Source organism: Callospermophilus lateralis, chromosome 2 (genome assembly GCF_048772815.1).
Source record: "Callospermophilus lateralis isolate mCalLat2 chromosome 2, mCalLat2.hap1, whole genome shotgun sequence".
NCBI classification, from domain to species: domain Eukaryota; kingdom Metazoa; phylum Chordata; class Mammalia; order Rodentia; family Sciuridae; genus Callospermophilus; species Callospermophilus lateralis.
In genome coordinates this window covers 211,288,510-211,356,596 of record NC_135306.1, presented here as the reverse complement: position 1 = coordinate 211,356,596, position 68,087 = coordinate 211,288,510, and the positions used below count along the sequence as shown (strand labels likewise).

Below are 68,087 nucleotides of genomic sequence, written 5' to 3'. Positions count from 1 at the left end.
GAGTTTTGAGTTCACTCCTGTGGAACTGGAGAGCCTGGAGAGGGAGTCCTGGTGGTGAAGTGAAGAGGCCATTGCCGGGCGGTTTAGGCACCGGGCTGGAGTCCAGGTGTTGGTGGCTGGTTAGGCTGTCTCCTCCGAAAGGTTTGTATTTCACTGCCTGTGGATGTAAGAACTAAACGCAGAAGCCAACAAATCCCTGTTTGAAGCTGGATCTCAGAACCCTCTTCCCTCAGTTGACAGTGAAGCAAGAGGAAAAATCCGAACCCTGTGGGAGTGTGGATCTCCCCGTGATCAGCTGCTCGCAGGAACCCCGTCAGAACGCCCCTCTCCAGGAGTCAAGCAGGTCATGCACAAAAACACACGGTGCTGAGGTTCAAGGAGAATGTCCACGTGGTGGAAGGACTCTTGCTGTGCCATGAGTGCTCTGGATGGAGGCGAGAGCCCAGGCCAGGGGAGGTTACCAGGAGACACAACAGCCAGGCCCTCTGTCCAGGGCGGCTCATGCTCCAGCCCTTCTGCACAGCTCTGGAGCTGTACCAGCTCCTTCCCCTCCTGCCTGAGGACTCTGGATTCTCCATGCCCCGGGCTGCCCTCCTGTGCTCTGCTGCCATCTGTACAGAGCTTCTTGCTCCTGTCAGAAGCTGCCCACCATGAAGCCGCCCTGTCTGCAGCCTCCCTTGTTGCTGGGCTCTCCTCCCGGCCTGTGTGCCTCAGCCCTGGGCTCCCCTCAGGCAGCAATATGCTCCTGGGCTCCGTGTGACCCTCAGCCTGTGCCCTCGGGAACCCATACTCATCTCCCAGGGCTGTTTTGAAGAGTGAGAAGATACAGGAAAAGCTGTTTGAGAAAACCCAGAGCTCTGCTCACTCATTGCTATTAGACCCACAATGGCTGGTCCCTGTGTCATGGGTGACAGATCCCTGTGCCGTGGGGTTCATTCTCAAGTTAGGGAAGCAGCAGGGACCCCTCAAATGCAATTTGACAGATGACGTAAGTGCAAAATAAGACACAAGAGTGTGTGCAGAAGAGTTTAGAAACAATGAAGAGTGTTGAGGAAGGGTGGTTCACCCAGGAAGGCACCTTCTGGCACCAGGGAGCCCAGGGCTTCAGCTCAGTCCAGGAGCCCTCTCCAGCTTGACCCAGCCCTACTCTCCTGATGCTGCTCCCAGGAGTACTTCCGGCCCCTGCATCCTGAGGAGTAGGAAGGGTGGACAGAGGGGCTCATCCAGGTTTGGGTTCCTCTTGATTACCCTGAATGCACAGGGCATCCTGCCTGAGAGACACCAGGGCTCAGCGACATTGGGTTCCTCTCCAAGGAGCTGAGGCAGCAGGAGCCCATGCACCCCGGCCCTGAGACCAGGCCCTCCTGACATGGGGCAGGACAGTTAATGTTGCCCAGCAAGACTTGTCGGAGAAGAGGCCAGTGCTTCCCCAGTGCCAGCCCAGTGCCAGCCCAGTGCCGCCCACCTGTTGAGAGCTGTGTGAGCCAGGCCTTGAGGCTGCTCTCTCCTGGGCAGGGCCTTTGGGGACAGCCTGGAGAAAGGCCCCATCCAAGCCCATTCTGCACTCTATGCATGCCCTCAGTGGAACCTGACCCTGTGGTTGAGCAGGGCAGGAGAGGGCAGCAGTTTCTAAGGCTGGGATTTCGTTCTCTGAGCTGACCAGCCCACCTGACCTGTCCTGTTTCTAATCTGCACAGATGCGCTTGAGAGTTCAGGTCCCTTAATCCAGAGTCTCTACTTCCTCAGGTGACATCCTGCTTTTTCCATGAATTGGCCCCCAGGCTTCTGATCAGGAGGGTTCCCCAGGGCCCCCAAGTACTGGTGCCAGGCCCGGGGCTGCTGCTGCCATTCCTTCCCGTTTGCAAGTCAGAAGCCCCGGCCTGTGGTGGGGTGAGGTGGGGGCACTGCTGCAGCAACCACAGCCTTAGGCAAGGTGCTGCCTTCTCCAGGAAGGGGGCGCTTCTCTGAGTTGAGTCCCAGCTGTGGGCTTGCTGAGAGTTCAGCCCTGGAGTGGAGCAGCTCCTTCTGCAGACAGGGTGGGCAGCAGGGCGGCTTCTGCAGTGCCCCTGGGGTCCCCGAGCTGGCCGGTGACACACTCCAGACCCTCTTCAGAACTGAAGGGAAGACACCTGGTCCCTGCCCCCTTCAGGATGCAGGCTCTTTGAGACAGGACAGGACAGGACTAGATGGGACAGGACAGTCCTTCACAGCCCTCTGCTCCCCTGGCACCTGGCCTGAGCCCCAGGGCATGGCCAGACCCTGAGGTGAGAGGGGAGAAGACTCCTGAGACAAGGCCTTGCCCCTGTCCAGAGCTCCATGTGTGACTGTCAGCTGCCTGGAGACCACTTCCCTGGGCAGACCCTGGCATGAGAGCAGAGGGGGCTGGCATGTCCTGTTGGGGGACCTCAGAGTACATTCTGGGAGAACAGGCCTCCCTCCACAGCACAGGGCTCCTGCCACCTCTACCTGCCCAGCCTCCCTGGCAGCCCTCTGTGTGGGTGACTGGCCTTGTGCACCTGCTTCCAGGTAGGGTTGCCAGGCCGGGTGGAAGAATCCCCTTACACTGGGTTTCAGATGAGACATGACCAGTTCTCGGGTCACATACCCTGAACACCGCGGGGCTACACTAACAGGTCTCCCTTGTTTACCTGAAATTCAGGTTCAACAGGTCTTCTCACCACATCTGCTCACAATGCAGGTGTGTAGAGGGAACGATCGCTCTTGTGGGCACAAAACCCAGGCCGAATTCTTTGGGGGGGGTATCCTTTGTGGGGAGCCCCCTTGGTGCAAAATCCAGGGGGGCTGTGGGGACTCATGACCCAGAGGCCGGTTCCACTTCCTTCCTGAGGCTCAGCCCAGGCCCCCTCAGGCTCTGGGGGAGGGGCTGCCCTCACGGGAGCAGCAGGGGGCCAGCGCCTATCCTGGACTGGGCGGCTCAAAGGCATCCTGGGAGGGCCCAGCCCAGTGCTCGGTGGGCAGTGTTCCTGTCTCTGAGGAGGGTGTTGAGGAGCAGGGGTGCACCACCTCAGTGCCCCACCTGATCTCTCCAGGGCTTCAGATGTCACACACCCCCATCTAGTGGAGCCCAGGCTTGTTTCTGCCACACCACACGCCTGTCCAGGACAGGTGTCCAGCATGGGCACACTTTAATGGAGGCCTGACCCCAGTGCATGCCTGTGTCCTCCCCTGGGCCCCACGGAGAGGAACAGCATCTCTTCCAAAAGAAGCTAGAAGTAGCAACCCAACAAAGCAGAAGCGGACAGAGGGACTCTCTGGGCACTGGCAGGGAAGGAGCTCTGGGGTTGTGTGAATGGGGCTGTTGCCCGCTCCCTGGGGGTTTGTGGGTGTGGGAGAGAGCCGGCTGCAGGGTCCCCAGGCTCAGGTTCCAGAGGGGCCAGAAGTGGCTACTCCCTGATGGCTGCTGACAGCCGCTGGCCTCCCCTCCCTGTTCCTTCTTAGCCACAAAAGCCCTGTGAGCAGGAGTCCTCGCGGCCACAGGAAAGCCTGGCCTGCTCAGCCAGGTCCTGGGTCAGTGGTGGCCGACTCTCCATGCCTCTTGGTTTGGGTGACCTTATCAACCTCAAAGTGAGCCAAACTGTGATGGAAGTCACCTGAGTCTGCAGTGGGTGCTGTGACACCGGGCCGTGTCCCCGCAAAGCACATGCTCTCCTTGCAGAGCACCTTCAGGGACACCTCCTGGAGCAGCCAGGCAGTGAGCGCCCACAGCTGGGGTGCCATAGCTGCGGCCCAGTCCCCATCCCACCTCCCCAGCCTGCGTGTCCCCCAAAGCCCCCACTGGAGGCCCTGTATTGCCATGCCCTCCGCCTGGATGTCCCAGCCCTTAGACCTGAGGTCCCGAATCCCATGCCTCATCCCCATGTGGGGCCCCTCCTGCTGCCCAGGAGCTAGACTCTGATTTTAGGGGAGATTGCTTTTTTAAGACCACGGCTTAAAAAAAAAAAAAAAAAGGTTGCTTTTGCTGTCGTAGGCTGTACAGCCCACCCCTCTGCTCTGCCAGCGTCCAGAGGAGAGCAGGTGCAGCACTGTCCCCAGGCACCCGTGGCCCCAGCCCCATCACAGTGTCCATTGGCCAGAGGCCCATCTGCTGGAGTCTCTGCAAGTAGGGGGGAGAGTGGGAGGCGTGGAGACCCATGGACAGGGAGAGTCTCTGCGTCAGCCACACCGTGGGGAAGGAGGGCAGCAGGCGGCCCCCAGCCTCCCGCATGGGTCCCTGTCGCTGGCCTTCCCCAGCAACTCCCAGCAATTCCAGGGCTCCCTGCGTGCACAGCCGCGTGTGGGGTACCGCCGTTCCACCAGGTGACCACCTGCAGCGCTGCCTGGGCTCCAAGCTGGGCACCCACGAGTAGGAAAACACAGTTTCTTTGTGTCTGCAGCATTCTAAAGAAAACAAAATGCTCTGCTTTTCGTTCTGCTCTGTCTTGGGAAGGTCACACTCGTCTTCCTCCTTCCAGGCACTGGAGCTGGAAACCCTCCGGGAGGGCAAACAGGCAGAAAGGCTGAACCTGCCCGGGGTGTGTCCAGATGGTGGTTGAGCTCCGCTGTCCCCTAGAGCCAGGATGAGGACACCTGGTTCCCTTCACCCTCTCACGGGATGGGATGAAGGTGGAAAGGGGCAGGAGCCTCTGTGGTCACGCTCCGGAGGCTGGCGATGTGCACCAGGAGCGTGTGTGCAGGCTGATAGTGTTGCACTAGGCTCTGAGGACAGCTGCGTCCCACCTGAAGAGGTCACCAAGACCTGTTCCCACAGCAATGGCACACAAAGACCTTTTAGGAACAGGCTTGAACCAGCCCGCGGCCACTTTGCACACGGCCAGGAAGGTCCTGCTCCAGGGGGGGCACCTCTGCGAGGGACAGTGTGCTGGTTCTGTGATGGGGCTATGGGGACGGTCTGGGGACAGCACCCACCCCCACAGCCCTAGGCCAGGGCCTGGGCCCTGCAAACTGTGCAGGAGGCTTCATGAACCTCTGTGTGTTCACGTGGGCCAGGTGGAGGCCCCGGGTGGAGGCTGGGGAGGGGCCTTGTAGCCCTCACAGAGCACCACAGCCAGAGGCTTCAATCACAGTCACTGTCCCTCTCCCGAGGAAGGCAGGCTCAGGGCACACTGCTTGGGCTGGCTCCCCCCACAGCCTCTCTCCTCCCTGTGTCCTATTCTCCTCTTCTTACGGGGCCCCCAGCCGTGCGGATGAGGGCCACCCTAATGGCCTCATTTTAGCTTAACCACCTTAGGGATTTTACAAGGGCTTATAGCTGCACCAGCCACAGAAGGCTTTGCCTTTAGGAGCCACAAAAGGAGCCTAACCCTGACCCATGCCCACAACTTGGTCTTTACAAGGCCAGTTGCTTTCTGAGGAAAAAAGGGCTGCTGAGGAGCTGGCTGTGGGCTACAGCTGTGGCCCCAGATACCCCTCCTGGGTGTGGGGCACAGGGCAGGAGGATGGACTACATGGTTTCTTCACAGAAGGGCGCAGATCAAGGATCCCGGTGCTGGGGTGGTGGGACAGGACTAAAGTCTCTCCAGGCAGCTGGGTGAATGGGAGATGGACAGCAGGATGCAGTTCCAGGAACCATGACAACCGCCGACAGCCCCTCACCCTCACGCATCTCTGGGGAAACATGTCCGGTCAAGACCAAGCGAGGGTTGTGGTATGGAAGGGTCCTGAGAAACCAAGACGGAAACCCTTATTAAGTCCAAGTTTCCTGGGAAATGCTAACTTTGGAGGAACTGAACTCCATCAGTCATTTAGGTACAGAGAATTGACACGCAGGGTTACCCTGTGATGAAGCAGGTGGCTTTCAAGAAATGTAGACTCAATCCATTGAGCCGTTTAACTTTAATTATTAACATTCAACATAATTATGAGAGGCTTTTCCTCCCTCGCATCCGAGGAAAGATCTGCTCTGTGCGTGGGGGCGGGAAGAGTGCTTGATGTACTTCTCCTAATTCTGAAAAGCAAACAGTGATGACAATAAAAACCAAATTGAAGTCATAAATAAACGTTCTCATTACAGACAGGAGCAGACGGCCGGGAACCAGGGCAGAGGCTCCTCTCCCTGCGTGGCTGGGACCTCGCCACAGCCTCACAGCCCGTTCATTAAACAGTAAATACAAAGACAGGCTAAAAATTCACGGGATATTAAGCCACAACTCACCGGAGTAGGACACCATTCCTTCCTGATATTCCTGCCATCAATCACTGGAAGACCACACGGGTGTTCTGCCCCATCGCCTTGGACGCTTCCTTTCTGTGCCGACTCTTCCTGGCTTGCTGCAGAAAGAGTGGCGGGAAGGCAAAGTCCTGCGCCCCCCAATGGCGGTGCCCGCATCAGCAGCACTTGCTTCCCTCCTTCCCCAAGTCAGCCCTGTCCCCAGCCTGTCCTCCCTCTGGTTAACCCCAGCGTGCACAAATTGAATCGGCAGGGGGCACAGGGAGAGTGGAGTAGCTCTCCCCTGCTCTAGGGGCCCCTCAGAAACAGCACACTTATTCTTTGCCCCGGCCCCAGCACTGTGCGCCGGCCTTGGGGCACCCTGGCTGTTGGGCGCTGGGCTCCCTGCACATCCTAGGTCCCACCAGGCAGAGGGGGCATGGAGACAAAGCCCTGGTTTTAAGGGTGTGATCCTTATTTTTTTCTCCAGCCTGTTTTTAAACATTTTTAAATTGTGGTAAGATATACATAAAACACCACTTTTAGCACGTTCAAATGCTAAGGGAATAAGAAGAGGGATGGCAGAGCAAGCCAGAGCTCGCGCCTTCCCAACTGTGCCCACAGCGGCCTCCAGCCGGAGCCTGCACGGCAGACCATGCCCCCAGCCCCTCTCACCAAGCCTCCAAGGAATTCCTTAAGGGATCTCACCTTAGAAGTACCGGAAAGTCATCTGTGTCCGGGGCTGCCGTCTCTGCCCAGGGACTGTGACCCTGGCCTTGGAGTGACCAGGCCGTCTCTCCCAGGACGGCCCTCACTGACCAGAGCAGAGCTGCTGCCGGCCCAGACCCAAGGCCCTTCTTGCTCCTGGTTCCTTCCCAGCTCTTCCCCACACGCCTGGCGCTCCAGGGGCCCCTTTCTGGGCAGGCAAGAAGCTGGGGGGTGGGAGGAGCAGAGGAATCGACCCTGGCACTGAGACCAAGGGCGTGGGACAGCCTGACCTCAGGTGGAGGGGTCGAGAACCGCTGCAGCCCCCCTGAGCAGCCTGGAGCGCCCAGACCCACCTGCAGGGTGGGTGTGTCCTGGCCCCTGCTCCAAGTTCCGCTTATCATGACTCCCCCAAGCCCGAGCTCAGGTGGGGAGGCTGGCCCTCAGGGAAGTGGTAACAGGCCCCTGGGGAGAGAGTGCAGCCCCCCGGGTGGGCAGGGCTTGGGCGCCTGCAAGGTTTCATTTTCACAACGACAGGTAGAGAGGTTCCCTTGGGCATGGCCATGGCTGTGTGGGTGGCGAGTGACACACCCAGGAAGCCAATGGCAAAGGGAGATGATCTCCAGAACACAGGACGGTCAGGCCCAAAGAGCCCTCCGGTGCAGGGGCGCATTCCCAGCCTTTCCCACTCTGCCCTCTCGTCTCCACACCCCCAGTCTCAGCATCGCCCATGGGTTCCTCTAGACTTCCAGCCTCCAAATTGGCGAGCTGAATAAAACTCTTCCCTTTGTAAGTACCCAGGCATTTTGTTATAGCAACAGAAAGCAACCAATACGATAGTGTGGTTTCAGAGGGCCACGTCCATGGAAGCCACCAAGACAACGCTGCAAAGGAGCATTCGATGACCAGGGAAGATATGCACGTCACGCACATTTGCTGAGCAAGTGCTGGCGTCCTGTGAGGGGAATAAACGGTGGGAAACAAGGCCAGAGAGACGGCAGGAGGGCCCAGCTTGGCCTCCGTCCTGACAGAAATGGGCCCCACGGAGGTGTCTGCAGAGGAGGGATGGGACCTGAGTCCCTCCCCAGAGGACCCTTGGAGCTGTGCTCACCTCAGAAGAGGCCAGAGATAAAGCCATACTGCAAAGCCCTCTAACTGGGAATGGGAGTGGCTTTGCCACCAGGGACAAGCCCTGGAAAGACACAGACCACCAAACCTGGCTCAAAAAGAAGCAGAGAGACTCTAGAGGTCTGTGGTGGGGCTCCGTGGTAGAGCACCTGCCTGGCTGATCCCCAGTACCACACACACAAAGTTAAATAGATCATAGCAAGTCAGGAGGTTGGATTGGTAATTATGAAACTTTCCACCAGGGCACACACGGGCCCGGTGGATTCGCATTCGCTGTTGACTTCCAACAGACACTTAAATAGGAATATCAATCCTTTACAAACTCTTCCAAGAAACAAAAGGGGAAGGGCACTTCCCAACTCATTCCATGAGGCCAGACCACCCTGATACCAAAACCAGAACGGGATATCAGAGATGAGAAACTAAAGATCAGTATCCCTTACGAAGGTGGGTGCAAAGGTTCAGCAATGCATTAACAAACAGAATCTGGCAACATACCAGAAAGCTTACACCCCACAGCCAAGTAGGATTACCCAGGAATGCAAGGTGAGTTTAAATCTGAAAACCAATTAATGCAATCCCCCATGTCTAAAGATAAAGTAGCAAAAGGCACACAATCATCTCAGTCAACACGGAATGACTTCTCACAAAATCCAAGACCTTTCTGGGGCAGGAGTTGTGGCTCAGTGGTAGAGCTCTTGCCTAGCATCTGTGAGGCACTGGGTTCCATTCTCAGCACCACATATATATAAATAAATAAATAAAATGTCTGTCAACAACTAAAAATATATTTTAAAAAATCCAATACCTTTTCATGATAAAAAAAAATTCAGCAAGCAGGAATCAAGGTGAAATTCTTCTCACTGATAAGGGGCACCTATGGAAAACCCACGGGGTGTCTATCCTCCACCCACCAAAGGACAGTTGGATTGTTTCTAAGTGTGGGCTGTTACAAATAAAACCTCAATTTCCTGTGCACGGCGGTTCCCACTTTTCTTGGGATTGCTGGGTCATGGTGGAAGTACACATTCACTTGATGACAAGGTAGTCAACTGGCTCCGAGTGGCTGCGCCTTTCATGCTGCTGTCCACCACGTGCAGGAGTCCAGGGCAGGCCACACCCTCTCCAACACAGCCTGTGCCTCCCTTGTGAGCTCTAGACATTTGCTGGTGTGAGTGCTGCCTTGCACATTTCCCTTCCTGCTTCAGACAATTAATCAAGCTGTGCATTTTTGTATGCTTATTTGCCATTTGTATTTGAAGGGTTTTATCCATTTTTTTTGGTCCAGTCATCTTATTTTTGAGTTGTAAGAGCTCTTTATATATTGTGGATACAGGTCTCCTATCAGAGATATGTTTTGCAAATATTTTCTTTCAATCTGTGGTTTTTATTTTCTTCACAGTGTCTTTGAAGCATAATTTTTTAAAAATTTTGCTAAAGTCCAATTTATTATTTTTGTTTTATTTTACAGTTTGTGCTTTTTAAAAATTTTATCCAAGCAATAAAAAGGACACAAAAATTCTCACCTGTTTTCTTCTAGAAGCTTTATAGTTATGGCTCTTATATATAGGCTGACCTCTACTTGGTACTTTTACAAACTTGCTAATTTAGTTAAAATAATATTTGTATATTGCAAGGTAAGTTTGGAAGTTCTTTTCTTTCATGTGGATGTCTATTTGTTCCAGTAACTTTCGTTAAATGAATATCCTTTCTCCATGGGATTATCTATGCACTTTTGTTGAAAACCAATTGCCATAAGGGTAAGACTTTATTTTTGGATTCTCATCTCATTCTTTAGTCTATCTACAGATGTCTTTAGGTCATCCATACTGTCTTGATTGCTTTAGCATTATAACAGGACTCAACTCTGATAGTGTGAGCCTTCTAGCTCTGCTCTTCTTTAAGATGGTGTGGGCTTTTTTAGGTCCTCTGAATTTCTTTATAAATTAGAATCAACCTGTCAGCTTATAAAACAAAAAAGACATAAACCAAACTTAGCTGTGGTTTACATGAGAGATCTACAGATTATTTTGGAGACAACTGTTTAACGATATTGTCTTGTAATCCATGAACATGGTATAACTCTCTCTTCATTAGGTCTTGTTATGTCTCAGTGGTATTTTGTAGTTTTCTGAGTCTCATGTATCTTAAATCTGCCCCTAAGTATTCAATGTTGTAAAAATTCTATTTGTAAATGGCACTGTTTTAAAATTTCAAGTGCTAACTGTCCATTATTAGTACAAAGGAATAGAATTGATTGGGGGGCTTTTTATTCTGTGGCTTTGGTAAAATCATTTAATTAGTTTTAACAGCACTTTGTAGCTTAACATTTCCTACAGACAATAATGAAACATGCAATTAGAGATCACTTAACATTTCCCTTCCAATGGCTGGGACCTTTTCCTTGCCAAATACGCTGGCTGTGTCCTCTGTCCGTGTTCAAATGGAGCAGTGGAGTGCATGTTCTCCCCGTCTTTCTGATGGCGGGGAGAGCCCCTCTCACCATTGTGAGGTTCATTCTTTGTCAGCTTCTATCCCAAGTTCACTGAGACTTTTTCTTTTTCCTTTTTTTTTTTTTCTCTTTTTGTACCAGGGGTTGAACCCAGGGGCATTTAACCACTGAGCCAAATACCCAGCCCTTTGTTTTTAGATTTTCTATTTTGAGACAGGGTCTCACTAAACTGCGTTGGGCCTCTCTAAATTGCTGAGGCTGGCTTTGAACTTGTGATCCTCCTGACTCAGCTTCCTGAACCACCAGGTATACAGGTGTGTGCCACTATGTCCAACTGTCACTGATAGCTCCCCCCACCCCAACAAATGATCCTGTGTCTTTTTCTGTTCTAGTTTGCTAACAGGTGAATCATATCCATTGATTTTGAAAGAGTAACTGACTTGCCTGAGCCTTCCTGGAAAGAGCTCCCCAGGGTCACGTGCACTTTTTTCACATCATGCTGGAATCGTGTGCTGATGTGTTGTTAAGGATTTGGGTGTGCAGGCTCATAGAGGTAGTGGACTTCAGGGTTCTCCTCTTGTCCTGCCTTGTGTGGTTTTGGCACAAAGGTTTCGTGTCATTGGGAAGTCTCTGTCTACACTGTGTTCGGACCCACCAATGAGTCTCTCATCAGGACCTTCCTCAAGGGACATAGCAATTTTGAACACCAGTCTATGTCTTCTTGCTCAGTAGCACTGGACCCCTCCTGGTTCCTGTCCCCACAATGTGATTGAGAAAGCCACCAAGAACCGTGGCATCCACAGTCACAAGTGCCTCTTAGTTGCTCTCCCCCAAGTATGTCCTTCCCAGGCATCTCTGGACCAGACCCAATGGGCCAGGCTGACGGAGCCTGTGCGTGAGGGGTTATACTTTTGAAACCAGAGTCTGAGATAAAATTGGATTCTATGTTTCTGCTGGTGGGTGGGGTCTGTGTAAGCTACAGGATTCTGCAGGCGAGGAAGCCCCTTTATTTTTAGCAGCTGATCACAGCAAGGGATGCCTATTGGTGTCCGCTCTGAGGGTTGTAGCTGACCTAGCTGAATTCTTCCCTAATAGTCGGAGTGGCGTGTTACAGCTCTCAGTGCTGCCCCTCTAAATGGTGCCCCTCCCAGTGTTGCAATAGACCCCAGAAGCACACACCAACTTTTTGGGTTGTTGAATCACAAATCTGTAGAATGCAATTCGTGGGGAAACGGAAGGCAGGAGTGAAAGGGTGGGATTTATTCAGGAGTGCAGAACAGAAGCAGGATTCTTGCAGGTGCATGAGGGGACTCCCACAGGGGTTGCCCCGTGAATGGGCTAGCCTAGGGGTCAACACTATTGGTCCAAATTCATGCTAATGAGGGTTTGGAAAAGTCCAGATTCTATTGGTCAGTCCTTGAGTAAGAACTCCATTCAAGTAGGCCCTACTTCTGTTTTCTTACCGTTGGTCCAGAAGTGGGAGATTGAAGCCCTGCGGTTGTGGATGCTTGGGGGTTCAGAGCTGCAGTACTCTGCAACGTAGGCATCCACGTTGACCTGGGCCAGGCTGCTGTGCTGCCATAGGTAGGCACACCTGACTTGCCTTGGTCTGGCTTGCCTCAGGTCCGCACTGGCACGGAGGGGTCCCCACAGCTGCATGTCACCTGTGCTCCAGCCTCCCCCGAGGCTGCCGCTCCACAGCTCCAGGCAAGGACATAGTGTCTGTCGTGAAGGGGTTAATTTGCAACAGATACAACAGGACAGGTTCAGTTGGGAGCTGACTCCACACAGCCCTGGACCTGGGCAATGCTGTCAGTGGTGACTTGTGGTCAGGCATTACACCAAGGCTGAAGGCTTAAGGCAGACACAGAGGGACAGGAAGAGCCCCAGCTGAGCCCTGGAGACTAGGGTGCAGGCTGCACAAGCAAAGAAAAAACTGAGGAGTGGCCAAGTGGGGAGAAAGGAGCCAGGGAGCTGGGGTGGAGCAGGGATGGGGAGGAAATGGGGTCTGGAAGGAAAGAATTCTGGTGAGCAGATGAGAATGTCCAACAGGCCAAATACTGCTGAGAGCACAAGAAAATGAGTCTGTAGGCTGAGGAAGCCAAGTGACTTCGACAGCACCAGTTGGCAGGGGGAAGCTACTGACCTCCTGGCAGGCCACCACCAAGACCACTGCCCGGTTTTTGGATCACCTACATTCTCTCCTGGTCTCCTGCACTCCCGCAACTTCCACCTGATGCCCTGTCTACCTCCAGCCATACCTCACTGCTGGACAATTTCTTTAGTCCAAAGTCCCATGCACTCTTTAGATTCACCTAAAACTCACCACTGCCCTCACTGGAAGGGCCCATTGCTCATCCTGAGAACCTGACATTTGACACCTGATGACGCTTAATCTACAACCTCCAAAGACATGCAAGATATGGACAGGACAGGCCTGTGCAGGGGATAGTTGTTCAGGGTTGCCTCTCTTTCTGGGCTGGAAATGTAACAGCCCAGAGTATTCTACTATCCACTGGTCTCTCTAAGGAGCACTGGGAAGGACTGAGCCTTTCAAGGTCCACTATTGTAAACCCCAGGGGTGGGCAGGAGCACGTGGGCAGCTGGCCATCAGCAGAGAGGGCATGCAGTAGGAAGATCTGCCGGTAAAATGTCAGGACTCAGGAATGTGCTGTAGATGGCACCATGGTGGTCAGTGCAGTTCCCCTGGAGGTCCACAGGTCCAGGGACCCCTAACCTGCCCTCAGTTCTCTCCTACCACTTTCTGCTGTACTTCAGGAAACCCAAGTGCTTTTCTGCAGGAAGAGAATCCCTTCAGGTCTGGCTGCCTCTTTGGATCAGCCTGCTGTCCACAAGCCTTCCCCACCTTGTCTGGAACTTAGATGCTGGTGGACTCCAGCCTACAGCTCAACCTGAAGAGAGAAAGCTTCAGAGCAAAAGTCTGGGACTTCAGGTGCAGCCTGCTGCTGTGTGACACCGGGTGAGCTCATTGGCCTGGCGGTCCTGATCACCACTGCATACACAGGCACTGCCTCTGGAGGAGCAAGGTCAGGGCTGGGCATCGCAGTGTACAGCAGTCTTGACGTGAATGCAACACCCCACTCCTCACACAACCCGGGACTCAGTGCGGTGCCTCTGCACCCCAACCTGCATGCAGCACTTCCGCTGCGTACAGTAACCCCACCAGAGCTCAGAACCTGGCCTATGTGCAGCACCCCAACCTACAAGCAGCGTCCCTGCAGCAAGACCACCGAGGGCAGAACCCTGCACCCAACCTACATGCAACATCCCTGCCGGCTTGCAGCGACTCTGTTCTGCGTGCAGCACCCTGGCGAACTCCTTCGGAAACCCGAGCCAAAGCAGCCACCTGCTCCCACTCCCCACGGGCCCGCTGCCAGCACGATCCGGGGCTGTGCCTTAAGGGCCGTCTGTGCACAGCCAGAGTATGAGGCCGGGCGGCGGGTTGGAGGTGCCCTGGCCTGGCCTGGCTCCACCTGGTCCCCGACCCAACCCCGCCTGGTCCTCAGCTTCACTGTTCCAGCCTCCCTCGGCCCAGGCGAAGGCGGGCGAGCAATTGGTGCAGGCGCTGATTGGGCAGTGACTCTGATTGGCTGCTGCGGGCACCATTAGGCGTGGTCACTACATCCCGCAGCACTCGATCAGACTCGGCTCTGCTCGGCTCGACTCGGCTGCTCGGCTCGGCTCGGCAGAGAGGCTGAGTTCGGCGGCGTGGCTCGGCTGGGCTCGGCTGCTCGGCTGGGCTCGGCTCGGCTGCGCGGCTCAGCTCGGCTCGGCTCGGCAGCGCGGCCGCGGACGGGCGTGCGCTGGGGGCGCGGGGCGCGGGGCGCGGGCCTCGGCGGCGGCGGCGGCGGAAGCCTGGTTCCCCCCGCCCGCCCTGTCCTCTCGACGAGGCGGAGGCATCACCCCGGCCGGGCCTCAGACGGGCGCGGCGCGAGCGGCGCGGGGGGCGGCGGGGCGCGGCGGGGGCGCAGAGCAGTGCGGCCCTCCCGGGGGCGCCGCCGGCCGGGTCAGCGCGGACGGCACTCGGCGGACGCGGACGCACGGCTGGCCAGCCCCTCCCTGCCCGCGCCCGGGCGCCCACTCGCCGGCGCGGGGCCCGGGAGCGATGACATCGACGGGGAAGGACGGCGGCGGGGCGCAGCACGCGCAGTATGTGGGGCCCTACCGGCTGGAGAAGACGCTGGGCAAGGGGCAGACAGGTGCGTGCGCGCCGGCGCTGGGGGCGCGGGCCGGGCGGGCCGGGGGTGCCGGGCGCGGCGCGAGAGGGCGCGGGCGATCTAGGGGCGCGAGTGGCCCGGGACGCGGTCAGGCGGGCTGGCGGGCGGGCGCACCTCCGGGGAGGCCGTGCGGACCCGCCGGGCGGGGCCGGGGAAAGCTGACTAGTCGTGATGCTGCAGGCCCGGCCCGAGCCGGCGGCCGCGAACAATGGGCGACTCATGCGCCCCCGTCAGCCCTGCGCCTGGGTCCCTCCGCGGAGCCCGGCAGGCCGCGCGGCTGCGGTCGGCCGGGCGCGGCCCAAGGACACGCGGCACGGCCCGGGGCGCACCGCGGTGGGGCGCAAAACACGGCCTGGCAGCGCCCGGCGGCCCCGCTGCAGGTGCGCGGGCCGGGCCGCATTGTGCACCCGAGCGCTGGGGCCCATTGTGCCGCGAGAGGAGGGGGCCGAGCGGGAGCCCATCTGCCGTCTGCCGCGCCGCGCTAATAGGCGTGCTGCTGGAGCAGCTGCGCCCCGGCCGCGCGACCCCTGGCCGCTGGAGCCCCACTGGCCAGTCCCGGACCTCCGTTCGCGGAGCGGGTGGGAGAGAGCAAGGACCCGTCAGAGAGCTGGACAGCGCCTTCCTCTTCTCCCAACCTCGGGCCTCCGTGTATGCGACACTGTGCTCCCCAGGGGAAGAAGAGGGTGACTGTTCCTGGGCCTGGATCAGTATCCAGGTCTGGCCCCTGGAGCAGACCCAGAGTCTACAGAGGAGGGGACTTTCTGGCTGGTCTTGGTTGTCTTTCCTGTGACAGGTTAGGTCCCCGCAAGGGCCAACCCTGGGCTAGCAGTGTGCACAGCTCCCCTTGCATTTGGCTAACTTTCCAGGCCTGGTTGGGCTTGGCCAGCCCCCTCATCTGGTCAGCCAGGCGCGTTCACACAGTCCTCTTTGTGGGAGGCTGGGACTCAGCCATTTTCTTTCTTCTCCCAGGACCAGCCCGTCTCTGGTGGCCCAAAGGTTTAACTGGCACTGACCACTGCTTTCCTTTTTGGAAAGCTCCCCAGAGCCCAGGGGTGGAGGCTAGCAGGAGGTCGCCCACAAGAGTGGGGGCCCAGGAGTCCCTCTGCAAGCACCCCAGGGCCACAGGACGCAGAGCTAGGCAGTTGTGTCTGGGAAGAAAGTGGGCCAGCCTGGGCTCTGGGGAGGGCGGCAGCTGCGATGTAGCAGAGGCAGGAAGGGTCTGGGCTGCTAAGATCTGCCTCCTCTCCCTGAGTCCCAGGGCCCGGCCCAGGGCTTGTGCCTGGGCTTGAGGAGGAAGCCCAGACAGCTGTGGTTCAGCTGAGTCCAGGAGAGGCACCTTTCCAGGGAAGGACAACTAGTTTGTGACATCCTTGGCGAAGGAAGGGCCCAGGGCAGCCTAGCGCAGGAGGCAGGGAAATGGTCTAATTATCATACCAATAAAATGTCATCACGAGACACCCTCTGTACGCACCTGATGACAGCGTGGGTTATGTGCAGAGCCGCCAGCCCCTGGGGGCAGGGGCTAGTCTCTCTGCTCCCCTTGGGTTATACTGCTCTACAGTTAAGTATGGGAGGTTCTTCCCACTAGCAGCCATGGCTGTGAAAGGTGTGTGCCTGTGTCAGCGAGGTGTGTGCAGAATTGAGAAGGCAGCCTAAGTAGCCTCTCTGCCCTGCATCCAGGAAGCAACCTGGTCCAGAGTTCTGGTGGCCACAGTGTAAATGTGTAGCCAGGAAGTCCACCCCAGCATTTGTCTTCTGTGAAGGGTCATCTTCGTGGATGTGGGCCCTGTGTGTGTGTGTGTGTGTGTGTGTGTGTGTGTGCTGGGCAGAGTTGCAGTGTTGCAGACCTGCCCTTTACTCCAGAGGGGGACAGGCTTCCTGCAGGGAGACCTCAGGGGAGAGTGTGGGCTCTGCCTCTGTCTACCACCGCCTGTGGACCTTGTGGTCCTGAGGACTTGTGCTGGGACCTGAGGCAGTTGTTGCTGGGCTGGCAGGGGGAATCCACCAGCGAGGGCTCTGCTGGGCTTTTCCATTATCCAAGAAACTCTTGTTCAGTCACTTCTGGGGCTTGGCCCCTGCAGGGACACCAGAACACAGTCCCTGCCATTATGGTACCCGCAGAATCTTGACCGGCAGGAGTGGGAGACCCTGCGAGCCTAGGCAGCACCTGCCTAGGTCCTGGAGGGAGCATTGCATGGCCCTCATCCTGCAGGCTCAGTGGTAAACAGCAGGCACCCTCCTGCCCAAACCACAGCTCGGCTTTGGTAGCCCAGGAGGACTGGGAGGACCCCGAGGGAGGAGGAGGGGACTGTGCGCCCTGGCTGTTTTAGGAGCCCCGTTGTGCCTAGAATCCCTTCATCCAGAAGCAGGGGAGGGGAGGAGGCAGTGACAGGGCTCTCAGGGAAGGGTCAGCCATGCCAAGGACTGGGAATGGACATGAAGGCTACCCACCAAGTCCCTGCCGTCCAACTCACCTGCCTCCGGCTTTCCCAGCTTCGGTCACAGCTGGTGGGTGAGGGGACCTGGGACCTCTCTTCCCAAGTGGAACTCTCTGGCAGTTGGTGACCTGGAGAGGGGTCCAGGGTGGTAAAGCCAGTTAGATTAGGGCAGGTGATAGACAGAGGGGGGCGAGGGTGAGACTGGTGTGAGGGGAACGTGGCAGAACTGAGGGTGTGCCTGGTGCCCCCTGGAGAGGAGGAAGCAGCAGAGCTGGGGAAGACACAAAGGGGAAGGAGGTGGGTGCTGGGACCATGTTGGTTTGGGGAAGGGGAGCAAAGGCAGGGAGGGACCCACCTGAGGTGCTCTGTGGTGCTGAGGCCCAAGGATGGGACCTGGTGACCTCTGTGGTGGTATAGGTGACAGAACTCCATTTTGGGGACACAAGTTGTGTCTGGTGGTCACCATGCCACCAGGTGGGCCTTCTGCGAGTCTCACAGGTGATCGTGCGGTCCCCTCCCCCACATCAGACCCTGCTGTCTGACCAGCTAGGCCCACAGGGGACTGGGCCTCAGAACCCAGTCCGCAGCAAGGCCAGTGTTCCTGGAGGGAGGAAAGCCTGGGAGAGGGCTGCCCACACAGGACAGGTCACAGCTGTCCCACCTGGCTTCTCTCCTGCTCGGGTCTCCGCCCAGACGGCCCAGGTGCCACCCCAGCCCTCCTCCAGCAGTGCAGACCCTGCCTCAGAGCCCATTCCAGGTTGGGAGCTGGTCTGTGAGGACTGCCCCAAGGGGACAGCTTGGCCCAGAGGGTCCGACCCACCGAGGCACCTGTATGGTCTGCTGCACTGTCACTGGCACGGTGGGACCACTTGTGCTGGAAAGGCATGCTGGGCAGGAGCCCTGGCCCGGGTGCCCACACTGAGGTGTGTCCTGAAGTGCTGGCTGTGAGTAGGCTCTGCCTGACCCCGTGTGGACACTGGTGTGGCAGGCCCCTGTGGGGCTGCTGTTCCAGGGTGGGCTGTGGCTGGTCTCTGCCCTGATATTGCCCAGGTGGGGCTGGTCTAGACTGTCGAGCACATGGCCGACACAGCTGCCTGGCTGGCCCTCCCTGCGATGTGAAGCTCAGCCGCCCTTCACCAGCCCCCTGGGGAGTCTGTTTCTGACAGATCCTCACCTAGGCTCAGGGGAGCCCGGCTGGGACCACTGAGGTGCCACTGCGACAGAGCTGCCAGCAGGCTCCTGCATCCTGCCCCTTCCCTGCCTGCCCGGAGTGCTCACAGGGTGGCCACGTGTTGTGCTGGTTGTCACTGGTGTGTGGACTCCTGATCTACCCATGTGGCCGGCTCCTCTCCCCAAGCAGCCACCTCAAGGCCAGCAAGGACTATACTTCAGGGCACTAGGGCTGCCTGCTGCTTGTCCTGCAGCTGGCCCTGGCCTGCTCCTGAGTGTGGGCCCCAGTGGGGTGGGCCCTGTGCCCTACTGTCTGTCCCGGTTTCTCTCCTAGTGTTAGTGGAGTGCCCTGAGTGCAGGGGTGGGCAGGCAGCAACAGTGTCCTCTGCTGGCCAGGGGCCCTGCCCTGGCTCGGCTCCTTCTCTTCGCAGCAGACGGGCGACACTGAGTGCAGCCCCAGTGGTTGGGAAGTCTGTGGCTAGTGCTCCACAGGAGCAGTTGAGACCCGGTGACTCTCCTTGGACGGTGCCTGGGGACAGTGAGGCGGCCTCTGGAGGCTGCACCTCTGTGTGCAGACCCCTGGGGTCGCTGCAGCTTGGTGGGGTGGTTCTGTCTCACTGGCCTGGCGTCTGTGCATGGTCCTCCTGGGCTCTGGCCACCAGGCAGCAGAGGGGCTTTGAGCCTCAGGACCCCTATCTGTGGAATGGGTTTCCAGGCTCCAAGGCTGGATGGTGTCTGGGCAAGGCACAGCTGTCGGGTGGTAGTGGGCAGCAGGGGCATCTGTCAGGGGCTGCTGGCTGTCTCTCATGTTGTCCTGTACTCTGCAGGGAGTTGAGGGTGCCAGAACATCCTGAAGCCTGCAGGTGGTGGGGTCAGGGGTAGGCCTCTGTGTGCTTGGCTCTAGGCCCAGGTTCCAGCCCAAGGTGGCCAAGCTGCCCGCAAGCCTCCCCAAGGCCTCACCCCAGGAAAGCCGGCTGGTTAGGCTGACCTGGGCTCTGGACAGGATGGAGGCTGGGCTGGGGCTGAGGCTCCAGGGACAAAGCAGAGATTGTGCCAGGCTGGCCGCCTCTCAGAGCCCAGCCTGCTCCGTCCAGGCCTTGTTCCACCACTTCTGAGGGGCCAGTGTTCCGGAGCCCAGCAGCTGGGAGTCAAGCCCCGCCTGTGGGACAGTGTCCCCCGTCCAGCCTTTAAAGAGAAACCTCTTCTTTCTGTGGCCTCTGGTGTCCTGGCCGGAGGTTGGATCTAGAATTCCTCCCTGAACCGGGGTGGTGACGGCACCTCCCTGGCAGAGCATGAAGGTCTCGTAGGTCGATGTGTGTAGAGTCTGGTGGCACTTGTCCTCAGGCTAAGATCAGGTCCTACCTGCACCAGGGGTCCTGGTCCTTTCCATGGGTGGCCACAGCATCCTTGTGGGCCTGGCCAGGGTTGAGCCGACAGTTCTGGGCTGGTTGGGATGGGGGACAGGGCCAGGCTGGGAGTCCTGGGATCCTCTGCAGGGCTCCTGGGGGCAGGAGTTCCTGGCCTGCATCAGGATGGAGGGCCTCGGGGAATCCACCTTATTGCTGCCCACTCTGAGCTGAGGCTGGGCACAAGGGTCCTGAAGGGCAGGGTTGGTCTTCCTGGCCCTCAGGCAGAGACGGTAGGGCAGCCTGGACAGCTGCTGCGTGGCCAGTGATGTAGGCGGGGGCAGCGGCACGTCCGTAAGGCTCAGAGCTGTGGGCGGTTTGCAGGGAAAGCCTGCATGGTCAGGAATGTGGCCTCGGAGGGATGGCATGGCTGGGAAGCCAGGGGGACCCAGGCTGCTGGGCAGCGTCTTGCCTGGGTGAACAAGCCAGGGCCGCGGCTGGGGTGGCCTTGCCTGGTGGACTCCCCGTGTCCAGGGAGAAGGACTTCTGGATCACACCACATGACTGTGGGTAACTGAGGCCAGCTTTAGGGACCTGTGGCCAGAGCAGGGCTAATTTGCTGGGGTTGCTACCATGTGGCTACGCTGGCCGGAGGCTCACCTGGGCCCTGCCTACTGTTTCCTGAGCAGGAGACCTTCCTGCCCTGGGTCTGAGAGTTTTCTCACATTGGCCAGAGGTGTCAAGGTATCCCATCTGCCCCAGGAAAGGTGCTGGCCAGAGGTGGCCCCAGCAGGGCCTTGGCACTGCTGCTGGCTGGTGGCACTAGGGGTGAGAGGCAGCCTGGGTTCTTAACCCACTTGGTCTCAGAGACCTGATTCAGCAGCAGGAGCAGCTCCCTCCTCAGATAGCCCTGCCCTCCTCCTCATCTTCAAATGCCCCTCCTGCTGGCCACACAGCAGGGCCTGCAGCTCCACAGGGCCTGGCCAAGCCTGGAGGTCTTTGGTGGGCAGGGAGTACATGGGAGCAAGCATGGCCCTGAGGCCTGGGACTTACCTGGGGGCCCAGGAGTCCCTGGCCATTGAGAGCAGCAGGCGTCCGTGGGCCCTGCGGTTTCCTGAGGCCTTGAGCCCGTGGCTGGGCTTAGAGTCCGCTAGTCCCCGCTGTGGAATGCTCCTCCTCGGGGCTTGCAGGGGGCTTCAGGGGGCTGCTGGCACAACACTGCAGTCCTCCCGTGGCACAAGGGCCCCTCCAGCCAGCCTGGAGCTGGGCAGCCCCGTCCCATCCTGTCTGGGCCCTGAGGTCTAGTCATGGGCAGAGCCGGAGGGAAGGGCCACCTCCAGGTGCTTGGGTGGGAGCCCAGCCTGCAGGTGGGGATCGCTTGTCTTCACGCCTTGGCTTCCCCCCTGTGAGTTGGCCTGGGGGAGACAGAGAAATGATACCTGAGGACGTCCTTGCACGGGCTGAGTGGGGGCCTGGCCTGGTGCTGTGGCCAGTGGCTCCCTTGGGATTGGAGGCATGCAGCTCGAGGGGCCTGGGATGCAGCAGGAGAGATGAGGACAGATGGTCATTGTGCCTGTTCACCCCCTCGGCTGATGGGATTTTCATCTGTGGGGCAGCGAGCAGGGAGGGATGATGAGGATTGTGGCAAAGCCAGCCGGCCAGCTGTGCCCAGCCGAGGAGATGCGTGGCCAGCACAGTCCCTCAGGGCTCTGGCCGGCAGCTGCTGTCCCCCTGCCTCACAGGCCCTGGGCTGGTGAAGGGATTTGTTCTGTCCCTGTCCCTTGGCCACGTGTGGCCATGGTGACCCCTGGAGTGGCCTCACCCACCCTAGCCCCTGCCTCGTGCCTGCATCAGAGCAGCAGGTCCACTGTGGCCCTTCAGCTCCCACCTTCCCACTTGGGGCTACTGACCCTCAGCTCTGTGGTTCCTGGGACTTCTGTGGGGTTGGGGCTTTTGTGGGAACTGTGTTCCAGCCCTGGGCTCACCCCGGTCATGACATTTCCTGACATGGATGTGGAGAGGCTCCCTGGAAGCCAGAAGGCTCCGGCCTTGGCTGCAGGACGTAGGGCCAGTTTTGCTTCACACCCCAGGCCCATTATCTGAAGCGCGTCCCAGGCAGGGTTTACTAAGTGTTCTGGTGTCTGGCTTGAGAAGGCAGGCTCTTAGGTGGCCGTGTCTTTGTCACCCTGGAAACTAATGCTGATTTCTAAATACTAGCAGAAGTCCCGTCTGGTGCAGCAGTTTAACTTTGAAGGACTGTCCCCTGAAGCCTGGATCTCCTCTGCTGGCCATTCAGCATCTGCTATCCAGGGGACAGCAGGGGTCTGAGCTCTCCCCCAGGCCATGGCCAGTGCCCACTGGGCCCTGGGTGGGGACCGTTCTCAGGGGTCCTTTGCCCTGTGTCACCAAGGCTGGGCTATGGGTGGGCCTGATGGTCTGCATTCCTGACAAGCCCAGGTTGATGCTGATACTGGTCAGGGCCTCACCTGCAGGGTCAGGGGAGCTTGTGGCCTGTCTGCCTCCTCTTACTCAACCCCTGACCCCCAGCTGGGGCACCACCTTGAGTCTGTCACCATTGTTCGTGATGGCCCAGCACCAGGCCAGGGTGGGGGCAGCAAGTGTGGGCTTGAGTCTGCCTGGGGACAGTGGCTCCCACGTTCCAGAATGTTCGCTGCAGGCCAAGCATGTGGGTGCCATCTCAGCAGGAGTGGATGTCACACAGGAGGAACAGGGCCCATTTTAGTTCTGCTGCTGGGAGCGGGAATTGCCACCCCAGAAAGCCCAGGTGCCACCCCAGGCCTCCAGTCCCTCCTTCTGGGGAGGGGACAGGTGAGGATGCAGGAGTGTCTGCACAGGCTGGACTGCAGGCAGGTCTGAGGGAGTCTTCCTCCCAGACTCCTCATGGTGCTGGACCTCTCAGCGTCAGCTCCCCAGGCCTGACTGGCTGGACGCTGGGTTCGGCCACAGCCCCTTGTTCCCTCAGGCTCCTGGCTCCAGGGCAGCCTCAGCCTCTGGGATAGGGGCTTTGGCTCAGTCCACCTTCAAAGCCTCTGAGGGTCACTGTGGGGGACACTGCAGCATGTCCAGCAGATGCACAGTGACAGGGTGGACATGGAGCTGAGTGACTGCAAGATACCTGTCCCAGCTGCTGTCTCTGGAGCTGCTTTGCCAACGCGCCTGACCTGTGGCCTCCATGTACTCACACATGTGATACCCACCTGTGCACACCTGCTGCCTGGGCACCTGGGTTCCGGTCTGAGGTCGGGGCTGTGCCAGGAAATGGGTTGTGCTCTCACCTGTCAGTCAGGGCTCATGCTTGGTGCAGGTGTGCATTTTACGGTCTGCTGACCAGGTCTGAGGCAGCCTGGCAGAATAGGCCACTGTTCAAGAATAGGCCCCTGGGGTGACGGGCAGCTCAGGTGGCCCTCCACCCATCCCCATCCACTCTCTTTGGTTTCCAGGCCCAACTTGCTGCTTGTCGGGAGCTGTCCAGCAGGACTGTGCTGAAATCCACAGCGCCTGCTGTGTGAGGGGGCTGCTGGCAGCTGTTGGTCCCCAGAGCCCAGCTACAGCTGGAGGGAGCTCAGGGGCTCTGCTGCCTGCTGGGTCCAGGTCTGACCCCGGCTGTGGGCCTCAGGTTCTCTGCAGCCGAGGCCCTGGTGTGCGCTGGGCCTCCTGTGGCCATCAGGTGTGTCCATTCTCTTCTGCAGGCTGGTCTGTCACTGGTGGAGAATGGCCCCCACCTGTGGTTGATTCTGACATCGGCTGCGTGTCTCGTGGGCTGCTGCAGCAGACCCCTCTGGTGACTCTGACAGGGACGATGGCCTGGGGTGGGGGCGCCCGGGGTGGGGGAGTGACACAGTCTGTCCCCTGGTGCACCCTTCTGGGTGCCCTTTTTCTGTGCTCTTTGTGGCCTGTGAGTGGATGACATGCGGGAGTGTGGGATGGCCCCGGGGCAGGCAGGGGCTTGTAGCGGAGAGGCCACTGCAGGCTGGGCCCTAGGCGGCCTCAGCCGAGTCAGTGCTGTCTGTGTCCCACCTGCTGGGAGGCGAGAGGCGAGAGGTGCCAGGTGCCCCCTCGGCCACAGGCCAACCCAGGCACCCCTCAAGGCTGTGCCCCAAGCCCTCTGGGCTGGGACACTTGGGATTGGCCTGGGCTCAGGGAGCCCCTCCTGCCCTCCTGGGCTGGCTTGGGGAGAGAACCTGGGCTGAAGGCAGGTGGGGCTGAGAAGGACGAGAGGCCCTGGGGGCCTGGCTCCCAGAGGAGGATCAGCGCCGAGCCAGCTGCCAGGGTGTCTCGGATTGGAGGTTTGTGAGCTCTAAACCAAATCCCGGGGATTCACACCTAATCACAGCAGTACAGACAGAAGCTCCCCTGGCAAGTGCCACCAGGTGACAAGTATATCTGTGGATGGACACAGCCGTGAGTCCCGGACTGATGGGGCCACCGCTTCCCAGAGAGCGGGGGTAGGCAGGGGACTGCCCACAGCTCCCTCTATGCTGGTCTCCTGCTGGTGGATGCTGGCCCTGGGCCTTCTCCTGTGGGACACTGGCCCTGAGCCCAGTGGGCACCGCTGGACTCCAGGCCTGTCTGTGCTGCCCGGGCTGAATGTGGCTGCCTGTCTGCTACAGGAGCCCCTGTGAATCTCACAAGTGGCGCTGCTTCTGAGGGACATTCTCTGGTCTTTGAGAGAGTCCTTCTGGGGAGGCAGGCCTCTTCCAGAGTGACCAGTGGCCACAGGCATGCTCCCCTATCACTGTTCCAGATGATTCTTGCTGGGCCTCAGGGACTTACCACTGGATGCCTGTCTTCTTGGGCCTGGATGCTGAGCCTTTTCCACCCTGGGGTGGCTGGTGACCCCAGAACAGATTTGACATGAAGCTCTAGGTGGTCTCCTCTCCCCATATGGAGCCCAGGCCCAGGGGATCCGGCATCAGCTGAGCTGGACCTGGGCACTGAGGCCCTGCATGTCTGGGCATGATCACGGGTACCACAGTGGCAGGGCGGTGTCCGGCTCTTTCTGATGAGTGTGGCCTTGGGCAAGGTGGCCCTCCTGGTGGTTCATGGCTTCATAAACTGAGCCCGTGCCCATCCGGCCAGGCTGAGCATGACGGGAGAGTTTCTAGGTGTCTCATCTACCTGGGGTGGCCTGCAGGCCGGGCTGAGCACGGCTGTGTGGTGGGTGGCTGGTGGCTGGGCCAGGAGGTGGGTTCTGCTGGGTTCCTGCTCCTGACCTGGTTTAGATGCTCACCTGTGAGGTCCTCAAGCACCTTGCGCTGGGTGTGTCTGGGCTTCTTTAGAGAGGGTCCTATCCTGGTGTGAGTATTCTAGTGCCATGCCCAGTGGCATGGGGGCAGTGACAGATGCCTGGCTCCCTTCCTGGGGCATGTGGTGGGCCCCTCTGCACGCCTCTCCAGGCTAGGCCCATGGAGTACAAGCAGGATTCATGGGTTCTGGAGGGGGCATCTGGAGCCAGTACCCCTCGCAGTCCCACAGAGACACCCCGCGGCTCTGCCCTGGCCACCCTGGAGCCGCCTGTGTTGTGCCCTTCTGCAGCTGGCCTCAACCCCCAGCCTCCAGCACCCGGAGGCCTCCGAGGGATGGGACCCAGGGTGCCAGGGCTGACTTCTCCCATGGGCCTTGCTTCTCATGTTGCCGCTGTCCTCTGCCCCCATTCCCAATGCCTCCCTTTCCTGACCCTTGTTCCCTGTTATGTCCCCTCCCCAGGAACACCCCTCCCAGGGTTGTGGACTTTGTAGGAGTTGGCGTGCCAGGATCGAGTGCCAGCCTGACTGCCGGCCGGGTGCAGACCTGGGTGCTGATTGCACAGTGTGGGGTCCTCTGACCTCATGTCCTAGCCCCTGGAGGAGAGTGCAGTGAGGAATGCAGGGAGCCTGGAATGACAGAGGCCACCAGCCCCAGCACCAGCCCCGAGAGGGATGGGGTAAGGCAGACACCCTGCCCAGGTTCTGGTGCAGCCCCTGGCGCTGTGGCACTTGGGGACAGATGTTGTTATTTGGGAGCACCAGGGCGTGGGCCAGCAGGCTCTGCCTCTCTCCTCTCCCTGTCCTTCCTGCCTGCTGCCCACTAAGCAGATTCTATTATTACCCCACACTGGAGATTACCGCGCAGGCTGCTCCTTAGGGACAGCAGGCACTCACGCCGCGGGGGCTGGGCCAGTGCTTCCGTCCCTGTCGCAGTGGGTGACTGCAGGGCCCTGCGTGATTCCCTCCCTGGTGTTGCAGGTGGGGTGTGTGTGTGTCTGGTTGTCTGGGTGGCAGGTCCGTCTGGGGGTAGCGTCTGGGCCCCGGGAGGTTGCCCCTGCTGCAGAGGGCGTGGGAGTGGTTGGACCTGGGGCAATGACCAGTCGCCGCCTCCTCCCTCTCTCTGGCCCGCCGCAGTCCTCCCCACCAGGGCAGGACTTGGAGCTCCTGCACTGCCCCACAGCACACAGAACCCTCACGTCTGGGTTAGACCCCAGAGGTGTCCCTGGAAAGTGTGGCCCGGCCTCCCTGTAGCCCCTGCCTGTGCCATGCCCACCTTTCAGCTTGCTGGGCTTCATGAGGTCCCTACCCCTGCACCCCAGGCTCTGAGCTCCTGCACCTCCTCTCTGGAGCTCCCTGAGTCCTCCTGCAGGGCCTGGCATGGAGGGGCATCAGTAAGCTCTGGCTACGTGACCTGGCAGATGACTTAGGTGGGGCAGGGCAGCTCTGTTTAGTAGAAATCTAGTGTGACTCCCTGGCACCAGGGGTGTTGGGGTGGGGGTTCCCACTCATCTCCAGGAGGGTGCATCCCTACAAAAAGGTCATTCCAGTGTGGGCTGGGCCCAGGCTCCAGCAGGGAGGGCCGGGAGCACCCTGCCGGCCCAGTGGCAGGTCTGGGGCTCAGCACTGAGCTGTGGGAGCTGGGCCCTCTTGGCCCTCTGGGCCCCACCCCTCATGCCTGCCTCAGCGGTGGGGACCGGAGGTGTCCCTGGACCGAGGAAGTACTCTCACTGACCACTCAGTGGTCCTGGGGTCCTGCTGGGCGCACACACCAGTGGAGGACATCATTGAGGGGAACTGGGCCCTCAGTATGGGAGGGAGGGCAGGTGAGAGGGAGCAGGTGGGCCAGGGGCAGCTCTGGTTCTGGCAAGAAGACCCTTTGCCAGCTGTGCTTCTGGGAGGGTGGGCCCACCGCTGGGCTGTCACAGGGCCTGGAGGGAGGACAGCAGGACCCCAGCCAGCAGCTTGTAAAGAGGCTTGAGGCCAGAGATGGAGGAGGCCGGAGTCTGCAGCCTGGGGCTGGGGCTCTAGGGTGTGTGCTTGTGTCTGTGTCATGAGCATGTATGTGGGTTGGTGTGGGGGTGCACAAGTCTGTGCGAGCACAGGTCACGTGTGTGTGTGCAGGTCTGGGTGCCTGTGTCTGCCTGTGTGTGGGATGACAGGCGGAGGCTCCCTGGGGCTTCCCAAGGAAGGCCTCCCCAACCTCGTCACCATGGCAACCCCATCACCCATCCCTGGGGCCCCTGAGGGGTGGGGCCTGCGGAGCAGGGCAGGAGGGAGCAGCCTCAAGCCCTGGGGCTCTGCTGAGCTGCCCTGCTGCCTCTCCTCCCCTGCCCCCAGCCATCCCAGACAGGCCTGCTGAATGCCCCAGCCCCCAGCCCCCTGCACTCTGTCCAGCACAGCTTTCTTGCCATTCCAAGGGGCTGGACAGCACTGTGCAGGGATCGCCGGTGGCTGGGTCTCCTCTGGTCATGTCACTGTGGGCCCCCCCTCCAGAGTGCACTGGGGCCTCCAGATGTCTGACCCCCAGCCAGAGGCCCCGCCTTTCCTCCCTCCCACACTCTGCTCATCTCCCCTGGCCCACGCTGACCACCCTGCATGTGCCTTCACAGAAAGTGCCAGCATCCTCCCAAAGACTTCTCTTTCTGGGGTCCCGGGCTGCCACTCTGCAGGTGGGCCGGCCCGTGACCCTGTCAGTAGCTCTCCAGACCCTGTAGGGAGGGGAGGGAGGGCCTCCCCCTAGGACAGCAGCCCCGACAGCAGCCCCATGGCATTTCTGAGCAGCGGGGGTTCAGCAAGTGATCCCACTGGGCTGATTTTACAATACTGAGTTGCAGAAACCAGTTAATCAAAATCTAACGTGGCACTCTGGGGGCTGGAGTAGGGGTCCCACCCGCCTCCAGGAGGGTTGTCTCTACAAGAATGCAATTCCAGTGTGTGTTGGGCTCGGGCAGGGGCTCCCTCCCCGGCCAGGGGCACAGAACAGGGACGTGGTAGAGGGGCTGTTTGCCTCTCAGTTCCCCACGCAACCTTAAATTGAGGGCTTCACAGCTCTTGTGGCCCCAGGAAGGGGGCCAGGGAAGGCCCTCAGGGCCTGGCTGCCTGGGGGGCCATGGGAGGGGGTTGCCCTGTGCTGAGCAGCGCCTGCCTCGGAGGAGGCCCCATAGCTCTCAGACAGGGTCTAATAGAACACCCACCCTTGCTGCAGTACTTCTGAGGCCCGGGCCGTGTGGAAGTGGACACCTGTGGTCGGTGGACACCTACAGGGACTCTGGCTGGGGAGGGTCGGCTTCTGTCGCATCATACCGAGGTTGGTCCAGCTGCCTCTGTGGTTGCCATGGCAACCTGTGCTGGCAGGGGCTGAGTGACTGCCTAGGAGGGAAGGGGACCCCATCCTACTGGCTGACAGCTCCTCCACATCCTAGCAGCAGGTGTGAAGCCCCCCATCCTTATGTGCTGGTGGTGGATCTGGGGGAGGCTGAGGACCCTGGCTGGTCACTCCAGAGTCCAGCTCTTGGAACCCCATGTCTCCTCTGCCTCCAGACCCTCTGCTCCCCGAAGGACCTAGGCTGCATCCTTCTTGCTCTCTTGCCAACCTGGGGGACCCAGGATGACCGGCTCATGGCCTGGGCAGCACGGGGCAGCCTTCTGCAACCAGGTAGCCCGGCCAGCCTGGAGCACACGCACCTGCCTCCATTTCCTGGCCCAGACACCAGACAGCAGAAGTGGCAGGAGCTCAAGGGACACTCCGTCCCGAGCCCTCCCTGAAACTTGCGTGTGTCTGGAGTGGAGGGTGCTGGCCACTGTGTGGACTGCCCCCATGCCACCCTGACAGGCACTCCAGGGCTGTCTACGTGGGCCAGGCTGCAGCGAGTGGCCAGTGCATGGCACTTCCTGCTACCAGGCACTGTCGCTCCGCAGCTCAGGATCATTTCCAAGTCCTTCTTGGGGCTGTTAGGGTTCCAGGTCCTGAGTGTGGGGGTGTGCACAAGCCTTTCTGGGCTGAGCCCTGCCATGGGCGCTGCCTCACTCCACAGCCCAGGTCCCTTGTGACGAAAGGGGCAAGTCCCACAGTGGCTGCCCCTGCCCTGCGGAGGAGCAGCTGCTGGCCCTGTTTCCTCCCTCCCAGGACCGTGCCCTGAGCTTGTGGGGGCTCCTGGTGCCTGGGACAGGTCTCCCTGGTGTTGGTTGGTTTCTTGGGCAGGACCATGACGCCCTTTATTGCAGGTGCTTAGTCACCTGCATCTTACTGGGAATCGCCTGTCACCCCCAGCTCATTTGGAAACAGCTGGCGTGTTGTGGGGTTCTAATTGGCTGGTCAGAGCCCTCTTTCCCAGTCCACTCAGAGCTGCCATTCTGTTTGGGGGTGTCTGGAGCCCACAGCCACCATCTGTCTTGGGGTCCGTGTGGCGTCCCAGGGGCTAGAGTGTGCACCACGTGTCTCCTGCCCCGAAGCTGGAGAAGGCAGTGCGGGCCTGAGGGAGGGGCTGTGCAGGACACAGGACAAGGGGGCCGCAGTGCGTTGGCCTCCTGTGGGGGTGGCCTTTCACAGGAGCGTGCTTAGGCGGAGACCAGAGGAGCACTTGAAGTTCATGCAGCTCCTGTGCGTCAGCTCTGCCCCAGAGGACCGCAAGACAGCCGCGGAGCGGGGCGCTGGGCCATCGTGACCACACAGCAGTTCGCAGCACAAAAGAGCCCTGAGCAGGCGCCTCTAGCGGGGGCACGGGGGGGGGCAGCGTTTGCTTGAAGCCGGGGGCTCTGAGCTGACTGGCTGACTGAGCTGGGGTGCTGCTGGCTCCTGGCAGTCCTTGGGGCTCTGCCTCTTTCTGGTCTTGGGCCTGGAGTTGATGTGGGGTGGGTGAAGGAGCCATGCGCCCCCTCCGAGGGGGCTGGACACGCACTTGGGCAGCACCCACAGATCCCAGCCAGGACATCCCTCCCCACCTGCTCCAGCTGGGCCGTGGGCCTCCTCAGGTGCCCCGCCTTTGGCCTAGAGGTGGGGCACCTTGCAGTGGGCCTGGCACCAGCCTGGGTGTTGTGGGTTGGTGGGCAGCAGAAGCCAGGTGTTCACAGGCCTCAGAGTCCAGGGCTGGGGCTGGGCTGGGCTGGAGTGGGGTGGGGTGGGGGGTCTGAGCTGGGGCCCAGCTGAGGGGAATGGAAGGAAGGGGTGGGGGCAGGGATCTGTGGAGGCTGCCTGCCGGTTCTGCTCCGGTCACCATGGCAACAGATGGAGGTTTGTCAGGAAGAGGAGGGGGAGGCTTTGTGGGAGTCTGCTGGGGTTTAGAGACCAGTGGGATCTTTCAGAGATGGGGCTCTCTGACCTTCAGTGGAGAGGCTTCTCCCAGGGCCACAGAACTGCCTCCCAGGACGGGAGGGTGGGCTGTAGGTGAAGGCCTGAGCCTCCTTCCTGGGGTCTTCCAGCCTGGCTCCTGGGCTGGAGTCGCAGATTGGAAGGGGCTCTGTCCCCAGCTGGACAGCCCAAGGGTCAGGGCCCCAGCAGGCTGGGAGCTGGGCAGTGGGCATGGCCCGCCTCCTAACCCTGGAGTTGGGGAGAAGGTGTGTCTGGGACTCCAGCCTCACCCCATATGACTGCCGACCCGGGATACCTCCTTGGGGTGGGGGACCACCTTCTCTGATGGTGGAGTCCCAGCCGACAGTGGCCCCTTTCCCTGCTCTAAGGAGAGCTCCCAGGCCTGACCCAGCAGGTGGGCAGGGCTGCATACAGGAGCCCACCTGGACACACTCCCAGGCTGGGTCCAGCCCTGCAGGACACTCACTGCCTGCTGTGACCTTGCGTGAGTCAGCAGTGTTCTGTGGAGAGTGGGGATGAGCCCTGCAGGCAGGCCCAAGCCATCGCCCCGGGGCTGTGGGAACGCAACCTGCACAGGTGCTCCACTGAGGCCAGCTGCTCAGGCCCCTGACCACCCTGGGAGGGCAGGCACCTGCATGAGGCCTGATGAGGCACTGCCTCCCCAGGGGCGAGGCCTGCTGGCACCGGCCTGGCCACAGTGCCGAGGGACAGACTTGACAACTGTCCTGACACTGGGAGACCCCTTCCCCAAGGAGCACAGCTTGCAGTATTCCAGTCCTACTTCCTGGGTCCTTGTAGGGACAGTGGGATGGGGGCTCTGGGGTGGGGCCCTGCCGTGAGGCAGTGGGCCCCCTTAGAAAGTACTGGGGGGTCAGGAGGTGGGAGGGGCCATATCTGGGAGAATAGTGAGGACGGTGCTGGGAACCAGGGACAGCAGCCGCCAGCCCAGATGCAATCCTGCCCACCTGCCCAGGGTGGCCTTGGCACTCAGACACAGGGCCCCTTTGCCCCAGCTGGCCGGGGCTTTGGGGCCCAGGGTGCAGTGTGACTCTGGATCCCCATAGTTGGGGTGGCTAGGGGCCCCCTTTGGATGCCAGTTCCTGGCAGGGCAGGGGGGCAGCAGTCCCTCCATGGTGCCCATCACGCCCCCTTCCCTGTCTGTCCTTCCCTGGAGGCCTGGGAGTGGGATGGTCATGGCCCAGGCAGGCCTTTCTGGGAGGGTAGAGAGCAGGGGCTGGGCTGGGGCTCTGCATCTCATGGGGCTCCTGGGCTCAAGCCCAAGCCAGCATCTCTGGGTGGAGCAGGCTGCCTATACTGGCCCCAGCTGCCCCTTGGGTACCCCTGTGGGCCCTGTGGTCCATCTTGGATAGTGTCCCCCACCATCAGCCTGTTAACCTCCCAGATGGCCCCTTCCGGCAGTGTGTGCCAACCCAGCACCCACCTGGTCAGCCCAGGGCCCCCGTTCCGTCACCTGCCTTCTGGAGCCACCAAGAGGGGCCTAGAACTGGGGGCTTCCCCATCCTGGGGCTGTAGGGGACCCTAGGGGGACATTGACCCCTCTTGGTAGGCCAGGGGCTCCTGAGGGCAAGAGCAGCAGAGGCCTTGTGTCTGAGTCGCTCCGTCCAGCAGTGAGGGCCTCTGGCCACAGGGTTTGCAGGGAAGTGTCACCCTGTCCTCAGGCCTGGCCTTCCCGTGGGAACCAGCTGTGTTAGGAGGGGTAGGACTTCTTGCCTCTGTGAGAGGTGGGCCAGGTGCCTGGCCCTCTCCCCTGCCCCTGCCCACCAACAGGGGGCAGGGCTGGGCAGTTGTAGCTGGAGTGGCTCTCAGCTTGGCCCCTGCAGCTGCCCTTGCGGGGGAGACCCCCACCCATTCCCACCTCCCTCTGTGTTTCCCAGGAGGCTCCCAGGTGTGGGTGGGTGTGGCCTTCCCAGGCAGAGACCCCCACCCATTCCCACCTCCCTCTGTGTTTCCCAGGAGGCTCCCAGGTGTGGGTGAGTGTGGCCTTCCCAGGTGGAGACCCCCACCCATTCCCACCTCCCTCTGTGTTTCCCAGGAGGCTCCCAGGTGTGGGTGGGTGTGGCCTTCCCAGGCAGAGACCCCACCCATTCCCACCTCCCTCTGTGTTTCCCAGGAGGCTCCCAGGTGTGGGTGAGTGTGGCCTTCCCAGGTGGAGACCCCCACCCATTCCCACCTCCCTCTGTGTTTCCCAGGAGGCTCCCAGGTGTGGGTGGGTGTGGCCTTCCCAGGCAGAGACCCCCACCCATTCCCACCTCCCTCTGTGTTTCCCAGGAGGCTCCCAGGTGTGGGTGGGTGTGGCCTTCCCAGGCAGAGACCCCCACCCATTCCCACCTCCCTCTGTGTTTCCCAGGAGGCTCCCAGGTGTGGGTGAGTGTGGCCTTCCCAGGCGGAGACCCCCGCCCATTCCCACCTCCCTCTGTGTTTCCCAGGAGGCTCCCAGGTGTGGGTGAGTGTGGCCTTCCCAGGCAGAGACCCCCGCCCATTCCCACCTCCCTCTGTGTTTCCCAGGAGGCTCCCAGGTGTGGGTGAGTGTGGCCTTCCCAGGGCTGACAGGTGGCCAGGGGCCAGCTGGTCTTCTCCCTGTCTCTGCCGGCCAGCTGGTGGATCGGGGCGCTGGCTGCAGGTGGTGGGAGTCCTGCCAGCCCCACGCCCCTGTGGCAGCTGCTCATGGACTTCCACCTGCTCTCAGGGCCGAGGGCCAGGGGTGTGAGGCTGACCTCAGGCCCCACTTAGGACCACAGCCTGGGGTTGGCTGGGCTGGGTGGGCTACCCCTCTGTCCCCTCCCTGCAGGCTGCCCATAGGGGGTCCTGGGTCAGCTGGGTCCCGGGTGGGAGGAGCTTCTGTTGGAAATGCCTGGCATCCATGACCACTTGGAGTCGTCCGTTAGAGGATAAGGGGTGCCCTCACCCTGGGGAGAAGCACGGTGGGTCCCTTGGCTGATTTGATAAAGTGCTCCCACTTCAAACTGTCCCCAGAAGGTAGGAAGGTGGGCAGCCGCAGTCCTAGGCCAGGGGTCCTTGGGGTCCCTGAGACCCTTCCTGGGGATTGACTGGATACTGTTTGTTTGACACCATGGGAGACGCCTTCTCCGAGCGGCGTGAGGACGGGAGGGCTGTTCTTCTCCCTGACCCCCACGGGGGCGGACAGGGCAGTTAATAAAGTTGTTGGTTTGCGCTTACGTCCTTGTGTGTGGAACAGCTTCATTGTAAGTTAACAAGTATTTGTGAAATTTGTTTTAATCTCTTACACAATAAACATCAGCTGACCTAACCACACAAATAGAACTCTACTAGTGTCCTCAGTGATCTTTTAAAGCTTTATTGCTTTTTTAAAAAAATGTTATTGTATTTTTTAACCTTTATTTTCTTTTCTTATTTCTGTGTGGTGCTGAGGATGGAACCCAGTGCCTCACATGTGCTAGGCGAGCGCTCTGCCCGGAGCGCCAGCCCAGCCCCTATCCTCAGTGATTTCTAAGTCACTGGAAAGACTAAGTATCCTGGGTGAGGGCTTGGCCCTGCAGGCTGAGCCGGGGGCTGGGGTGACGTACCCCATGGGCTCTGTGCCACTGCCACAGGATCAGCCGTTTGGAGCAAGACCCTCCCATCTCCCTGCGGGACCTCTGGACCTGCCTGCGGTGCCCTTCCGGGAGTGGACTTGAGTTTGCGTGAGCGGTCCCCTCTTGGGCGTGCCTCCTCCCTCCTTGGGTATGGCTGGCACCTGGTGCTCCCCTGGTGTGAGTCGGCCCCTACGTGCTCCTGCCTCTCGGTGGGCTGTGGGGACGCCTGGCTGGCTCTCAGCATGTAGGCAGGCAGGCCATGGTCCCTGTCTTCTTTCTGGAGAGGAGGCAGGTGCGCCCCTCCCCGGTGCCCTGAGCATCTCTCTGTCTGCCTGTGCTTCTGTCTGAGCGATCCCAGGTGGGCCTTGCTGGGCGCTCTGTCTGCTGCGGCTCAGAGTTCCATGGATCTGTGGGCAGGCGTTTAGTTTGTCTCCTCTTGAAACGTGCCCTTGGCCCTCGTGCCGCTGTTTCTGGGACTGAAGCGCAAGGGTGGGCCTGTGGGGTGTCCGGCAGCCTCCGATGTGCTGCCTTCGCTCCATGCTCTGTCCCCCTGTGGACAGCTCCCATTGCCCTGCTGTGAGCCCATCTGAAGGCCCTTCTCCATCTTCCCTCCCCAGCTTCCCCGGGCAGCTGTGTCTTGCTCTGCTGTGCCCCCGAGACCGGCCACATGGCCCCTTCCTGCTGAGAACGGGCGGGCAGGACTGCCCCGTCAGGCTGGTCACTGGATCTTCACAGGACTTTGGCTGGGCCAGGCCTCTAGGGGGGGAGCCCAGGAGGGACTCATCTCCCAGGAGTGGACATGGGCTTGAGTGTCACCAGGAGAACTCTGGGTTTGCTGAGCCGCTGAGTGCGCTGCCCAGAGCGTCCCCCCCCCCCCCCTGGTGTCGCGCCCTGGGGCTCCTCCCTTGTCGCGAGCTGGGCTCTCAGGTTGGCCATCTGTCCTGGCGTCTCTGTCCTGCTCCCGTCACGGGCATTTCGTCTTCTCATCTTTATTCCATGGTTTCTCTCCCAGAACTCTCCATTGTTCTCTGGTCCCCAGGCCCTTTCTGGCTTTCTCCTGCTCTGTGTGGAGGCCTCACCTTAGCAACTCCTTCAAGTCTTGTGGGGGTGTGGGGAGCAGCATGGGACCCCTGGGCTGCCCAAGGCCTGCTCCAGTGCTCTCTCCCTGGACTTCCCCTCCCAGGCACAGCTCCTCCCGTGCTGGTCATGGGCCCTTCCCGGGGAAGGGGCCCCGTGTGGTTCTGATAAGGAGCAAGGTGTCTCACCCGAGTCTGCGGTGTGTGACCTCCGCCTGGAGCTGTCTGTCATGTGCTGATGAGCAAGGAGCGGGTCAGGGTGTTGCAGTGAGGCTGGGTTGCCCGGGGCACCCCTGCCCCCGCTTGGCTGGACCTTGTCCTGGGTGGTCTCTGTCCAGGCCTGGAGGGAGGTGCAACCCTGAGGATGTCCTGTTCAAACCTCGGTGATTGCTCCCTCTGTTTCAGCAGCCCGACTCTGGGGCCCCCCCGACCCCCTTCCCTGACCCCCTTCCCTGGCCCAGACACGCACAGCCTCCCCGGTCCCTGGAGACAGCCCAGCCCCTGTGCAAACTTTTCAGAGGGCTCTGAATGCGTACGGTCTTTCCATCTCTGCTGGCTGCCTCTTCTAATCAGAGGTGGGGTCCGTAGGGGCAGCCCTGAGAGCCAGCCTGCCCAGGATCCAGCCTGCGTTTCTGGCACTGCCCTGGCAACCAGGGTCCCCCTCTGTGCCCAGATCTGCTGCTCCTCTTCCCTCCCTGGGTCAGCAGGCCTCTGGGGAGCAGTCCCTCCCTGCCTGACTCCTGCCTCAGAAGCACCCCCGGGCTCCACTAGCCCAGGGCCATTCCTCCTGGGGAAGCCCAGCCTGGAGGACTGGGCACCCAGCATCCTATGGGGAGCGGGGTGTCTGTGTGCACAGGGGTGGGGGGCCTCAGCCCGGGCCCATCAGTGGCTCTATCCTCTCTCTTATTTGAGTGCAGAGAGAAGAGGGGACAAGAACAGCTCTGAGCCCCTGTGGGCTGCCTTCGGGTGGAGGAGGGCCCCTGGCTTGGCTGGTCCCACCTGGGACCCCCTGGCTGGGCTCTCTTCTTGGGAGCCATCCCAGGCCCCTCCTGGAGGAGGAGGAGTAAGAGTGGGGTGACTAGGACTTCAGAAGTGGGGTTCTTGTCCAATACACCACAGCAGGGGTAGAGTGTTAGGAGAGCCCTGTGGCTGGGGGGCATCCAAGGGCCCACTCCCGGAGGTGGGGGGACCAGGCTCCGGCTCCCCATCCTCCCTGGGCTGCAGAGGGGTCTGCTCTGCCTGGGAGGGGGCTTGAGGTGGGTACTGAGTAGTGGGGTCGTGGCGGAGTCCTCCCTCCCCTGGGACGGGCCTCCCTCCAGGCACAAGCTGTGGGTTGGGTCTGCAAGGTGGGGCAGCCAACTCCCAGTGTTTGGGTGCTGGGCTGGGGCACAGCAGAGACAGCCCAGCGGCTGCCGGCAAGTGAAATATTCCAGGGCTTAATTAATTTAATTTGAGAGGTTCCTTTTCGGAGCGTGAACAGTCGTCTCCCCAGAGACGCCAGCCCTCCCTGGCACACTGGTGGGCGGCCGCGGTCTGTGTGGTGCCGCCTCCTGCTCCTGCAGGGTTAGGTTGGGCTCCCCTGGCGTGCGCAGCCTAAGGAATCTCTATCTCTTCCTGCGCCCTGCGCACCTGGTGGGTGGTTCCCTGTGTGCAGGTCAGTGTGGAGCCGCTGTCCTCCTGTGTGTCCTGCACACCCCTTCCACAGCCTTGCTGGGCCTGTTCAGCAGTCTGGTGACTGTAGGCTGGGACCAGCAGCCATGGCCTGGAAACTGGATGCCTGGGCAGGGAGGGGGTCTGGCGTTCCCAAACTGTGAAAGCCAAAGGTCACATGGCCAAAAGCACCCAGGTGTGAGGACCTGCCTCTCTAGGCCTCCTCTCAAGGGTCAGCTTTTCCTGGAAGCCCACGTGGACCCAGCTGGCCCTGTGGACCAGCACTTCTGGCCCCTGCCTGGGTGTGGGGTTGTGGTGTGTGTATTGGGACTGTGGCCTGAGTGTCTAGCTGAGGCCACCGTGAGGCTGCTCAGAGCTGGCCTTCCGGTGGGGCTGCAAAGCTCCCTCAGGACCTTCAAGGGCAGTGGCCTATGGGCTCTGGCAGGATCCTGCTGCGTCGGCCCTTGGCGACACAGCCCTGCTGGGCGGGGACTCAGTTTCCCGGTGCCCACGTGTATCTGGCCCCGACACCCCCTCAGACCTGTCTCCTGTTGCCCAAGGTTGCAGTCAGCATTGTGGGTCTCCAGGTGCCAGCATCGTGCTGACCCCTGTGTGGAGAGCTGCGCCGGCCAGGCTGCGCATCGTCACCCCGGGCAGACGGGAACCGCTGCGTCTTCACACCAACTGCTGCCCACAGAGAGCAGGCTGAGGAAATGGGTCACCGCACTGCGGCGGCCACCCAGAAGCTGGGCCACCTGAAGGGCCAGTTCAGGATGACAGCCACTTGATTCCAGAGCAGGGCACTGGTGAAGGGGGTCCAGGGCGCTGGAGCACTCCACGGAGCACTGGCCTCCCAGCAGCCCTCCTGAGGTGGCAGGGACCTGGCCTCCCGGGCTCTGCAGGCTGACGGGGGTGGCTTGTCCGCAGACTCAGGCCTGGGCACTCTGACGTGTCCTGCCTGTGAGGAGCCTCACTCCCCAGGAACTGCAGGGAGGCTGCTGCTGTGTCTCTGTGCCCAAGGACCGCTGACTCCACAGCTGCCCCGCCGGGCCAAGTCAAGGCCTGCCCCCCGGCTGCCAGAGACCAGGCTCTCCTGTGGGGCAAGGGCCATGTCCAGCACCAAGGACAGCACCCTGTGGGTCCTGGCTGCAGAGCCCCGCCTCTCCCTGCAGCTGAGGCATCTCAGACACACTGAGAGGGGAGGTCCTCAGCATGCTGTCGCCCACCACTCACTCCCGCCACATCCCCTGGCGGGGCCTGTGGCCAGAGGGGCCCACCCCAGTCCACTCTCTGAACTCATACCCTCTCTCATACCCAGCTCCAGGTGGCCCTCCAGGCTGGTGGCTCAGTGACCCTGGGGCAGCTGGCTGGCACCTGCTGCAGTGCACCCACAGGGGGCACGGAGGAGGCTGGGTGCCCGTTGACCCTCCACCTAGCAACTTCTCAGGCACTGGAGAGCTGAGTCCACTGCTGGGGGGCATATCATGGCTGGGGAGGGCCAGCAAGGGACGGGGATGCCGTGAGAGTAGGGCCTGAAGCATGGGGAGGGTCTCCACCACCACTTGCTCCTCTGGAAGCCCACCTGGGGGCCACCTCTTCCTTCTACTGGCTCCGGGCTCCTGGGGACAGGCTTTATGGTGGCAGCCATCTAGATAGTTGCTAAGACAAAGTCCCTTTGTATAGCCCAGGCTTGGCACCCCCAAATATCACTACAAGACCCCCAGAGGTCAGTGCAGTGCGGGGCACTGTGTCTTAAGGGCCACTGTGTGCCATGTCGTGAATCTCAGGGGACAGGCCTTGAAGGCCTGCACCCCATGTCTTCCTGTGAGGCCCAGTCCCTGAGGACGGTGACCCCGGGGCCAGGGTGATGATAGAGGGGCAGAGGGATCTATAGCCCCAGAGCTCTCCAGCGTCCATCTCCCAATGCTTAGGCCAGGTGTGGGGAGACCAACAGGGGGACGGACACAGGGATGTCGTGAGAGGTGTGTGGCCTCTAGCTGGTCCCAGAGTCTTACAGCCTCATGACCCACTTGGGATGTAGTGAGGACAGCTGGCGAGGGGCCCAGGCCCTGAGTCCCCTGCCTGCTGGCCACTTTGAGATGGGTCCTCCGGTCTGCAGGTGCCTTGGTGTCGGGTGGCTTGTGCTGCAGCCTAGGGCCCATGTGTCCACTGCCTCCCGACCCTCCAGGAACCCCGTTGCCAGCACTGTCACATGCCTGGGGGACCCCACTCACACCAAGGAGCAGCAGGACAGGGTCTGGGCAGGACCTGCCCTGAGGTCAGGAGCTCCCGGTGCCTGCGGTGGGACAGCCCCACGGGGCCCGGGTCCTCACTGTGGCCCCAGGGCCCAGGATGCCGGCAGCCCCTCACTGCCGTGGGGTCCGGCAGCCCTGCACCCTCCCTGCCCCTGCCTCCCGCAGACGCGGTGGTGGGAGCTGGAGGTTCCTCGGCTTCGGTCCCACCCATGCAATTATCTGTGACACGTGCACTTTCCTCTTGAGCTAGCCTGGTTTGTGTAAAGACAGTAATTAGAGATAAAGTCACAATTGGAAAATAAGCCCCAGCGAGTGGGAGGGCCGGGCGATTCAGGATGATTCTGGGCTTCCCCCCAGTAGCCGCCCGGCCCACAGTCCCAGGGGCTGCAGGGCTTGGACCTAAGAACTGGAGGGCTCCCGAGGGCATGCTCGCCACTCTGCCACCAGGGAGGTGGCCAAGCGCCTGGGCACCCAGACACCCAGCCCCAGGGGCCCCTGGGGCTGTGGGAGAGTAGGACATGGGGCTGATTCTCTCCCGAGGGCACCAAGGAGGGGCACCTGCAAGCTGGGCTTTACGGAGTGGGCAGGAGTTCTCAGTAGTGGGGAAGGACTTTGTGGTCAGAGGGAAACTAGTGAAAGGAGGTGGAGATGGAGGGAGAGGCAGGGATCAAGGGCACCAGCATGGCTTCCCTGCACGGGGCGGCGTCCTAAGGCCGGAGTGTCTGAGCACTGGTGGGCCTGGCCTGGCTTCTGTGCCTGTTGTCAGTGGGCTGGACTGCCTCTGCCCACAGGAGCCCTGGAGGAAGGCCTTGCGCCTGGCAGGAGCCTCTTGTTTGGGTGGCCCTTTGTACTCCCAGCTGGTCCCTTGATGCCAGAATCTCCCCTCCTGGAGGCGGGGTGGAGCCCAGGCCACGCCCAGCAGATCTGGGGGGCACAACTGGTGGTGGGGACAGTGGCTGCACCCTTTTTATGTCCGACTTCTGGGACTTTGATCCTTGGCTGCTGTCAGGTGCTCTGCCGTTCACGCCCACTTCCTGTTTCCTGAAGCAGGACCACATTTCCCACACACATCATGTAGCCCCGTCATCTGAGGTCGCACATGCATGTGGGTGTGTGTGCACATGTGTAGGCGTGTGCACGTATGTGCATGGGTGCAGGCGTGTGATGCATGTACAAGTATGTGTATGTGTGTATACGTGTTTATGCATGCGTAAGTATGTGTGCTGTCCCTGCATGGGGCCCTGAGCTGAGACCAGCATCTCCCCTGAGAGCAGCCAGCCAGTGTCCACCTGTGGCCCCTGATATTATGTTTGTGACGCTGTGTCTTCAGGCTGCTGGTACCTTGGCTGGTGCTGTGAAGGCAAGACTCGTCCCCTTTGGGACATTCACATCCGTTCTCCCTGAGCTGTGCAGAGCCAGGCCCAGGCTGCACCCTCCTCCCGCCCCACTGGTCCTGCTCTCATTAGATCCGGGGAACTCAGGGCTGCTTTCTGTCTTTGGGGTCTCAGGGTTTGGCCTGATGGGACAGGAAGTTCCGGGAGCTGGGGCAATCTCCCACTTCTTGTGGCCCTTGTGTCTCTGGCCTTGTCTCTGTCCGGGCGGTGCTCTGAGGTGTGGCCTTGTGGACGGCAGGAGCCTCTCCTGTGTGGGGCTCTTGTACCTCCTGGCTGTTCCCTGGGTCTCCTGAGCCTCCAGCTCATGTGGGACCTGCTGCACCCTGGCCATGTGCAGAGAGTCTCGTGTCTGTTGGGGAGAGCTCCCAGTGTGGGGGGCACCCGAGGAGCCACTGCCAGCCCTGGGTCAGCTGCGGCGCTTGCCAAGGTGGCTCTGAACGATGGATGGGCAGAGCGGTGGACGCCGTTCCTGCTGTGTGCTCTGCTCCCATCTGAGCGGGAACCACAGGCCTTCGTCAGGATCACAGGCAGCTGGCGAGGCCCCAGGAGCCTGCACCAGGCCTGGGCTGGTGTTCCTCGGAGCACACCCCGCGGAGGGCAGCGGCTGCTCCTGCCTAGGGAAGCTCGCAGACACCCAGGGTGCCCTGGCCCTGCTCCCTGCAGGCTGGCCAGGGAAGTGTCAGCCTATCTTGGGACCTCTGGGCCAGGCCTGGAGGAGGCACCTGTGTCCAGCCTGGGACACAGGCTAGGGGAGGTGGCAGGGTTCCCAGGGATCCATGGGAGCTGATGACCTGCAGAAAGCAGGGCCACCATCACTACCAGAGGCAGGGACTGTGATGCCAGACTCACTGGCATAAAGCCTGTCCTGCAGGATGTGATCGGCGGTGAAGGTCTGGGCTCCAGAGGACAAGCTGAGACCAGGGCCAGGGCCAGGGGAATGTTTCCAAACCATGTGACACACAAAAGCTTGATTTCCCACCTGAGACAAAGGGCTCTTACAAACAGGAAAAGCGGCACACACGTGTGCACACGCCAGCCTGCCCACAGGCTAGGGGAGCTGGGGAAAGACCATACCTCGCCGGGGGCAGCTGGGCAGTTGACATGGCAGGGTGGGGTGGGAGACCAGGGCTCCATGGACATGATGAGTGGAGGTGGCTTGAGCACCTGTCCCCAGGGCTCCAGGGAGGAGGGTCTTGGGCCACAGAAGGCTGGGTGGAGCTGCCTGGGGAGTGGACCTGGGCCTGTCCTGGTGTCCTGGGGCAAGAGTGATACGGCCTCAGGCACAGGTCTGTGGGCTCCCAACTGGGATGGCCTCCCCCTGTGGCAGGATGAGGGCTCACGGAGGCCAAGGCTTAGGGAGGGTGGGCTTTGGGGGGCAGCGTGCCACCTTTCCATGGAGCTGTTCTGCCAGTAACCAAGGGACCCCTGGGCAGACGGCCGTGGAGCCCAGCAGGCTCGGGTGCTCTGGGAGGGAGGGACAGGGTGCAGACCCTAAATGAGGAGCCCCATTGGGAGTGGTGCGTCCCTGCTGGCCGGGTGCAGGGTGCCGTGTAGCCCTAAGTGGCTGAGCCTGGTCCCCTCTCTCCTGCAGGCCTTGTGAAGCTGGGAATCCACTGTGTCACATGCCAGAAAGTCGCCATCAAAATCGTCAACCGTGAGAAGCTGAGCGAGTCTGTGCTGATGAAGGTGAGCTGGCTGGGTGGGGTGGGGGCGGGGCCTCTGCAGTCCCTCTGGACGGGGACAGGCGCCCCAGGACCTCCTCCTCCCCTGTGCCCACTCCTCCTGGCCACAGCAAGTGGCTTCCCTGGCTGAAGGACAGGCTCCTAGCAGACAGACCTCCTGGTGTTCCCACCTACTGCACCCGTTTCCCCAGTTAGAATAGAGGAGACCCCGTCCCTGAGGAGCCCCTCCCCACATCAAGACCAGGCTGGGGGTGGGGCTCATGTGCTGGAGTCTGGTCACTGGGACTAGTGCAGCTCTGTGGGTAGAAGGCTCCTGGGATCTGTCCGCCCCTCAGTGGGCTTCTGAATCCTCGGGGCATTATGAGGCCTGACTTTGGTGGGGCAGAGGTCCCGAGACCCAGTTTCCACCATATGGGTATGGGATGGGCTGGGGTTGCTGCAATGGCCAAAAGAGTGTCCCCTTCAGCAGGGCTGAGGCCGAGCCCCCGCCTGGGTGCTGGACAGCTCTGATGGTGTCCTCGTTCAATCCCTCATCCTCCAAGGTGTCTGCTATTCTGGCCACGCAGGTGCACAGGGCCTGGGGGCATCTCTGCAGGGCAGAGCTGGCCTGGACCAGGCCTGGTGGTGGGAGCCAAGACAGGTGACGAGGACAGGGCACAGGTTAGGGTTGGGAGCCATGGCCAGGATGAAAGTGATCGAGACCCATGGGGATTTAGGATGCGTGGCTGCTGGAGGCAGGGATGGGTTCAGACACTGGATTGGGAAAACCAAGCACCGGGGGGAGAGTTGCGCAGCTATAAGGGGCAGGACAGCAGCTTGGGTGGACTGGAGACTTGAGGGGTTGGGAGCTGACCTCTGACCCTGCCGTGGGGTGCAGCTGAGGCTCAGGGGGGCCAGGGCAAAGGCAGCACCCAGCTCAAGTGGGGCTCAAGATGAGTGCATAGAGCCCAGTGGCAGGAGGCCAAAGCGTGGGGAGGAGGCCTGGCACCACGGGGGAAGAAGAGCCAGGGGCAGGTGCAATGAGGGGCACTGAGCTGCCACCCTCCTGCCTGGGTGACTCCTCTCTGCCAGCTTCCGCAGGGCAGAGCAGATGTAGAGGAGGGTGAGGCCCTGCCTGCCGCTCAGAAGCAGGCCTGCGGTGTCCTCTGTCCACCATGCTCTCAGGGGCCACTTCTTACCTCCCTGGGCCCTGGGACAGGCTCTGTGTTCCCCGCAAAGGGGTGGGGGAAGCCAGGACATTTTTCTCACAGTGCTGCACATGTATACACACAGGTGGCTGCGCACCCACCTGCAGCCCTGCCCAGGCTACAGCTGCCCAGGTAGGTCTGTCCTGGCTGCTCACTCTGGGCTCGCCTGGAGCAAGTCATAGCCACATGCTGTGGGGACCAGGCCAAGGGCACCCTTTCCCTAGTCTACCCCAAAAGCAAGGTCAGATAGTGAGTGGACAGGCAGTGCTCTGGTGGGGAGAGCTGCTGGTCAAGCCCTGGCTTTGAGGGTGGCCTGATAATTGTCCACTTGACAGGTGGAGCGCGAGATCGCCATCCTGAAACTCATCGAACACCCACATGTCCTGAAGCTGCATGACGTCTATGAGAACAAAAAATATTTGTAGGTATTGCTGGGCTGGAGTGCTGGGCTGGAGAGGAGTACTGGGCTGGAGTGCAGTGCTGGGCTGGAGTGCAGTGCTGGGCTGGAGTGGAGTGCTGGCTGGAGTGGAGTGCTGGCTGGAGTGCAGTGCTGGGCTGGAGTGGAGTGTTGGGCTGGAGTGCAGTGCTGGGCCGGAGTGGAGTGCTGGGCCGGAGTGGAGTGCTGGCTGGAGTGGAGTGTTGGGCTGGAGTGGAGTGCTGGCTGGAGTGGAGTGCTGGCTGGAGAGGAGTACTGGGCTGGAGTGGAGTGCTGGGCTGGAGTGGAGTGTTGGGCTGGAGTGGAGTGCTGGGCTGGAGTGGAGTGCTGGCTGGAGTGGAGTGCTGGCTGGATGCAGTGCTGGCTGGAGTGGAGTGCTGGGCTGGAGTGCAGTGCTGGGCTGGAGTGGAGTGCTGGGCTGGAGTACTCGGAGTGCTGGGCTGGAGTACTCGGAGTGCTGGGCTGGAGTGGAGTGCTGGGCTGGAGTGCAGTGCTGGGCTGGAGTGGAGTGCTGGGCTGGAGTACTCGGAGTGCTGGGCTGGAGTGGAGTGCTGGTCTGGAGTGCAGTGCTGGGCGGGAGTGCAGTGCTGGGCTGGAGTGGAGTGCTGGGCTGGAGTGCAGTGTTGGGCTGGAGTGCAGTGCTGGGCGGGAGTGCAGTGCTGGGCTGGAGTGGAGTGCTGGGCTGGAGTGCAGTGTTGGGCTGGAGTGCAGTGCTGGGCTGGAGTGCAGTGCTGGGCTGGAGTGCAGTGCTGGGCTGGAGTGGAGTGCTGGGCTGGAGTGCAGTGCTCATTGGAGTGGAGTCCAGGGCTGAAGTGGAGTGCTGGCTGGAGAGCCATGCTGTGGTGGAGTGCAGTGCTGACTGGAGTACAGTGAAGTGTTGGGCTGGAGTGCAGTGTTTTGGTTGAATTCAGTGCTGGCTGGAGTGCAGTGCTGGCTGGAGTGGAGTGCTGGCTGGAGTGCAGTGCTGTGGTGGAGTGCAGTGCTGGCTGGAGTCCAGTGATGTGGCACAGTGCAGTGCTGGGCGGGAGTGGAGTGCTGGCTAGAGTGCAGTGCTGGCTGGCCTGGATCTCGGGTGCTGTGGAGTAATGGGCTGGAGTGGAGTGCTGGCTGGAGTGCAGTGCTGGCTGGCCTGGATCTCGGGTGCTGTGGAGTACTGGGCTGGAGTGGAGTGCTGGGTGGAGTGCAGTGCTGTGGTGGAGTGGAGTGCTGGCTGGAGTGGAGTGATGGGCTGCAGTGGAGTGCTGGCTGGACTGGAGCTCAGGCTGGAGTGGAGTGTTGGGCTGGAGTGCAGTGCTGGGGTGGAGTGCAGTGCTGGCTGGATTGGAGCGCTGTGTGATGGGGTGCTGGCTGCAGTGTGGGCTGGATGGGTTGTGGAGAGGCCATGTGGATGGCAGCACAGGCTCTTGCCACACCCTCTGTGATCTCTCTTTGGGTGTTCTGGTGGGCAGTGGAAGAGCCTTGTCTCAGGCCACCGAGGCCATTGCTTCTTAACCAGACCCATGGGACTCATAGAACCATCAACTTGAGGCCATCGTGGGGTTGGGACAAACTTCCTGGAAAAGGGGCAGGGGTTGGGCAGGAGCACTTGGACCCTCCTAACAGTGGCCCTTGAGCCTGTGGTTCCTCTGCCAGGGTGGCCACAGCTCCCTACCCCCACTGGGCCTTCCAACTACCAGTCTCCCTCAAGGGACCTGGGGTCCCTAGCTGGCTGACCTTTGTCACCACCATGGTGGCCACAAAGCCTCTCCACCCTGGCATACCTAGGTGGGACTCCCAGCTCCCCTATCCACTGCAGAGACCATGCCTGGCCTCACTGAGCTTGCCTGCAGAGCTCCATGTGCTGGTCTGGGCCAGGTAAGGGGTGCATGCAGAAGGGTGCTGGACGTCCTGAAGCCTGGAGCCCCTCCCCACTGCCCACCTCTCCCGGGCTTGCTGCAGACGCGGTATCATGCTGTCCTGGGCAAGCTGCTGAGCTCTCTCGACCCATTTCCTCATCTCTGATGGCGACAGTGAACTGCTGGCCAACTCTGAGTGTGTACCTGGTGGCAGGAGAGCCAGGGGCCCCTCTCAGTCGAGGATGGGGTACAGCGGGTGGGGTCTGTCACCACAGACCTGGAAGCTGTGGCAGAGTTCACCTGGACCTCTCACCCGGGTGGGGGGCTGCCAAGGGGCCCAGCAGGGGTGACAGCTGCACCCCGTCCTTCTGCCCTCTCTGACCTACCAGGGTGGGGGCAGGTGGGGGCACAGGCAGGGCTGGGGCAGGCCAGACCCCTGTCCTTGTGGCACAGGACTCCTCCTTCCTATGGAAGCCTGAGCCGGGTGCCTGCATGGGAAGGCAACTCTGGAGAGGCTTCCCAGCAGGGAGAGGGGTGGGGGGGGAGCAGGTGGGACACCGCCTGGCCAGAGACAGAGGACAGGGAAAGGAGGAGCCCAGGGGGAGGCCAGAGAAGCCAGGTGTGCTCCCAGGGACTCCCAACCTCACCTGGGTCACTGTTCTGAGGCCCTGCGGAGCACCATGTGGCCAGTGCTTGGGCCCTGCCCTGCATGCTGCCACTTCTCAGACCAGCCTTCCTGCCCAGAGTCCCACCCAGTGCCCACACGTCCGCCTTCTCAGTGCAGACAGGTCCTCCTGCCGCAAGGCTGAGCCTGTCCTTGGTGCCACTGCCCCATACCCACTTGGGGGTGTCTCCGGCTTCTGTGCTGTTTCCGTCTGTTCACCTGCCTCATGTCCCTGAAGTCACACCCAGGCCCCACCTCAAGGGCCTCTACACAGCATGTTCTGAGCCCCTCCCCAGTCTGAGTGGGACTGCAGCTGCTCCCCTGAGGTCACCAAACACCAGAGTCCACACTGCCCGAGGCCCCTGCTGCCCCCATGGAGAAGCCAGCCCCAGGCTCTACCCTGTGGCTAAGTGCCTGCAGGCAGGGAGAGGAGCATCAAGCTGTGCCAGTCGAGCTGAAGTCCACTTCTCAAGGCCATGCTTAGAGGAGCATGGGACAGCCCCCTCCATGGGGAGGCAGTGCTGAACCTGGTGCCCCTCACTGATCCCTGTCTCCTCAGGCATCCCATGACCTCAGCCCTGACCCCTCTGCACAGCAGCTGCTGGTCCATGGCCCTGCCCCTGGGGCAGCACTGGGCAGCCCTCCCCACTGCATGGGGGCCACTGAGGTGTGAAGGGTGGGACAGGGCAGCGCCAGTGCACCGCCCCCTCAGAGCCCAGCCCACCTGCACTGCTTCGAGGTCCGCCAGAGACCCAGCCTGACCTCCACCCAGACCCTGGGCTCCCTAGGCTGGCGCAAGAGGGCCAGGGTGTGTGTGCCAGGATGTGGCAGTGCAGCTGCTGATGCCCCCTGTCCCGCAGATACCTGGTGCTAGAACACGTGTCTGGGGGGGAGCTGTTCGACTACCTGGTGAAGAAGGGGAGGCTGACCCCCAAGGAGGCCCGCAAGTTCTTCCGGCAGATCATCTCCGCGCTGGACTTCTGCCACAGTCACTCCATATGGTGCGGCCCCAGCCCGAGGCCAGTGTCCACACAGCTCCCTGGGGCTCCTCCCAGGGCGCTCAGAGCCACTGTCGGGACCCCAGCACGCTGGGCCAGGATACCTCCCCTTCTCTCAGGCACGCGGGTTGGCCTTGGCCACCGTTGGTCCAGCTCAGGATGGGGGTTTGAGGGAGGGCTGCAGTTGGTCAAGGGCTGTCTGTGAAGCCCAGTGGAGGGTGTGGGACCTTGGCGAGCCAAGCCCGGGCCTCCCTCCCCAGCCACAGGGACCTGAAGCCAGAGAACCTGCTGCTGGACGAGAAGAACAACATCCGGATCGCAGACTTCGGCATGGCGTCCCTGCAGGTGGGGGACAGCCTCCTGGAGACCAGCTGCGGGTGAGTGGTGCCCCTGCGTCTCTGTCTGCGGTGGGGAGGAGACGGATGGGCCGTGGTTCTGGGCTCCAGGCCTCAGCTCCCGCAGAGCCTGTTAGGATTTAGGTCGTGGGAGCCTCCTTGGGAGCCAGGGGCCCGCGGGGCATCCTCCCAGGCCCGGGCTGGAGGGGAATGCCTCTGGGCGAGGCGGGGCCTGGACGGCAGGTCGTGGACTCCGCTCGCTGACCCACCACTTTTGTCCTCAGATCCCCCCACTATGCCTGCCCGGAAGTGATCCGGGTAAGTTCGCGCTGCAGCCGGTGGTGGAAGGGGCCGGTGGGTAGGTTGGAGCGTCACCCCAGCCCTGCCCCCGCCGACCCGCTGCCCTCCGCCCGCAGGGGGAGAAGTACGACGGCCGCAAGGCGGACGTGTGGAGCTGCGGCGTGATCCTCTTCGCCCTGCTGGTGGTGAGCGCCCGCCCCGCCCCCGCCCCGCCCCGTGCCCGCGGGCCGCCGTGACCGAGCCTGCCTGCCCACAGGGGGCGCTGCCCTTCGACGACGACAACCTGCGGCAGCTGCTGGAGAAGGTCAAGCGCGGGGTGTTCCACATGCCGCACTTCATCCCGCCCGACTGCCAGAGCCTGCTGCGCGGCATGATCGAGGTGGACGCGGCGCGGCGCCTCACGGTGCGTCCTGCCCTCCCGGACCTCGCCTGGGGGCCCGCCCCTTGCCGGTGGCCTGCTGGGCCGAGGAGTCACCAGGGGGCTGGGCTCCTCAGGGTGCATGGGTGACCGCACCAGTGCCTGGGCATGTGCTTTGGGGACCAGTGATGTGCCCAGGTGTGTGGACACTTGGGCATGTGTGCCAGGGGTGGGAGTGAGTGTGCCAGGAGTGTGTGTGTGCTCAGGTGTTGGAGAGTGTGTGCCAGCTGTGGGAGTTAGTGTGCCGGGTGCCATGTGTGGGTCAGGTGTGCCAAGTTTTGTGTGCCCAGGTGTGGGAAAGCGTGTGCCAGGGGTATGTGCACAGGTGGGGGAGAGTGTGTGCCAGGGGTGGTGTACCAGGTGTGGGTCAGGTGTGCCAGGGTTTGTGTGCCCAGGTGTGGAAGAGCGTGTGCCATGGGTGTGTGCACAGGTGTGGGAGTGAGTGTTCCAGGATTGTGTGCCAGGAGCATGTGTGCTCAGGGGTGGGAGTGAGTGTGCACAGGTGTGGGACAGCATGTGCCAGGGGTGGGTGTGCCCAGTTGTGGAAGAGTGCATGCAAGTATGTGTGCACAGGTGTGGGAGTGTGCCAGGGGTGTGCACATCCAGGGTGTGTGTGCCAGGTGTGGTCAGTGTGTGCCAGGTGTGGGAGTGAGTGTGCCAGGTGTCATGTGTGGGTTAGTGTGTGCTGGGGTGTGCACATTCAGGGTGTGTGTGCCAGGTGTGGGAGTGAGTGTGCCAGGTGCCATGTGTGGGTTAGTGTGTGCTGGGGTGTGCACATTCAGGGTGTGTGTGCCAGGTGTGGGTCAGTGTGAGCCAGGGTCCCCGTGCACAGGATGGGAGAACACATACCAGATGGGTGTGCTCGGGTGTATGTGCGTGTACAGATATGAGAGAGCCTGTGCAGGGATGTGTGCTCGACTGTGTGCCCAGGTGTGGGATTATACAGAGGTGGGTGTGTGACAGATGTGAGTGTGTCAGGGCCGTTTTGCCTAGGTGTGTGTGGGCATGCCCAAGTGCTCAGGTGGGTGGCAGGCCTGTGCCTGTGTGACAGGGGAATGCTGGTGACCACGCTGGGCATCTCCCTAACTGCTGTCCTGCCTCTGGTGTCCTGGGGAAGCCCTTGGGCAGAGTGAGGCCTTCCCCGAAGGTGGCTGCATCAGGCGAGGGGCCCTCCTGGCAGGACGGCCATTGCCCATGGAGAGAAGCACGTGCCCTCTGGGCTGGCCTTTCCGGGAGGAGGGACTGTCTTTCTCCCCCAAGCAAGCTGTCCCTGAATCTGTGGAGAAGGGCTGTAGTGGGGCTGCCTGGCCTCCTGACCACACTGCACCAGCTCTCCCTGCCACCTGAACCTCCTGGCTTGGGCTGCTTTCCCTCTCTGCCCTTGGGATCCAGGAGATCCTGGCCTGGGCAGTTGCCTGGAGGGCTCTGCTGGCTCCTCTGCCTCCCTCCTCCCAGGCCCTGCCCCTGTCCCACCCTCCCAGCCCCCTCCCCTGGTTGCACTCCCTCGGCACCTGGGGAGGCAGGGCAGGGGTGCTGGCCTGGGCCCCGCCCTGCCTCCCCACTCCTGCTCTCCCTGCCTCCTAACGTGGGCGCCCCCGTACTAACTCCCTTTCTCTCTTTCCTTGTAGCTAGAGCACATTCAGAAACACATATGGTATATGTAAGTAGCTTCTCTGACCACTAACGCCCGCTTTGCCTGTTGCTGTGGCCTGGAGGGCCTGTGAGGAGGGGGGAGGGCACTGGCCAGCGTGGGCTGCCCCAGCCTTGCTGTCAGCTGTCCTGTGCTGGTGTGGCAGGACGCAGGAGGCCTGGAGGGGCTGGTCATAGAGACAGCAACAGGACTCAGGGGCCCAGATGAGGGCGGGCCTCCCACCTTCCTGGCCACCTTAGGGTGGGTGGAGTAGCCTCCGGCTAGCTGGAGTGAGTGACCCCTGGTGCTTTGTTGTCCACAGAGGAGGCAAAAATGAGCCTGAGCCAGAGCAGCCCATCCCCCGAAAGGTGCAGATCCGTTCGCTGCCCAGCCTGGAGGACATCGACCCTGACGTGCTAGACAGCATGCACTCCCTGGGCTGCTTCCGAGACCGCAACAAGCTGCTGCAGGACCTGCTCTCTGAGGAGTATGTCCTGGGTGGGCAGTAGGGGCTGGCTTGGCCATGAGCTCCACGCTCCAGCTCTGGCAGCTTTGGGAAGGCGGCCAGAGGCAGAGTCCTCCTGGACCACGGGCAGGCACACTGTGCAGGAGTGTTTGGGAGCCAACCCTCCTGGTGCCTCTTGCCCAAAACAGGGAGAACCAGGAAAAGATGATTTATTTCCTCCTCCTGGACCGGAAAGAACGGTACCCCAGCCATGAGGACGAGGACCTGCCCCCCAGGAATGAGATAGGTATGAGGCCTCCAGCCCGTGCTGAGTCCTGGGGCCTGCTGGCAGCCAGGGCTGACCCCAGTCTGCACACAGACCCTCCCAGGAAGCGTGTGGACTCCCCGATGTTGAACCGGCACGGCAAGCGGCGGCCCGAGCGCAAGTCCATGGAGGTGCTCAGCGTGACAGATGGCGGCTCCCCGGTGCCTGCACGGCGAGCCATTGAGATGGCCCAGCATGGCCAGAGGTGCGTGCCTGCCCTAGGGTGCCACACCAAGGCAGCACCCTCCTAGGCTGCTCTACACCTGGCCTCGTCTCTTCCCATTGGTCCTGAGATCTGGGCCAAGGCCACTGGCTGATCAGAACTGCATGGTGCTGGGTTGCTAGCAGGATCGCACAGGCTGAGCTAGACTGAAATGGACTAGGCTATGCTGGGCTGAGCTAGGCTGAGCTGAGCTGGACTCAGCTTGGCTGGGCTGAGCTGGGCTGGACTGGGCTGAGGGGCTGGGCTGAGCTGAGCTGGGTGGGCTTCACTGGGCTGAGCTGTGCTAGGCTGGACTGGACTAAGCTATGCTGGACTGATCTGAGCTGGGCTGAGCTGGGCTCAGCTGAACTGGGCTGGACCAGGCAGAGCTGAGCTGGGCTGAGCTGACTTGGCTGACTGAGCTGGGTTGATTTGAACTGGGCTGAGCTGGACTGGGCTGGGCTAAGCTGAGCAGAGAAGAGCAGGGCTGGGCTGAGCAGAGCAGGACTGGACTGAGCAGGGCTGAGCTGGGCTGGGCTGAGCAGAGCAGGGCTGGGCTAAGCTTGGCTGAGCAGAGCAGGACTGGGCTGAGCTGGGCTGAGCAGAGCAGAGGAGGGCTGGGCTAGGCTGAGCTGGGCAGGGCTGGGCTGAGCAGAGCAGAGCAGAGGAGGGCTGGGCTGAGCTGGGCTGAGCAGAGCAGAGCTGAGCTGGGCTGGGCTGAGCAGAACTGGGCTGGGCTGGGCTGAGCTGGGTTGAGCAGAGCTGGGCTGGGCTGGGCTGGGCTGGGCTGAGCTGGGCTGAGCTGGGCTGGGCTGAGCTGGGCTGGGCAGAACTGGGCTGAGCTGGGCTGGGCTGGGCTGAGCTGAGCTGGGCTGAGCAGAGCTGAGCTGGGCTGGGCTGAGCAGAACTGGGCTGAGCTGGGCTGAGCTGGGCTGGGCAGAACTGGGCTGAGCTGGGCTGGGCTGGGCTGGGCTGGGCTGGGCTGAGCTGGGCTGAGCAGAACTGGGCTGAGCTGGGCTGGGCAGAACTGGGCTGAGCTGGGCTGGGCTGAGCAGAACTGGGCTGGGCTGGGCTGGGCTGGGCTGGGCTGAGCTGAGCTGGGCTGAGCAGAGCTGAGCTGGGCTGGGCTGAGCAGAACTGGGCTGAGCTGGACTGGGCTGTGCTGGGCTGAGCTGGGCTGGGCTGGGCTGGGCTGAGCTGAGCTGAGCTGAGCTGAGCAGAGCTGAGCTGGGCTGGGCTGGGCTGGGCTGGGCTGGGCTGGGCTGGGCTGAGCTGAGCTGGGCTGAGCAGAGCTGGGCTGGGCTGAGCAGAGCTGGGCTGGGCTGGGCTGGGCTGGGCTGGGCTGGGCTGGGCTGGGCTGAGCAGAGCAGAACTGGGCTGAGCAGGGCTGAGCTGGGCAGAGCAGGGCTGGGCTGGGCAGAGCAGGGCTGGGCTGGGCTGGGCTGGGCTGAGCTGAGCTGGGCTGGGCTGAGCTGAGCTGAGCTGAGCTGTGCTGAGCAGAGCTGGGCTGGGCTGGGCAGAGCTGGGCTGGGCTGGGCTGGGCTGGGCTGGGCAGAGCTGGGCTGGGCTGGGCTGGGCTGGGCAGAGCTGAGCTGGGCTGTGCTGAGCTGTGCTGAACTGGACTGAACTGAGCTGGGCTGAGCAGAGCAGGGCTGGGCTGGGCTGGGCTGGCCTGGGCTGGGCTGGGCTGGGCTGGGCTGGGCTGGGCTGAGCTGAGCTGAGCTGAGCTGGGCTGGGCTGAGCAGAGCTGTGCTGTGCTGAGCTGTGCTGAACTGGACTGAACTGGGCTAAGCTGGGCTGGGCTGGGCTGGGCTGGGCTGGTCTGTCCTGTGATCAAGCCATGTTGAAAGCTGCCAGTCCAGAAGGCTTGTCCCTCATTGATGTTTGACCCTCTGTGGGTGGCCAGTGGCAACGTCATGGCCAGGGATGTGGAATCTGGGGGAGTGCTGAGTGGGTGTGTGTCCTGTAGGACCCCTGGAGGGAGAAAGGGTGCCCAGAACCTGCATTGCCTGGGTGGGATGGAGCTGTGGGACATGCTGGGTGTGGCCTCTGAGCAGGGGTCTCCAGTCTTCCCTCCCCAGGTGGGAGTCCTAGTTGTGTGGGACAGACATGGGCCTGGAGTGCCATCAGCCCTGGCTGTCGTTGTTCAGCCTTGGGGTCTGGGCCAGCACCCCACTGCCCCCTCTCTCTAGTGGGCAGTGGGGTGCCAAGGGCCTCACCAGAGGAAGTTGCCAGAAACTGCGGAAACACCAGGCAGCTGGGTGGCCATCAGGATAAACTGCCAGACCTCAGTGCTGGCCCCAGGCCCTCACCAGGGATCAGGGCTGGCTGGGCCTTCAACCCCAGGGTGCCCGCCCTCAGGGTCCTCCTTCCAGTTCACCAGCTGCCAGCCTGGGGCAGCCAGGGTCCCCCTGAACACGCTTTCACCCAGGGTCTCCTGGTGTCCTGCTTGCTGTAGGCATGCTGCTCCTTGCAGGACCCTCCCAGCAGCCCGAGCGCATGCCTTCTGCTCTTGTGGCCATCACCTTCCCTGGGCCTTGCAGGGCAGGCTGGGAGCCAACCTGAGCCCTTCCCACCCTGCATGGCCTGAACTCCTGCCCCAACCCCCAGGCCTGGCTGCTGTGGGGTGGGACTGCCCCAGGGTCTCAGAGGCCTTTTGGCCTGGCACACCTAGCCTGCTTTAGCTTCTGGCTTGGCCTCTTGGCACTGGGCCGCAGGGGCACTGGCCAGGACTGGAGGGGTCCTAGGGCTGGGGTGGGGGCTGGGCGTCCTCCGAGGCCTGGCCACCCTGCCCAGCAGGTTGCTCAGGCAGGCTTGCTGTGGCTCCTGCCCCGTCCTCTCTCGCCGTCTCTGTGTGCTGGTCTGGGGTTGTCAGGTCATGCCCTACCTCAGAGCTGTGTGGAGGTCTCGCCCGTGTGGCCCGGGCGGCAGACGGGCCTGGCAGTGACCTGCGTGCGTGTGGCCGTGGCAGTAACTCTGTTTTCTCGCTTTGTTCCTGCTGTAGTAAAGCAATGTTCAGTAAAAGCCTGGATATCGCTGAAGCCCATCCCCAATTCAGCAAAGAAGACAGGTACACACCCTGCCCGTCCGTCCGCCCTCCCAGCCCCAGACACACAGCCCCTGCCTGGCCAGGCAGGCACAGGCAGGGCCTGAAGGCGGGGCTGGGCTGGGCTGCAGACGCTTCCTGACCCCTGCTCTCTGGGAATGGAATGTCCAGCCAGCCAAGGAAGGAGCATGGCCAGCTGTGCTGTGGCCCAGGAGGGGTGGGTTTGCTGGGGCAAGGCTGATGGCCAGCCCCGGGGAAAGACCCGCACATGGTGCGTACACAGGCCCAGGGTGGGGGGCACCACTATGCTCCCCACCCTAGGAGCCCCACATGGCAGCAGGGAGGCCTCCCTTTTGCTGGCCCTTGGCCTTGGTCCAGTGGGCCTGGCTGGCACTGGCTGCTGTGGCCCTGCTGCCCACAAGGGCTGGGATCAGCCACCCCGTTGCCCTGTGCTGGCAGGTGGTGGCTGACACCCTGGGTGGGGGCACTGCCTGCAGAGCTGCCTCCCAGAGCTCTGGCCCCTTGGGCCTCGTCCCTGTGGAGCCTGCCTGTGCCCTGGCCCCTCCCTCACCCTTCACCCCCTCCACTGTCCTCAGGACCACGCCTCTCCTGACTTGCCAGTTGTAGCTCAGTGTCCGGGGGCCAGGCAGGAGGCCTGCTCAGCCCCAACCCTGCCGCAGCTCCACTGCTCTCCTTGCGCCAGGTGGCAAGCTCCTGGCTGGCCTGGGGAGCCCGGGCCCTGATCTTGCTTGCTCGTGGCTGCTGCCCCCAGGGCACCCCCTCTCCCTGGACACCTCCTTGGGGCTGGGCTCCCTCTCTGCACCTGGGCTTTGCCCAATGCTGGTCCAGGCAGGCTCCTGGCAGAGGGTCTCGCTGCCTCCCTCTCCCTTGGCAGTCAGGTGGGGATACCTGCAGGTTGCTGCCACAGGGCCCTTCCCATAGGTGCCCAGGGGCCAGCTGGGAACCAGGCAAGGGCCAGGGTGGCCAGGGTGCTGGCGCCCTCAGTAGCTCCTGAGCCTAGGAGCCAGTCCTCGGTATGGGCCGGGAGGCCCTTTGCAGCCGGGCTGGCCAGCAGTGGGCACTGGGGGCAGTGTGGGATGGTCTTTTACTCTTTCCTGTCCTCTTCTCTCCTGTGGCTGCCACCCTGCCCCTGTTTCCCTCCTCTAAGGATGGCAGGTGCCGCTGCCCAGGGGTGAGATGGCCTTTGCTTGTCCTCTCTTTTGGTGTGGTGGGGCCAAGGCCTGTGCCTGCCCTCAGGCAGCTGCTCACCTGTGGTGGTGGACACATGGGCTCTCTGCTGTGCCTGGCCTGTCTTCAGCCAAGTGGGGCAGTGATGGTGCAAGAGGAGGGCTCTGGGCTGGCCGCAGGCATCTCTTGTGGACATTTGTGGATGTGGAGGGCTGGGCTAGTGCCCAGCTGGTGGTCCACACACCCGTCGCTGTGACAGCTCAGCCTTGGGGTCCGTGCTCAGGCAGCAGGGGAGTGGACCCAACAGGAGGCTTGGCAAGGATGGGGCTGGACCCAGTTCACAGCAAGCCTCCACCTTGCCCCACGTCCCTCCATCTACTCAGGGGCCTGCAGACCTTGCTGAGGCCCTCTGGGCACCTTATCCTGTGCCAGGCCTGGGCTGCTGGTGGTTCCTGTGTGTGGGGAGGAGCCCCAGGGACCCCAGCTGCACACTGGGTGCTGATGGGTGAGGTCAGCAGGATGATCCTAGGCACAGCTGTGCATCCAGGGACCTCTTAGGGTTGGCAGGTGTGAACCAGGCCCCAAGGCCTGGGGGCTCTGGGCTGGGTCTCCAGGCCTCTTGGTGGTCCACCTGGGGAGAGGAGCGGGAGCCTCTCCTGGCCGAGTCACTGTTTTGTCCTTTGCCACCCCCAGGTCTCGGTCCATCAGTGGTGCCTCCTCAGGCCTGTCCACGAGTCCACTCAGCAGTCCCCGGGTGAGTGACTAGCCATCCTAACCTCAGCTGTGGGTCTGCCATCCCGCGTGTACAGGGCGGGGGTGGGCACAGGCCGGGACTCAGGCCCGCTGGGCTGGGCTGCCTTGTGGCTGCTGCTCTTGCTAACTGCACGTTCTTCTGTTTGTGTTGTTTGTTTTCTCGTCATTCCGTTTTCTTTTGTGGCCAACCCTCCCTGGCTGCCCATCCGTCCTGCTTGGGGTCCTGTTTGATGCTCTGATGCTGGGTTGCATGGGGCGGGTGGGGCATGTGGGCGGCTGCATGGTCACCCTGCCCGCTTGTTCTCTGCTCCCTCGTAGCCCATTAGAAAGTCCATCCTGCCCCCCCCTCCCCCCGAGCTCCCCTCCACGGCCTGCCCCCTGGCCACCTCCCTGGAGCCTGAAGCTTGCCGGAGCACCTCGCGGCCTGGACCCGTCCTCCCTCCACAGGCCGCCCCACGGCCCAACCCCAAGACCCAGACCTTGCCGTGCAAGGCCAAGCTCACCGACAAGCCACTACAGGGCACCACGTCCAGTCCACTCCCCGCCTGCGCCCAGGCCCAGCCTCCTGTTGCCAGCCTCAGCCCCCCGCTGGCCTTGCCCCCAGGCCCCCTGGCTCTGCCACCCCCTGCCCGGCTCCCTCCTGCTGGGACTGAACCAAACACCAAATCTGTCCCCACCATACAGGTGACCCCTCACCCCTCGCCGAGGGGCAGTCCCCTCCCTACCCCCAAGGGGACGCCCGTCCACACGCCAAAGGAGAGCCCAGCCGGCACGCCCAACCCCACACCGCCATCCAGCCCAAGTGTTGGAGGGGTGCCCTGGCGGACACGGCTCAACTCCATCAAGAACAGCTTCCTGGGCTCTCCCCGCTTCCACCGCCGGAAACTTCAAGGTCAGAGCCAGCACTGGCCAGGGCAGGGGACCAGGGCAGGGGACAGCTCCAGGCCTGCCCAGCCCTATTGGAGTTGCCTGCAGACAGATGGCAGGGTCTGGGGCTGCTCTGCAGCCTTGGTGCCCTCTCAGGTCTGCCCTGGCCCCATCCCAGCTCCTCCCCTCACGCTCCCCACTGTACCCTGTATCCGCCGCCTTCTTGGGGGCTGTTCTACCAGAAGCTGTGGCCGCAGCCAGGTTGCCCGAGGCTCACCTCACACAGGCTGGGCCAGCACCTCTGGGTGTCAGCATCGCCAGCTGTCAGCCCAGGGAGGAGGGTCGGCTGCCACAGGTGGTGGGCAGTACACAGGCCCTGCACGGTGCTGGGTGACCAGCTGGGTCTGGGCTGGTTGGAGGCTGAAGGAGACACAGCTCGACTTCAGCACCAGAGGCAGGACAGCTCCCTGCAGGCTGAGGGCTGGTGGAGTTGATGGGGGAGCTGGGGCAGGGACTGAGCCTCTCCCTCTTCTTCCCTTGTGTGCAGTTCCCACACCCGAAGAGATGTCCAACCTGACCCCGGAGTCCTCCCCAGAGTAAGTGGATCCTGGAGGTCTCCTGGCACTGGACACCAGACCAGCTGGGGAGGGACTTGGGAGACCCTTCCCAAGGGCAGGTGGGGTCCTTCTCGAGGCGGCCCTGCTTGTTTCCCTGGTCCCACTGCAGGCAGGGCCCGACTGGGGCTACCGAGTCTCACCTTGGGCCCCACTGGGGTGAGGTGTGCAGGGGGTGCACTGTGCTTCCCAGGGCCTGGGAGATCGTAGGGACAGTCGGGTCTCAGGAAGTCGGGCTTTGCTGAGGAGGGACAGCTGCAGGATGCAGGGCCCAGCAGCCACATGGAGGACCTAGCAGGCTTGGTAGGAGCTTGGGGACATGGCCTTGGCAGAGGCTTGGTGACAATGGAGTGGGCAGAGTGAGACCTGACCCTGGCCCTCTTGAATGCTTAACTTGAGGAAAGGACACCCAGGCAGGCAGAGCCATGGCCACCCTGCAGACACCAGGTGCCTGTATGGCACATCCCATGGTGACGCCTGTGAGCGTCCAGCCCTCTCTTTGTCCTTCTCAGTGGCCTCTACTGGTCAACTCTCTGGCCACTGCTGATGTACATGTGTGGAAGTGCTGCATGACCCTTGTGCAGTGCTGCTGCAGAGCACAGCCTGGTGGGGGTCTTGTGGCCTCTGCCTACAATGGTGGTGGGGACAGCCTTGTCAGAGCGAGGGGAAAGACTTATCCTGCCATTGGTGCTCAGTAAGGAACCCCGGGAGGCAGCTTGCTCTGTGCTAAACCCTCTGGGAGCGGCATATGCAGGGGAGCCGTGGACTTTCTGTCACGTCGTGGCAGAGGCACGGTGGCCAGCGGGTGCCTGGGAACCCTATTTGGTTCTGCTGTCAGTTGGGCTGCTGCCAAAAGCTTTCGGCCTCAGACTTGCAAGTCTTCTGTGTTTTGGAAAAGTTGGAAGAAAGCCCCCATAGCCTGACTCCAGTGCACCAACCCGCGTCCTCTCTCGCTGGTGGGGGCCTCGGAGCCTCATCCCCTCCCAAGGGCCTGAGCAGATGCAGTGGCCCCCAGGCTCAAGACGCCATCACCTCCTCCGTACTGAGGACTTGCTCCCTGGCTGTCGCCAGCCCAGGTGGTTCATGGCTTCCAGAGACAACACGAGAACAGGCTCCCTTGATGGCCCACAATGTGACCCGCTTCCTTGTGAAGACTGGAGAATTCTCTCCTCTTGGGAAGCCTGTCAAGCAAGGCCCACTTCCTGAGGGGGTCGTCTGTTTCCCTGAGTTCTCTGATCTAAGTGCTGTTCTCATCCCCAGAACCTGTGTGTCCACACCCAGGCTGGACGACATGGCCCAGCCATGCGAACATTAGAGCTCCAGCAGAACCACCCCAGCCCACTCAGGCCCCTCTGGTCATTGGGCTTCTTTTAGACAGGGGACCCTCTGTGCCAGATGCCACACCACAGAACCCAAAGTCCAAGACCTCAGTTGCTGTTCTCTGTCTTCCTTGAAGGAGGGCGTCAGAAACCCATCTGTGTCTTCCCGTCTGCTCTGTAGGAGGCCCTGAGTGCCCCAGGTCTTCAGGCCCTGACGGGGTGCTGGGCACAGCCAGGCCAAGAGCTTACTCAGAGAGCTTCAAACAAGATGACTGTGGGCTTTGGGCAGCAGGAGCACCAAGGGGCTGGGTGGGAACATTGCACTCAAAAGTCATGCTGAGCGAGCCTCAGGCCAGCCCAGGGCGGGTGCTGCCCGCGCAGGTCCTCCTGCCCTTGCTGCTTCCCCTGTCTGCCCTGGGCCCAGATGCTGGCAGTGGCATGGGGGTACCTCCCTCCTGCCACCCCAGCCTGTGTGGGTGCACTAGTTGTGTTTGCCCTATGGCTGCCGGTGTGCAGGCTGGTGGTCATTGGGGAGAGGTCCCTGCAAGCTCAGCAACTCCTGGTTTCCAGGGCGGGAGCCTGGATGTGCTCCACTGGGCACTGTGGTGGTGTCTGAGGGCACTGGGGAGGAGCCCCTCCCAGCCCCGTGGTGGTGGGCAGGCTGGGTCCCCAGGGCTTCAGGGGGGAGACTGCCAGCAAGGTGGCAAGAGGCTGAGCCAATTGCCCTCACTCAGAGGTGCCACCTGCACGTTTGCCATATCCCCCTGGTTCCCATTCCAAGGGGCAGTAGCCCCCTATGGATGCAACTGAGGCTGGCAGTGTCTGCCCAACACACTGGCATCCAGCTCCTGTCTGGGCAGGGTCTCCACCGCAGATGGCATCTGTGACTTAGGAAAGAGTGGAAAGGGGATGGATGGCCTCATGCAGTGAGGATGAGGAGCAGGATGACCTGGGGTGGCAGGGAGCCATGTGGGCCCGGGCCTGCCTGTCAGGCAGCAGTGGGTGCTGGCAGGCCAGCGGTCACTAGGTGCTGGGTCAGTCTGAGGAAATAAGGCTGTGGTAAGGTGAATCACATGGCCAGGTGTAGCTCACACTGGCCCTGGACCAGGTCTGAGAGTCCAGGATCTACATGTGGGGCCTGGTCTCCCAGGCAGAGCCAGCAGCCATCATCCCTAGGACACCTACCAGATGAAAGGGGCACATGGCCCTGCTGTCTGCAGCTTCTCTCCCACGCCTGCCTGTACACCAGGTTGGGGGTACTTCTGCCAGGACGGGCACAGCAGACTACCCCAAACCCAGGGACCTGAGAGAAGGGCAGGGCTGGGGCTCCCTTCTAGCTCCCACCCCTGCCTGCCTGGCTGGTGTCCAGCATGTGCAGCTGAGACCCAGCAGGGCCTCTGAGAGCAGGTTCAGGGTAGGAGGTGGAGTTAGTATGTTTGGAGAGGGTTGGGACCACAGGCTTGGGCTAGGTTAGGGTTAGTGTGGGGGGTCAGGTTAAGGTTTGGGGCTGAGTTTGGGGAGATGGTTATGGGTTTTGACCACACAGTGGTGTTGGGGGTGGGTGAATTAGGGGTGAGACGGGGCCAGCATTGGGGGCTGGTGGTGGACCTGCCAGTCATCACAGCCTCTGTCCCCAGGCTGGCCAAGAAGTCCTGGTTCGGGAACTTCATCAACCTGGAGAAGGAGGAGCAGATCTTCCTCGTCATCAAGGACAAGCCCCTGAGCTCCATCAAGGCTGACATTGTGCATGCCTTCTTATCGGTGAGGCCAGGCAGGGCCTGGCGGGCTGCCCTCCCCCCTGGGTCCAGCCTATACAGGCAGGCAGCTGGGGCCCAGAACAAGCCTTGGTGCCCTCTTGCCCATGTGCTTCCTGCTTGGAGAAGCACTGCGGGGGGCCCTTGGCCTGCAGCAGGGGTGGGGGGCTGCTCTGGGCTGGCTGTGGAGGGATGGGCTCTGGGCATAGGGTGGGCTAGAGGCTGAGGGTGAATGCAGGTGGCCACACCGCTCAAGGGAGGCTGTGAGCTTGAGGGACCTGTGTGGGCTCCTGCTGACCTTCTGTGGACGCCTGTTTCCTGTGCCCCTCTCCTCACCCATTGGTTTGTAGGCCTCACACAGCCCCTACCTTGCCCATGGAACCTAGTAGTCCCTGTGAGGTGGGGCCAGGCTTGGGGTCTTGAATGGGTGTCTCATCTTTTGGGTTCTGAAGAGCAGAAGGATCCTCAAAGACTTGAGTAGAGAGATTGTTTTAGCCAGGATGTGAGCTCTCGGTCCCTTCAGGGGGCTTCTGTCCCTGCTGACATCCTGTCCTGGCCTGTGTCCTGTCTTGGGACTGTCTTGGGACTGCCTTGTGCTAGGCCAGGCCTGTCTGGGGCCTTCTTAGCTCATATCCCCACCATAGTCCATCCTGGTCCACAGTATGCTGGCACGCACTTGGCCCAGGAGAATCATCCTGTACTGTGGTCATCCACACTGAGGATGCCCCCCCTAGCCTCAGGATGCCCCCCCCAGGGTGGCTTTTCCCCACTGGACACACTGCCCGAGGGACCCTCAAGCCTTACTACCTGTGTGTCTACAGCTAAGGACTTCCCCTGGTGCCCCAGAGATGGCTCAAAACCCTGCCAGGGAGGCCCAGCCTGGGTGAGCAGCTGGGTTTCAGGCTGCAGAAGACACTGTTCTCTCCCTCACTGCTCTCAGGCCTGGGCCTGTCCCCTTCCCAGCCCCATCTACCAGGTCCCTGCATGCTGCTCCTGGGTCGCCAGCCCAGTGTCAGACAGAGCCAGGGCCCTGGTCCCCTCCCAGTGCTGGCCAGAGGCCATGTGCTGGTGCGGCCTGTCTGCCATGGCTCTGCCCATGCTGCTCAGCACTGCGGATCTGACTGAGCTGGGGAGGACTCAGCCCCTGTGTGCCTGGGCTCCGGAAGACCCAGGGCAGGGGACAAAGTCTGCACCCTTAGTGGGGTGCTCTGATGCTCCCCTTAGCTCCTGCTCCCCAGCCTCAGGCTGCAGGGGTTCTCCTGGCCCTCCCCGCAGGCCCTCCCCACAGGCCCTCCCGCAGACCCCAGGGCCACAGTTTGCATGCTCCTGACAGGCGGGGGCTGGGGACAGTGACTCTGTTAGTCTTGCCTGCACCACGCCTGCCTCACAGATCTGGAAATAGGCTCAGGAGCACGGGGCCTGCGGCCTGGATTCTCTGCGTCGAGCAGGGCAGAGCTGCAGGGCTGCCTCCCAGGCTGCCTCCCAGGAGGGCCGGCTATGCTCATGCTGCACTGTGTGCTCTTCAGATCCCCAGCCTCAGCCACAGCGTCATCTCCCAGACGAGCTTCCGGGCTGAGTACAAGGCGACGGGGGGCCCAGCCGTGTTCCAGAAGCCGGTCAAGTTCCAGGTGGACATCACCTACACTGAGGGTGGTGAGGCCCAGAAGGAGAACGGCATCTACTCTGTCACCTTCACCCTGCTCTCAGGTGAGCCTGTGGCCGGGGGCAGCTTTGGATGGCTGTGCCGCACAGGGATATGACCCCTATCTCCCCCAGGTCCCAGCCGCCGCTTCAAGAGGGTGGTGGAGACCATCCAGGCCCAGCTGCTGAGCACCCATGACCAGCCGTCTGCCCAGCACCTGTCAGGTGAGGCGGAGGCTCAGCTAGGGCACCTGTGGCTAGCGAGTGGGGTGTGGCCAGTGGTGCTGTGTGGATGGGAGGTGTGAGGGCCCAGCACGGCCTCCCTGCCCCAAGCTGTGGCTGCACCGCTCAGGAAGCAGGGCCCCTCCCTGGGCACAGCGGGCTGCAGCACACTGAAAGGTGCCTCTTGTCCACTGTAGAACCCCCCCCGCCAGTGCCAGGACTAAGCTGGGGTGCTGGGCTTAAGGGCCAGAAGGTGGCCACCAGCTACGAGAGTAGCCTCTGACGCTGGCAGGTAAGGTGTCCGGCCTGCTGCCGGGGTGGGGAGGGGCTGCGGGCAGGGCCTGGCAAGAGCCAGGCTGGCCTTGAGAGGGGCACCCTATGCCCACTCGACTGTTCTGGCCCTGGACAGGCCAGCGGGCCCAGCACCCAGGCAGCTGGACACTGGGGCAACCTGAGCAGGCTCTGGGAGTAGGGACCAAGGCCCTGCCCCTTGGGGCTCCCTGCCACAGCACCCTAAGAGGGCTGGGGCTCCCCATCTCCCTGCAGCTCCTGACTACCTGAAGCCCTGCCTTGAGCAGCACAGGGACCTGGCCGCAGAGCAGGGTACTCAGGGGAGGGCTGCTAGGCCCTGGCCAGCAGGGGCATCCAGGCCACTGGCATCTGGTGGGGAGAGGCAACAGCTGCACACCTGGCCCTGTGCATGGCACACGCGTGTGGGCCCCAGGAGGCAGGACCTGGGCACGTGCATGGCTGTCTGTTAGCAAAAGGTTTGCTGAGTGTATGCATGGGGTCATTGTGAGTCATGCAAGGGGGTTGGGGCCTTGGAGACACAAAACAGCCCAAGCCCAGCCTCTCTGAGCCCCGCAGCTAGCTGGGTCTCACTGGGCCCTTTTCCCAGCCTGCTGTCTCCACAGCTGGGGCCTGTCCATCACTTCTGTGCGTGTGTGGGGTCCTGGAGGTCCTGTTTAACCCTGCCCCCATCTCATTCCATCTTCCTCCCATCATCTGTGGATGTGCCTCCAACATGCACCTCGTCACCCCACGGTGACAGCCCTAGCCCTGGCCCCCAGGCAGGCACTGTTTTGGGGCAAGGGGACGTGCAGTCGACATGAGCAGCCTGTGCCTCCTAAGGGCCAGGCCCCACCATAGAGCAGAGGGAAACAGAGGCTGGACGTAGCAGGCAGTGCCAGGTGACTGAGCTGAGGACGACAGGCCGCGTCGGCTCTGGAAGGGTGGGTGTGGCTGGGGGCAGATGAAGCCCAGGTGGGGCCACTCAGCTGCTGAGGTCCTTCTCTGTTCCTGGCATCACCATGAGTAGAGCCCCAACCTCCAGCCCTGGCCTTTGTTGAGCGCTGTTCTTCAGACTGTTGGGTGCTCACTCTGGACCCTGTCTGTCCCCTTGTGGGCCTGGGACCTCAGCCTGTCCCACTGTTGCCTGCCATAGGTCTCCTGTCTCCCAGCCCTTCCTGGCGTCCTCCTCCATACTTCAGTGACTTAGCTCCAGAGCTTGTCCCTCATAGAAGGGACAAGTGCAGCTCCTCAGGAACCTCCTGTCCTCCAGAACCCTGGTGGCCACTCTGACAGGGAACCCAACCCAGGGTGGGGGTGGGGAGGCTGAGAGGCCCCTAGTGAGAGCAGGCCACATGAACATGTCCATCTGTCTGCAGGCCCCAGGGAGGGCTTGGAAGGACAGTTCCACCCCAGGGCTCTGCTACCACCCCAGCCTTGGCCCCTGCCAGCAGGACACTCCCAGGCTCAGCAGAGGGCGGGAAAAGGCCAAGGAAGTGGGGCCAAGACAAGTTGAGGGGTGAGTGGGAGCCACCCCATGCAGTGCCTGAGTGGCAGAGTGAAGATGCACAGGGGCCAGTGTAAACCATGCCAGAGCAGTATGTCTGTCCTTAGGCAGGCAGGGGACAGAGAAGAAGGCAGCCAGGCAGACCCCAGGACAGGGCTACGTCCTGCCTTCTGGCTCTGGCTGCTGGGGGATCTTCCACTGCCACCTGGCTCCCGCCCCACTGCAGGCAGGCGATTCCTGCCCTGACCTCTGCCACTAGCTCAACTCTGTCCTTGCTCTAAGCCCTGCCCTCAGGGCCTAGCCCTGTGCCCCTGCCCACTCCCAGCACCGCCTGGTCCTAGATCTTCCCTGTCTGGGCCCTGCCCACTCCTGGCCCCACCCATCTGGGCCCAACCCCTCTGGGCCCTGCCAGAGGCTGCAGGTGGCCAGCCGGTCAGGTAGGAGTGGGCAGCCTTTTTCACTCTCTCCCTCCCTCCTCTCTCCATTCTGTGCTCCAGACACCACTAACTGTATGGAAATGATGACGGGGCAGCTTTCCAAATGTGGTAAGAATCCCTCACGCTCACCTGCACCTTAGCCTTGGCCCCACTGCTCACCCCACAGCCCACCTGGCCAGTGCTGCCCTGTGCTCCTGAGGCTGTCTTGGAGGCTCTGTGAATGCACAGGCACCCGACCACCCAGTCTCCCTGCCCCGTGGCCCCCATCTTCTGCCAGGAGCAGTATCCATCACTCACTCCCCTCCCTGGGCAGCCCCTGTCCATCCCAAGGACCAGGGCAGGCACAGGAGGAACCCCAAGGCTTGGAGCAGGAAGGGGTCCCCATACCTAAAGTTGGTGAGGGTCCAAGGTATAGGTGCTGGCCTGGACTCAGAATGGATTCTGTCCACCGGCTGTGCCTGGCAGGGTGAGGAGGAGGCCTGCAGGGCTCTGAGCTTAGATGGAGGTCAGGTTAGGAAGTAGCGTTGAGGTGCCCCAGTGGCGTGCCTGGGCAGTAAGCACAGGCCCCCGGAGGGGTGGTCACCCTGTTTCTGCCCATTCTTCCTGCTTTCTGGGACCAGGAACCTGGCCTAGCTGTCTGTCCCCAGACCCCTGCCTGCCTGCCTATGCCCTCCATGCCTGTCCACCCATCCGTCCATCTGTCTGTCTGCTGCTGAATGTCCACACTGGCCAGGGGCTGGCTCCAGGTCTCCTGGGAGGCACATTCCCTTGCTGAGTCCTTGGGTGCTGGCTCCAGCCTCCCCACCCTTGTGCAGGCTCCTGAAGGGGGCAGCTGCTGACCTGGTGTTCCTAGTGGGCCCTGGCCTTTACACCACTATTTCCAGAATGGGATCCGCCAGCCCACATGGCCCCAGGCTGGGAGGGGAGAGGAGGGGTTCCCAGGGCTCTGCAGTCCCTCTGGGGGCGGGAGCCTCCCGCCTGTGCCTGCTTGCTGCAGCCTTGCCCGCCCGCCCACCAGCCTGCCTCTCAGACATCTCCTCGGGCTTTTCTTCCTCCTCAAGGCCCCTCCGTTCATTTGTTTGTTTGTTCTCTCTCCTTCCCTCCCTTCCTCTTTCTCCCCCACCCTTTTCTTTTTCTTTTCTTTTTTTTTTTGTCTCTGTTCTGTGTACCCAGGCAGCCCATTGAGTAACTTCTTTGACGTAATTAAACAACTTTTTTCAGACGAGAAGAACGGGCAGGCGGCCCAAGCCCCCAGCACGCCCGCCAAGCGGAGTGCCCACGGCCCCCTCGGTGACTCCACGGCCGCTGGCCCTGGAGGGGACGCCGAGCACCCAATGGGCAAGGACACGGCCGGGATGGGGCCGCCCGCCGCCCGCTGCGAGCAGCCTTAGACACTAGTCCCTCCCCAGCACAGCGCTGACCGTGGCGCCCACCGCCACCGCCTAGTGTGGACCCGGGCCAGCCGCCCAGACGTTGCCTCCAAGCCTGGGAGCAAAGGAGAGCGCGGGGCCGCGGCGTGCGGGCGGGGCGCCGCTCGCTCTCTTTTCTCTCTCGCGGTCATTGTCTCTGCCTGTCTCTGACGACGTCGCTTGTTTCCGCTCTGATACCAGGAATTATCCCGAAAAGCTAACATGCCACCTCCAGGAGGCCACCCTCTGCTCCGCGCGGACACTGGCTGACCGAAGGCAGCTGCTGCGGACCGCCCTCCCTCCTCCTGCTGCTGCCGGGCGGGCGGCGAGGCCAGCGCACGTCCACCGCCCCTAGCCCCCGTGCAGCTCCGCATGGCCCGCGGGAGGAGGGCCCGGCTCCGGGATGCCTCCTCCAGCCCAGCAGACCTGCGGCAGGGACAGCCTGCCCTGCCGTCTCCCGGGCAGGGGCCTGGAGGCCTCCCGGCCGTCTCCTCTCCTCTGCATCTTGGCCTCTCCAGGGCCACCTCCTGTCTCGTCTGCATCCATTTCTCCACTGCCTCACTGGGGACCGCGGGCACACCTGGCTTTGAAGGTCCTCCCTGGCTGAGTGGTACAGACCCTGTGGGCGCCGGAGCTGCTGGGGCTGGCCAGGCTGTGGGGCTGGGCTGAGACCAGTATTATTTATTTGCTATTTTAATTTATTGAGTTTCCTTATTTCTCTGTTCTCTGTTCAGGGAAGGGGTGGCGGCATGCCCTCCTGCTGTCTGTCCCTGCCATCTGTCTGTCTGTCTGTCTCGGGCAGGGTGGGTCCGGAGCCAAGGTGCCCTCTGAGGACACAGCCGTTGGGGGCTGGGGGCAGTGGGGCTGGCCGGTAGATGCGCGCTGGCAAGCTACTGTAAACTTTAAAGAATTCCTGCAAGATATTTTTATAAACTTTTTTTTCTTGGTTGTTTTTGGAAAAGGGTGTGGGGGTGGGGGGACCACGGGGGCAGGGCTGAGATTCTGTGTTTTGGTTCCTTGCTCTTGGTTATTTCTATATACATATACATATATATATTTAAAGAACTGCGCGGGTAGCTCTGCCCCAGGTGGCTTTATTGCTGCCTAGAAGCAGCACCAGCTCTGTTGGGGGGCTTGGGGCTGGGTGTGGTCCTAAGCAGGGCGGCTGAGGCCCCCTGTGACCCACACCTCTGGCCCTCTGGCCAGGCCAGGCTGGGTGACCTTGGTTTAGTGTCTGAGAGTGAAGGGGTAGAAAGAGGGCCCTGGGCTGGCACCCCACTGACACACGGGATGGCAGGCCCACCTCGGGGCATTTTTTTATTAAAATTAAAAAAAAAAAAAAAAAAAGACAAAGTCAGTGGCGTGTGCCTCTGCAGTGTGTTTCTCCTGTACGTGGTGAGGTTAGGGGCCTGGCCACCCTGCCCGCTGCCTGCTGTCCACTGTCCACCGCAGACCCGCCTTGCTCCACCCTGCCTCCGGCTTCCATTCACGTCCTTTCTGTCCAGCCGGCCTGGCCCCCGAGGCTGGCACCAGACGCGGGGCGGTGCAGGAGGCTGGGGGGGGGGGGGGCAGGCCCGATGCATGCCTTTGCTGTGGTGTCTCCCCTGCCGGCCCCTCGTGTAGATTTTAATGCTTCTGTTACATTGAAACTCCACCACAGGCTGGGATTCCGGGCATAAAACAAAACCAAACACCTGTAACAGCAAGAGCCACACGGCACAGCGGGAGCAGGGGCTTGTCCAGGAGACAGAGCCACGCGCACAGCGGCGGGGGGCGAGGGGGGGGCTTCTCCAGGAGACAGAGGGTGCCGAAAGCAATACCTCTCCTTGGCCTTCCTCTTTGTACTCCAGACACACGCGGACTCACGCGGACGTCCCCATCCAGTGTACCCCCTGTCAGATGACTGTGAGCAACTTCAGTTCCAGAACAATAAATTCCTTCCGAAAAGACATCTGATGCAAGGTCTCCATCCGGGCGGGGTGGGTTCAGGAAAGGCAGAGATGCCCTGAGGCGGCTCTCACCCCGAGGTGAGCCTGTGTGGGCTCTGCCCAGCTGAGAACAACCCCTGCACAGGGGTCCAGGCAGCCATGGTCAGTCACATGTTGCGTCATCTGCCCAGACTGCCCTGGTCTGAGACAGTACCACATTTAGGGACAGGGCTGGCATGGAGCTCTGCTGTGGACAGGGCAGCAGGAAACAGGAACACTGTCCTCGCCTCATCCCTGCAGCTCCACTACCACCCTGAGACCTCTACAGGGTCACCCAGCACCTAGGCTTTCTCCTGGAGAATGAGCCTTCCTGTTCCTTACTTGGGGAGAGTGCAGGCTGGACACTGACCTGGCCCAGAAGTAAGGGTCCAAGTTTGCTGAAGGGTGGTCTCAGTCACACCCACTGTGGAAAGTCGCAGGCCATGGCAC

The 68,087-nt window shown here is 61.7% G+C and overlaps 1 protein-coding gene across 10 annotated transcripts; it reads left to right on the top strand.

Annotated features, from left to right (window-relative positions):
• The first annotated feature begins 14,577 nt into the window (after positions 1-14,577).
• Positions 14,578-65,891, top strand: Brsk2 (BR serine/threonine kinase 2). 10 transcript variants are annotated; one of them, XM_076847796.1, is made up of 21 exons: positions 14,578-14,671; positions 41,760-41,854; positions 43,373-43,458; positions 46,833-46,973; positions 47,231-47,347; positions 47,590-47,623; positions 47,722-47,790; positions 47,862-48,008; positions 49,652-49,683; positions 49,976-50,140; positions 50,308-50,405; positions 50,478-50,628; positions 53,630-53,695; positions 55,553-55,613; positions 56,297-56,504; positions 57,027-57,075; positions 60,050-60,173; positions 61,693-61,873; positions 61,943-62,032; positions 64,322-64,369; positions 65,872-65,891. In XM_076847796.1, the coding sequence occupies exons 1-21, from the start codon at positions 14,578-14,580 to the stop codon at positions 65,889-65,891; spliced, it is 2,076 nt and encodes a 691-aa protein (XP_076703911.1). The 10 variants fall into 10 exon arrangements, with proteins under 10 accessions (XP_076703911.1, XP_076703906.1, XP_076703914.1 ...); XM_076847791.1 differs by having other exon boundaries at positions 55,931-56,504; XM_076847799.1 differs by lacking the exon at positions 53,630-53,695.
• The last annotated feature ends 2,196 nt before the right edge of the window (positions 65,892-68,087 follow it).

Excerpts from the sequence above, each read along its gene's own strand:
- Brsk2 (XM_076847791.1), top strand. The coding sequence starts at position 14,578 with ATGACATCGACGGGGAAGGACGGCGGCGGGGCGCAGCACGCGCAGTAT. Across the intron at positions 14,672-41,759 it reads GCTGGGCAAGGGGCAGACAG|GCCTTGTGAAGCTGGGAATC; the intron begins GTGCGTGCGCGC and ends TCTCTCCTGCAG. Across the intron at positions 55,614-55,930 it reads GTCCACTCAGCAGTCCCCGG|CCCATTAGAAAGTCCATCCT; the intron begins GTGAGTGACTAG and ends GCTCCCTCGTAG.